The 70,944-nt window shown below is 36.7% G+C and overlaps 33 non-coding genes across 33 annotated transcripts; 22 read left to right on the top strand and 11 right to left on the bottom strand.

Moving 5' to 3' along the window:
* Window positions 1–20,317: 20,317 nt before the first annotated feature.
* On the top strand, window positions 20,318–20,391 carry Trnag-ucc (transfer RNA glycine (anticodon UCC)). The gene has a single exon. It is a non-coding gene; the product is annotated as a tRNA-Gly (tRNA).
* Window positions 20,392–22,032: 1,641 nt separating this feature from the next.
* On the top strand, window positions 22,033–22,105 carry Trnak-cuu (transfer RNA lysine (anticodon CUU)). The gene has a single exon. It is a non-coding gene; the product is annotated as a tRNA-Lys (tRNA).
* A 314-nt stretch (window positions 22,106–22,419) lies between these two features.
* Window positions 22,420–22,509, bottom strand: Trnay-gua (transfer RNA tyrosine (anticodon GUA)). The gene is given in 2 exon segments: window positions 22,420–22,455; window positions 22,473–22,509. It is a non-coding gene; the product is annotated as a tRNA-Tyr (tRNA).
* Window positions 22,510–23,069: 560 nt separating this feature from the next.
* Trnag-ucc (transfer RNA glycine (anticodon UCC)) lies at window positions 23,070–23,141 on the top strand. Its single transcript has one exon. It is a non-coding gene; the product is annotated as a tRNA-Gly (tRNA).
* Window positions 23,142–24,784: 1,643 nt separating this feature from the next.
* Window positions 24,785–24,857, top strand: Trnak-cuu (transfer RNA lysine (anticodon CUU)). The gene has a single exon. It is a non-coding gene; the product is annotated as a tRNA-Lys (tRNA).
* A 311-nt stretch (window positions 24,858–25,168) lies between these two features.
* Window positions 25,169–25,258, bottom strand: Trnay-gua (transfer RNA tyrosine (anticodon GUA)). Its single transcript is given in 2 exon segments — window positions 25,169–25,204; window positions 25,222–25,258. It is a non-coding gene; the product is annotated as a tRNA-Tyr (tRNA).
* A 560-nt stretch (window positions 25,259–25,818) lies between these two features.
* On the top strand, window positions 25,819–25,890 carry Trnag-ucc (transfer RNA glycine (anticodon UCC)). The gene has a single exon. It is a non-coding gene; the product is annotated as a tRNA-Gly (tRNA).
* Window positions 25,891–27,537: 1,647 nt separating this feature from the next.
* Window positions 27,538–27,610, top strand: Trnak-cuu (transfer RNA lysine (anticodon CUU)). The gene has a single exon. It is a non-coding gene; the product is annotated as a tRNA-Lys (tRNA).
* Window positions 27,611–27,922: 312 nt separating this feature from the next.
* Window positions 27,923–28,012, bottom strand: Trnay-gua (transfer RNA tyrosine (anticodon GUA)). The gene is given in 2 exon segments: window positions 27,923–27,958; window positions 27,976–28,012. It is a non-coding gene; the product is annotated as a tRNA-Tyr (tRNA).
* A 560-nt stretch (window positions 28,013–28,572) lies between these two features.
* Trnag-ucc (transfer RNA glycine (anticodon UCC)) lies at window positions 28,573–28,644 on the top strand. Its single transcript has one exon. It is a non-coding gene; the product is annotated as a tRNA-Gly (tRNA).
* Window positions 28,645–30,298: 1,654 nt separating this feature from the next.
* Window positions 30,299–30,371, top strand: Trnak-cuu (transfer RNA lysine (anticodon CUU)). The gene has a single exon. It is a non-coding gene; the product is annotated as a tRNA-Lys (tRNA).
* A 311-nt stretch (window positions 30,372–30,682) lies between these two features.
* On the bottom strand, window positions 30,683–30,772 carry Trnay-gua (transfer RNA tyrosine (anticodon GUA)). The gene is given in 2 exon segments: window positions 30,683–30,718; window positions 30,736–30,772. It is a non-coding gene; the product is annotated as a tRNA-Tyr (tRNA).
* A 560-nt stretch (window positions 30,773–31,332) lies between these two features.
* On the top strand, window positions 31,333–31,404 carry Trnag-ucc (transfer RNA glycine (anticodon UCC)). Its single transcript has one exon. It is a non-coding gene; the product is annotated as a tRNA-Gly (tRNA).
* A 1,643-nt stretch (window positions 31,405–33,047) lies between these two features.
* On the top strand, window positions 33,048–33,120 carry Trnak-cuu (transfer RNA lysine (anticodon CUU)). The gene has a single exon. It is a non-coding gene; the product is annotated as a tRNA-Lys (tRNA).
* A 311-nt stretch (window positions 33,121–33,431) lies between these two features.
* Trnay-gua (transfer RNA tyrosine (anticodon GUA)) lies at window positions 33,432–33,521 on the bottom strand. Its single transcript is given in 2 exon segments — window positions 33,432–33,467; window positions 33,485–33,521. It is a non-coding gene; the product is annotated as a tRNA-Tyr (tRNA).
* Window positions 33,522–34,081: 560 nt separating this feature from the next.
* Trnag-ucc (transfer RNA glycine (anticodon UCC)) lies at window positions 34,082–34,153 on the top strand. Its single transcript has one exon. It is a non-coding gene; the product is annotated as a tRNA-Gly (tRNA).
* Window positions 34,154–35,816: 1,663 nt separating this feature from the next.
* On the top strand, window positions 35,817–35,889 carry Trnak-cuu (transfer RNA lysine (anticodon CUU)). Its single transcript has one exon. It is a non-coding gene; the product is annotated as a tRNA-Lys (tRNA).
* A 314-nt stretch (window positions 35,890–36,203) lies between these two features.
* On the bottom strand, window positions 36,204–36,293 carry Trnay-gua (transfer RNA tyrosine (anticodon GUA)). The gene is given in 2 exon segments: window positions 36,204–36,239; window positions 36,257–36,293. It is a non-coding gene; the product is annotated as a tRNA-Tyr (tRNA).
* A 560-nt stretch (window positions 36,294–36,853) lies between these two features.
* On the top strand, window positions 36,854–36,925 carry Trnag-ucc (transfer RNA glycine (anticodon UCC)). The gene has a single exon. It is a non-coding gene; the product is annotated as a tRNA-Gly (tRNA).
* A 1,643-nt stretch (window positions 36,926–38,568) lies between these two features.
* Trnak-cuu (transfer RNA lysine (anticodon CUU)) lies at window positions 38,569–38,641 on the top strand. Its single transcript has one exon. It is a non-coding gene; the product is annotated as a tRNA-Lys (tRNA).
* Window positions 38,642–38,956: 315 nt separating this feature from the next.
* On the bottom strand, window positions 38,957–39,046 carry Trnay-gua (transfer RNA tyrosine (anticodon GUA)). Its single transcript is given in 2 exon segments — window positions 38,957–38,992; window positions 39,010–39,046. It is a non-coding gene; the product is annotated as a tRNA-Tyr (tRNA).
* A 561-nt stretch (window positions 39,047–39,607) lies between these two features.
* Trnag-ucc (transfer RNA glycine (anticodon UCC)) lies at window positions 39,608–39,679 on the top strand. The gene has a single exon. It is a non-coding gene; the product is annotated as a tRNA-Gly (tRNA).
* Window positions 39,680–41,319: 1,640 nt separating this feature from the next.
* Trnak-cuu (transfer RNA lysine (anticodon CUU)) lies at window positions 41,320–41,392 on the top strand. The gene has a single exon. It is a non-coding gene; the product is annotated as a tRNA-Lys (tRNA).
* A 312-nt stretch (window positions 41,393–41,704) lies between these two features.
* Trnay-gua (transfer RNA tyrosine (anticodon GUA)) lies at window positions 41,705–41,794 on the bottom strand. Its single transcript is given in 2 exon segments — window positions 41,705–41,740; window positions 41,758–41,794. It is a non-coding gene; the product is annotated as a tRNA-Tyr (tRNA).
* A 560-nt stretch (window positions 41,795–42,354) lies between these two features.
* On the top strand, window positions 42,355–42,426 carry Trnag-ucc (transfer RNA glycine (anticodon UCC)). The gene has a single exon. It is a non-coding gene; the product is annotated as a tRNA-Gly (tRNA).
* A 1,659-nt stretch (window positions 42,427–44,085) lies between these two features.
* Trnak-cuu (transfer RNA lysine (anticodon CUU)) lies at window positions 44,086–44,158 on the top strand. Its single transcript has one exon. It is a non-coding gene; the product is annotated as a tRNA-Lys (tRNA).
* Window positions 44,159–44,469: 311 nt separating this feature from the next.
* On the bottom strand, window positions 44,470–44,559 carry Trnay-gua (transfer RNA tyrosine (anticodon GUA)). Its single transcript is given in 2 exon segments — window positions 44,470–44,505; window positions 44,523–44,559. It is a non-coding gene; the product is annotated as a tRNA-Tyr (tRNA).
* A 560-nt stretch (window positions 44,560–45,119) lies between these two features.
* Trnag-ucc (transfer RNA glycine (anticodon UCC)) lies at window positions 45,120–45,191 on the top strand. The gene has a single exon. It is a non-coding gene; the product is annotated as a tRNA-Gly (tRNA).
* Window positions 45,192–46,833: 1,642 nt separating this feature from the next.
* Trnak-cuu (transfer RNA lysine (anticodon CUU)) lies at window positions 46,834–46,906 on the top strand. The gene has a single exon. It is a non-coding gene; the product is annotated as a tRNA-Lys (tRNA).
* Window positions 46,907–47,217: 311 nt separating this feature from the next.
* On the bottom strand, window positions 47,218–47,307 carry Trnay-gua (transfer RNA tyrosine (anticodon GUA)). The gene is given in 2 exon segments: window positions 47,218–47,253; window positions 47,271–47,307. It is a non-coding gene; the product is annotated as a tRNA-Tyr (tRNA).
* A 560-nt stretch (window positions 47,308–47,867) lies between these two features.
* On the top strand, window positions 47,868–47,939 carry Trnag-ucc (transfer RNA glycine (anticodon UCC)). Its single transcript has one exon. It is a non-coding gene; the product is annotated as a tRNA-Gly (tRNA).
* A 1,641-nt stretch (window positions 47,940–49,580) lies between these two features.
* Window positions 49,581–49,653, top strand: Trnak-cuu (transfer RNA lysine (anticodon CUU)). Its single transcript has one exon. It is a non-coding gene; the product is annotated as a tRNA-Lys (tRNA).
* A 311-nt stretch (window positions 49,654–49,964) lies between these two features.
* On the bottom strand, window positions 49,965–50,054 carry Trnay-gua (transfer RNA tyrosine (anticodon GUA)). The gene is given in 2 exon segments: window positions 49,965–50,000; window positions 50,018–50,054. It is a non-coding gene; the product is annotated as a tRNA-Tyr (tRNA).
* Window positions 50,055–70,944: the final 20,890 nt, after the last annotated feature.

The following is a 70,944-nucleotide window of genomic DNA, read 5'->3' as shown; positions in this document are numbered from 1 at the left end:
TTTTATAGTGATAAAGAAGTTCCTGCCACTGTGTTTTGAGTAGATACAATCGCTAAAGGTGACATACACAAGCCATTACAAACATATCGCACACGTGTGACACTAAGCAAGGTATCTGATGCTCTCCCTGCCGTATGTACTGCGTCTGATGATGACGTGCACTGTCAGCGTCAAGCAATTACAAACCAACCCGCGACACCACACGTGTACCACTATCAGCAAAGTTTCCAGCGATATGAAACTTGCATTGTTCCTGCCATATCTAAAGCTTCTAACGAAATTGCAATATGTAACACAATTATGACGAATGACATATAGGGATTGGATTTCGTTTTGAATATATTATTAGAGGAATTGATCCATACAAGCATGGTTAACATAAAATCGAAATCCAATCCCTATATTTACACTCACACGACTTTTTATTTATATTATATGCAATAAAATCGTCATTTGAAAGTGACGTAATTATTCAATAAAAGTCGGTCAAAATTGGGAGGAGCTTACTCAATTGAACAGCGAATGATGACGCTTCACGTAAGGTAGAATTATTTATCCGCGACGACAAAAAAGTTCAATATTTTAGCGTAAAATAAACATGACAAACAAAGTAAATTTCAGAGATAATTTTATATAATCAGATCAGAACTTTAAATAGGTATTCAATTTCGCTAAAAATTCATATATAGCGTAATAACATAAAGTATTTGTTCTCGGCCACATGTGTGAACTCGGTGACCGTTATTGCGAGGCGAGGCTGACGCACGCTTACACACTGGAGTTTTCCGAAGTTGTCAAAACACCAGTGTTCAAGTAGCTAAATTGGTTTGAGATTGTCGTCTGACTTGACGATATTACATCCTTCGGAGCCATGTGATTATATAATCTACGCTTAGATCCATCGCCATCTATAGATGGAACAACTTCACTTGTGTTCGATGGATACAATGTATTTGTGGTGACGCGTAACTGTCAACACGTGGATTACTAGCGGACTGCGGTGCATGTTTTATAATACACATGATTAAATTCTCAAAGAACAAAGATAAGAGAATATGTTTATAACTGACCTAGCTCTGTCAGAGGGTCTCACGCCCGTCAACCCCAAAGACACAGACACAGAGGTAATGTTTACATTTGACATCCATCATTTTTAACAAAAATGAAAGCACTGCACGTCGCCCCGGGCGGGATATGTTTTCCCGTTTCTTTATACAATTGTTAATTTTGAATATGTTTGTATTATATATAAATGTAAAACAAATATATATTGTTTACGTTTTTACGTTTTGCGTAATGTTGCGTCAAAATGTAAACAAAAAGTAGCCCCTGTAAGTTGCATAGAACATTTTCATACGCAAGTTCAAAGTTCAATGTTACCATGCAGTTATGGTAAACAAAATCGGCTAGTACTTACGTATAGTGATCAAGCCTAGCAAGTGTAAATCACCGTTCACATTGGCCCGGTAGTTAGGGCGTTAGAGATCGTAAAAGGCGACTAAATCTAGGATCTTATATTTGCTCTTCCTATCAGACTTTTCTGATGCTTTTCTTGGCGTTCGCCTCTGTGAGGAAGGCTCTGGGTTCTGCCCCCTTGCCGAGATTTTCTGCTCCTGCTTGGCGCTCAGCATACTCGGAGTGGGGCGACTGGTTCGCCCGTGGTCAGTATAATGTGACCGGATGGGATACGTTGCTTGGAGTCTTCGGCGGCATGCTTCAGTAATATTTATCTTTTACGGCCTGGTTGAGCCATTATAGGTTTAGTACATCACCCTGACATTTTTTCATGTCATTGTAATAGAAGCACGTCAAGCGATACCTCGCAACGCTATCTTCATTTCCACACCACGTTGTAGTAGAGGTAAACATTAGGTTGCACAAGTCGTTGTTGGTGAATTCACTGTTGCTCTTCCATGTTAATAAAATTTTTGCTTAAGCACGAATACTACTATGAAGTTTCCATTTAAAATGGATAAGCTGATCATGGGCTAATCTTTAACATTCGGCAGTCTTTTCACATCCCACTCTCCTGATAAACTGTGTGTGATAGACATCCTGTTTTGTCTGTAGTACAGTTAGTAGCATGAATTCCTGATGCTGGAACGGAAGCACATAAAGGCCCTTTTTATAGAAACGTTTTAACACTTGGTGACCAAAATGTTGTTTTAAGATCAACCCACCGATATCATCAAAACCTGTTCATTTTCATTTTGCCTTTCTTATTTTTGGCGGAGTCACTGCTGTACTGAAGTCTTGCCAGACTAGGCTTCCATGCATTGTGACTTTCGTACAGCAGTGACCCCGCCAAAAATAAGGCTAAATGAACAAGTATTGAAGTATGTATTAACAAAGTTAAGACAATATAAGTTGTCTCTAGAACACGCTACCTGGTTACAAATATATCGTCGAGTCGTCCAAATGTCCATCATCATATTACAACTCTTCAGAAACTTCTTTATATTTCGTGTTTGGTCTCACTTAATCCAATCTATGTATAATACGTTATTATCATCGTCACGTCCATCATTGCTATAAGCATCATCATTATTTATGATGGAATCAAGTCTTGCCTTTTCCATATCTGCTTTTGCTAAGTTAGGACAGCTTCGATTTCGAACACTTCGGACATTTTCTAAGACAAGAAAATGTTGTCATTCTTGATGTTGCTAATTTTTCTCCAGGAAGGCCAATGCAATTCGAGCTTGGTTTTGGAATATTCCTCTGTGAGAGGCCAGGTACTGTAGATGTTGGTGTTGGATATAACTAGTACATATCCACAGTTACAATAAGCCCTGCAGGTAGGGTGTTAGAATTGTACCTGCTGCCCCTATTGCATTATCGAAAAAGGCGACTAAATTTAGGATCTTATCTTTTCTCTTCTTCCTAACGGACTGCATCTTTTCCTAATGCCTCCTTTGGCACCGCCTCACTTTTGGCCTTGAGTTGAGCGTTCGCCCCTGTGAGGAAGGCTCTGGGTTCTGTCCCCTGGCCGAGACACACCAAAGTCTACAAAAGTGGTAGTTTCTGCTCCTGCTTAGCGCTCAGCATACTGGGAGTGGGACGACTGGTTCGCCCGTTGTCAGTATAATGTGACCGGGTGGGGTATGTTGCTTGGTGTCGTCGGCGGCATGCTTCAGTGATATAGCATTATTAAAAGGGCAAAAGTTCCAATATACAAGAAGACACAACATGAATATACCGCAGTCTCCCAAAACATGCACCTCGCACAACATGCACGCAACACACCGCATGCATGGGAGGCCGTCCTTACATGACCATAGCTGTTAATAGGACGTTAATTAATCAAACAAACAAATAAAGTGAAACGTTATTCAGTCCTGCTTAAGGGTGACGTCACATTCAACGGAATGAGGTCATTTTTATGATATCAAAAATCTCCTCTTGCGGTGTCGTCTTTTTCTTGGTACAAAACAAAGGTATGAAGTGTAAAGTAATTATTTGACGTTTTTTTAGTATTTTATATTATTTCATTGATATTTCACACTGAATAGAATCACTGGTACTGTTTGCAAATGCGCTTATTTAAAAAAAAGAGTAACTCATATTCGGTTTTGTGAATCCTCCGCATCAAAGAAACATCTCGCTTCGAGTCAAATCGTAAAAGGCGACTAAATTTAGTATCTTATCTTATCTCTTCTTCCTAACTGACTTTAACTTTCCTAATGCCTCCCTTGGCACCGCCTCACTTTTGGCCTTGAGTTGAGCGTTCGCCCCTGTGAGGAAGGCTCTGGGTTCTGTCCCCTGGCCGAGACACAGCAAAGTCTATAAAAGTGGTAGTTTCTGCTCCTACTTAGCGCTCAGCATACAGGGAGTGGGACGACTGGTTCGCCAGTTGTCAGTATAATGTGACCGGGTGGGGTGTGTTGCTTGGTGTCTTCGGCGACATGTTTCAGTGATATAGCACTATAAAATGGGCAAACGTTCCACTATACAAGAAGACACAACATGAATATACCGCAGTCTCCCAAAACACACACCTCGCACAACATACACGCAGCACACCGCATGCAGGGAGGCCGTCCTTACAGGACCATAGCTGTTAATAGGACGTTAATTAATCAAACAAACAAAATGTAAATAACCGGCAATTTACTTTCGTTTTGAATGCCATAACAGTTGTAGGATAAACAGAATACACGGTTAGTATCTTACAATACAAGTTATATTTTGGTACTCGACATGGAGAGCGGAGATGACTCGGCAAAGCCTCGTCATCTCGGCTTTCCTTAGTCTCGCACCAAAATAAACCTTGTATTGTAAGATACTAACATGTATTTTCTATATATGAATCTGGGTTGCCTAAAATGCCATTACTGTACTAAAATTCAAATGCACTATTTCTGTACCTGAAAGCATGGCTGTATCTTTTCTTTTAATATTGGATTCCTATCCATGAAGTCGCGACACCTGCGGTCTGATGAACCCTTTTCCTTGTTCAATCTGAAAAAAATCGTAATGTAATAATTGACCTCATGACCTCTTTTGTAATAATTGACCATATGATATATGTTTTGTTCAGAACAATTCATTATCGAACATTTGTTTTTGTTTAACATTTCATTTTATTGAAAATATATTTCTACTAGTGCCTGTTGACATCTATGCCACTGATTTCGACAATCTGTCTTTAAATGCCCTCTAATGGGAATCCTCTCTGTCCCATGTACTGCACATAGTCCACTGAAGATTGCTCCTCCTGTGTGGTAAGATTACCTGGTCCAGACAATCCAAAAATATCCAGCTTCCCACTAGAATGATCAGCTATGGTATATCTGGGCACTCAAAACTCCCTTGATGCCCGACTACGTTTGTTTGTTTGGTTGATTCTTTTAACGTCCAGGGTCATGTAAGGACGGCCTCCCATATATGCAGGGTGTAGCGTTTGTGTAGTGCGAGGACAGGTGCGTGTTTTCGGAGACTGCGGTATGTTCATAGTATGTCTTCTTGTAAAGTGGAACTGTTGCCCTTTTTATAGTGCTATATCACTGAAGCATGCCGCCGAAGACACCAATCAATACGCCTCATCAGGTCACATTCGACTGACAACGGGTGAACCAGTCGTCCCACTCCCGGTATGCTGAGCGCTAAGCAGGAGCAGAAACAACCACTTTTATAGACTCTGGTGTGTCTCCGCCAGGGGACAGAACCCAGAGCCTTCCTCACTGGGGCGAACGTTCAACTCAAGGCAAAAAGTGAGGCGGTGCCGAGAGAGGCATTAGGAAAGTCAGTTGGGAAAGATCCTAATTTAAGTGACCTTTTACGATCATTCAATAGGGGCAGCATGTCCAATTTTGACGCCCTACCTGCCAAATGCACGTTAATCGATGAATTCATGGTGTATTCATGGGCAAATGTTTGTTTTCGTCATATGTTAGGTTCATATTAGTGAAGAAGCACTCAAAATTGTAAATAGAATGTAAGAAATGGAAGATAGGCTATAGGACAGCTCGAATATTTTGGGACCTCAAAACATGGCAGTCTAAGGTTATTTCAGCATTTCATGAATTCCCATAGGGTTTAAGAAAACTAGGGTGATTTTTGACTATGTATTAAATCATGGGTTTGTCTAACACTTTGTATGTGGAGTAAGACTGATCGCAAAAGGCGACTAAATTCAAGATATCTATTCTTTCTTTCTAACTTACTTTCTTCATCTTTACGTGTCCCTAGATGCCACCTCACTTTTGGCCTTCTGTCGAGCGCTCACCTGTAAGGAAATCTTTGGATTCAGGGTGATAGACACATTCGTCTATAAAATGTAGTTTCTGTTCATTATAAGCGCTTATAAGGCCTATTAAGGGTGTAGGACAACTGGTTCATCCGTTGACAGTATAAATGTGACCGGGTGGGGTATGTTGCTAAGTGTTTAGTTGTATGCTTCAGTGATTCCACTAGGCCTATACACTAAGACGCAATACGAGTAGGTCTACAGACGCAACACGAGTAGGTCTATACCGCACGTACCACGCACTTATGCATGCGAGGCCGCCCTTACGTGACACTAGGGGCCGCGGTGGCCGAGTGGTTAAGATGTCCCGACATATTACCACAAGCCCTCCACCTCTGGGATGCGGGTCGAATCCTATGTGGGGCAGTTGCCAGGTACTGACCGCTGGCCGGTGGTTTTTCTCCGGGTACTCCGGCTTTCCTCCACCAACAAACCTGGCACGTCCTTACATGACCCTGGCTGTTAATAGGACGTAAAACTAAACAAACACTGGCTGTTAACGGGATATTAACTAATCGAACAAATAAATCAAAATAAAAAGAGTAAGAATTCCAGAAGACACAACACAAATAAAGTGAACCGGTGACCTTAACAGGATTACTAGTTACCTTGTATATAATCCACGTGGTCAGTGTAGCAGACAATATGTGATTTCACTTATGTAAAGGTACTGTCACTTCCTTACTAAGTAGAGGAAACTGTCTCTGACTGAAAGCATAGACGTATCTTCATACACGTCTTGGCGCGCTGAACTTAGTATAAAAAGAGAGCGATCATGCGCGATTCGGGATCAACCCTTAGCTGGCACAGGACAGTTATGTGAGTACTTCCGGTATAACCTTGTCGAACTCTGTCTCACCCCGCGACACTACACAAAGATACCGCAGTCTTCCTAAAGTCTACAAAAAAAGTCCTTACATGGCCATGGACGTTAATTTTACAAGTTTCACAGCTTTAGCAATGTTTAAACAAGTAGTTGGGGATTATACAAATATTCAGCAGTCTCCAAAAACACACTCCCGCACTTCATACACTCAACACACCGCATACACGGGAAGCCATCTTAACATAATTGAGGATGTTAATTGGACGCAAATGTAATGACTAAAGAACTAAATCCTTAATTTCCTGCTTATGATTTTCTCCCCTCATGCCTCGATATATCCCTTTGTCGACACATCATCAGATCCACTCAATTCAGTTTCCTATTTTTTTCTTGATGGCTATCTAGCAGAGCAAATCCATGTCCTACCGACTTGACTAGTTCGCCCGTTGTCGATATGAAGTTAGCGGGCGGGGATGTGCTGCTTGTTATCTTCGGCAGCATACCTCAAGAATATAACACTTAAAAAAGGACAAGAGTTCCACTATTCCAAAATAACGCACCATGCACATGGAAGGCCGTCCTTACATGACCCTGGCTGTTTCAAACAAACTATGAAAAAGAAATGTAAATCATGACCATATTCAGGTGATATTGCTAAACGTTGGAAGAAATACATTCACTAATACTTTTGCAGAAGGTGGTTTTAGGAGTTTTGATTCATTTTGGCATAGTAGAATCCAGAATGCAAGTTCCTTCCTGAGTGAAACTGATGTGGCATCTAAAACGAATGTGTCTGGATTATCTCCACAGTCAGGACAGAAGAATCCCTCTACACCTGCTGCCCGTAATATCGTAAAAGGCGACTAAATTTAGGATCTTATCTTTTCTCTTCTTAAAGGTGATAAAAACAGAAGGGACATGGAAAATGAGATAATACGCTAGAAACATTTGTAATAAAACGTATATTAGTTTGATATTTGCTTATATTTTGTCTCTAAATGGTAAAATCAATGAAATCAATCTTCACATCTTTTTGACGACAGATTTTTTTCTATGACTTGCCTCCCTTGAGTTGTGACGTCATCAACTAGCGGAAGCCGGTGTGCCGATCGCGGAACTGTTAACATGCATGTGGATTTTAGCCACAGGTCTTAGTACTTACGGATATACACACGGGGAGAAATATGTTATATTTCGACTTATTGGGTAACGTGTTTATCCCCTACATAATGACAAGTGTATGCACCATCTCAATGGCACTTTTTGAAGTTTTCAATCTGGATTGATAATACGTTTTTAAAGTTGGATTTATTTACTTTCATGTTTATTTTTGAGAAAGGTTTTGGTAATAGAGTTGCTTTAAAATGAATGAAACTACACAGTGATGCTATCATTTCTACATATTATTCGATATGAGAACTTCAAAAATTATTAAAAATGTTTACAGGTCAGAAAATGGTCGATTTTCTCTGTCGGAAATACTCAAAATATTGCCGATTTTTTTATAACTTTTATGGAAAAAAATTTGCACAAATTACTTGAAATGTCGTAAACAAACTAATATATATCTGAATCATGGCTCAGTCAATATATTTGCACTGAAAAACACGGTTATTTCTGCTTTGTCCGTGCCGGTTCACGACCCGTTCACCGCTACTTTCACTTTCTATCATTCCGGGTAGTGTGTTTGTTGTGGGATGTTTGTACATTATTTGAAGTTGAATAATACACGAAAATAATCTATCAACTTTAAATGAAGTATAAGGTTTATTGAAGTTTTGACAACAAGTTTTTAACAAAATTGTCATCACTCACGGCTGTAAACTCGCCAGTCCATTCCAACACGGCGTCAGGTAATGGCGATAGTATTGTCAGATTATATGCTTTTATGCCTGTGATATTTAAATATCATGACATTGTTCTTATAATTACAAATATCTGCCGTAATATCAACAACAGAAGCCATGATGGCGTCCCCGTTAACATGATTGAAGCAGTGAACACGTGTGTGATTTTCTCGGTTAATTTATTCAGAGTTTTATATAGTAACACTGTGCCGAATTTTGATTGGTTAGAAATTTGGTCACGTCTATTATTAGATTGTAAAACCTGAAGACAGGTGGCGCTTTCATCACGTGACACGAAGCTAGGAAAACATTGATAGTCAAAATGGCGTCCAGAGGCGCTTACATTGAGATGGTGCGGGGGCGTCCAAAGTCGATTACATGGGGCAAGGGGTAAAGGCGTCCAAAGGCGCTTACATGTACATGTGGTAAAGGGTTAATGTCGAGTACATATATCATGTGGAGTATCATGTGAGGGGGTAAGCAAGTATTACTTTCCTATTCAGTCCACCCTGGAGTAATACGACTGTGCATGTGTGTAATTTTATGTGCAAAATAAGATCGTAGTGAAAATGGACAATTATTGCGGCCCACCTCTTTAGACCTACGTTTTGATGAAAAAATCATCCGTTACAAACATACGGAGACATAAAAAAATACACGCAGATTTAAAGAAAAAACATTAATTTATCTGTTGTGTCTTTGCCCCCCATTTTAGTCAACTGAAATGTTCTGAGCATTTAAAAGAAAAAAAAGCGTCCTCCTGCACAGTTTTCATACTTCCTTTCAGGGATTCTATTACATGTAATTCAAAAAATGTGTATAAGTCTTAACAAGACAATTAATTCATTATTATATTTTTTTGTCGAGCAGGGTTGCATAATGATATGACGACATTCACAATATTATCATTATATAAATGCAGGTAATTTAAAATCGAAAAAATAAGATGTTAAGAACGCTTTAAAATGATCAAAATACATCATGCGTAAAACTCATAACAACCATTGTAAAAAGTTGTATTTTTTCCTTCTGGGGAGACCTTCGGACCCCCAAACACCAAAATATCGGGCCTTCGCCGCTCGCAAAATCATCAAAATACATCGTGAAACTCGCATCTCAGCCATTCTAAATCGTAATATTTTTCCCGGTGGTTTCCCCCGAACCATCAAAACACCACAATGCTCGCCAATTTGCTTACTCGTTAATTTCCTGTTATATTCTTCATAGTACACTTGCGTATATGTAGAATACGGATATTACCGATTATTTGTTTTTATCTAGACCCCTAAATCGTCTCATAATGGTCAGAGCCCTGCAGGTAGGGCGTTCGAATTGTACCTGCTGCCCCCATTGCATGATCGTAAAAGGCGACTAAATTTAGGATCTTATCTTTTCTCTTCTTCCTAGCTGACTTTATCTTTCCTAATGCCTCCCTTGGCACTTTTGGCCTTGAGTTGAACGTTCGCCCCTGTGAGGAAGGCTTTGGGTTCTGTCCCCTGGCCAAGACACACCAAAGTCTATAAAAGTGGTAGTTTCTGCTCCTGCTTAGCGCTCAGCATACCGGGAGCGGGACGACTGGTTCGCCCGTTGTCAGTATAATGTGACCGGGTAAGATGTGTTGCTTGGTGTCTTCGGCGACATGTTTCAGTGATATAGCACTATAAAAAAGGCAACAGTTCCACTATACAAGAAGACACAACATGAATATACCGCAGTCTCCCAAAACACACACCCAGCACAACATACACGCAGCGCACCGCATACATGGGAGGCCGGCCTTACATGACCATAGCTGTTGATAGGACGTTAATTAATCAAACAAACAAACTTTTTCTTATAAAATGTTTAACTTGCTGCCAAGTTCTTGTGTGTAAGATGTTAAATTCCTTTTTCTTAATCTCCTCACACTGCATTTTCCCTGGTAACTTTCCTTGCATAACCAAGTGTCCAAGATGTCGCAGAACTGCACCTTGCTCTTCTATAGACCATTGTTTTGAAGCTGTATAATAAAAGACAATGATGTTAAAATCAAACTTTGCTAGTTCTGAGAAAGCACAGGTTACAGTCAAATTTTGAAACTGCATGACCTCTCATTATGATCCAGAGAGACAATATTTAAGTCACCAGAAATCATTGTTCTATACATTTATGGACATGGAAATAATCATAATAACACTGCCTGCACCTGTACTTTACAGATTAAGGAGATGCTCCTTAGACATTATACATGCATTTTGTAAAACCACATTCAAATTTGCCAGTGTAAGACACATCCACTTCTCTAGATGTCAAATATGGTGGTACCATGCATTGTTTAATGGATCTATCTCAGAGATGAGCATTATATTATATTTTTCAATGTGCCTTTTATTCCCTTAGCTTAAAGTACAATCTTACATGTCATGGTACATTAGATAATTGAATTTGTACAGTGTTCATATGTGTGTAACTGTGGCAGATTATGTTATTAGTTAAAAAAAGGAATGAGTTTATCAGTATGTTTCTTCTCTTTAAGGACAGTTATATTAAACCCATCTGGTGCAATCCCTGCAGGTAGGGCGTTAGAATTGTACCTGCTGCCCCTATTGCATGATGGTAAAAGGCGACTAAATTTAGGATCTTATCTTTTCTCTTCTTCCTAACTGTCTGTAACTTTCCTAATGCCTCCCTTGACACCGCCTCACTTTTGGCCATGAGTTGAGCGTACGCCCCTGTGAGGAAGACTCTGGGTTCTGTCCCCTGACCGAGACACACCAAAGTCTATAAAAGTGGTAGTTTCTGCTCCTGCTTAGCGCTCAGCGAAAAGGGAGTGGGACGACTGGTTCGCCCGTTGTCAGTATAATGTGACCGGGTGGGGTGTGTTGCTTAGTGTCTTCGGCGGCATGCTCCAGTGATATAGCACTATAAAAAAGGCAAAAGTTCCACTATACAAGAAGACACAACATGAATATACCGCAGTCTCCCGAAACACGCACCTCGCACAACATACACGCAACACACCGCATACATGGGAGGCCGTCCTTACATGAGCATTGCTGTTAATAGGACGTAAATTAATCAAACAAACAAACAAACAAACTATACAGGAAGACATTACAAGGGGCAGGAAGGGCGGGGCCCAATAGGGGAAATAGAGGTAAATCCTATAAATTGCTACTTGTCCTAGAGTTCTGCATTGATTGTAACCAAATTTGGCCACAAACATCCTTGGGGGAAGGGGAACAGGACTTGTATAAATTTTGGCTCTGACCCTCAGGGGCAGGAGGGGCGGGGCCCAATAGGGAAATAAGAGGTAAATATTCAAATTCCTTCAGAAAAGAAACAATGAACCTATATTCAGAACATGACCTGACATTACAAACCAGGTGAGCGATACAGGCCCTCTGGGCCTCTTGTTTAGTTTAGTGAAGTTGTCAAACGTTATTCCTTATGTAGACTACAGACTAACAAAACACCTTTAATTCTCCCCTGGACCATACAATTTACATATAAATCCTTAGACTATTAACATGTGATCAATGGGTTCTTCTTAAGATGGTACACAAGTAATTTATTTGATGATTCGTTCACACTGTCTTGGAATTTCAATCTCCGCTCATGAGATAGTACCAGCCCCATTTGATCGAGTCTTGTTTGACCCTACATAAAACATTTCAAAGAAGGAAAATTGACATTAGTACAGCAAGGAGCAATGCCCTGCAGGTAGGGAGTTAGAATTGTACCTGCTGCCCATATTGCATGATCGTAAAAGGCGACTAAATTAAGGATCTTATCTTTTCCTTTCTTCCTAACTGACTTCATCTTTCCTAATGCCTCCCTTGGCACCGCCTCACTTTTGGCCTTGAGTTGAGCGTTCGCCCCTGTGAGGAAGGCTCTGGGCTCTGTCCCCTGGCCGAGACACACCAAAGTCTATAAAAGTGGTAGTTTCTGCTCCTGCGTAGCGCTCAGCATACAGGGAGTGGGACGACTGGTTCGCCCGTTGTCAGTATAATGTGACCGGGTGGGGTGTGTTGGTTGGTGTCTTCGGCGGCATGCTCCAGTGATATAGCACTATAAAAAGGGCAACAGTTCCACTATACAAGAAGACACAACATGAACATACCGCAGTCTCCCAAAACACGCACCTCGCACAACATACACGCAACACACCGCATACATGGGAGGCCGTCCTTAGATGACCATAGCTGTGTAGGACGTTAATTAATCAAGCAAAGCAAAAGCAAGGAGCATATAAAGTTATTATTTTATTATCAAATCTTTTCTCATTTCACCTTCATTTGGAATTAGTTTTTCTTTGTCCTGTTACAAATGTAGTTAGTACTAATTTGTACTTTCTGTTTGTCTTTTTTTGCATGGTTATCAATTGGATTTTTCCCCTTTTAATTTAATCATGATTGAAATAATAAAGTTATGTATATAGTTACGTTATAAATAGATTTCAAACCTTTTATATATGTATTTGTATCGTTATAAATGTATATAAAAAGTAGTTCAGTTTCATTTAAATTGTCATTATTCATGACAATTAAACATAAAATGGATATAATGTATACATATCAAAAGTACCTATATTTTCAATATTCTATTCACATACCATTTGCTATTTCCTCCAGTAACAAAGCAAACTGCAACAACTGAAACCAAACAGCAACACTTAAAATATAACAGCAACATAACTTGGATAACAGCATTCAACTGTCTAAACTATCTACAATAGCTATCTATTCAACTATCTAAATTTAACTTCAAACGTAGAACAAAACTCTTCTGGTGTTAAAACACTTTCAAAGTTTTCTAGACATGGCTAAAAGTGCTTATGCCCGTTGTCAGTATAATGTGACCGGGTGGGGTGAATTATTTTGTCGAAAAAAATGGAGATAAAAAAGAAGGATTTATAACGATATTTCATTTTCTTGTTACAACCTTAATTACAGTGAAATTCTCCCGGACAAAGCCATTGCAAAAGATCACTGGTTATTTGGTGAAGCAGAAATGCAGCCATGTCCTGAAGTTTTAAGAAATGTGTTTTCACCAACAAACACAAGCTTATAAAATGCTCAATTACCCTTTCATTAATACCACCCTTTATAGTAATTACGGTTGAGATGCGATAAAAAGCACTTAGATTGTTATACTTGTGCTTCAATAGAATTGAGTACCCAGCAGCAAGATATGGAATCACATCTTTATCTACCACACCATTGCCAGGAATTGTCATTCAGAGCGTGGCATCAAACAGATGGGGTACCCTTTAATAGAAGTTATGTGTTATAAGGCCAAAAAAAAACATTCTTGTTTCCGGTAACACCCTTTGAAAATGAAGGGTCGATAAAGAAGTTTTTTTTTAATATTTTATCTCTTCATCCCAGTTTTTTGTAGTGAAAAACTGAAATAAACTTTATTTAACCTTATATGAACCATAGATTTGATTCCCAGGGAATTATTGGTGTCTTGAATTTACAGAATTTTTACCAAAATTCCTGATTTTGTCCAAAAACAAACAAAATTTAGGTTATTATTTGTTTGCTTGAGGACAAAACTGATAAAAAGTTTTTAAGAAGGCACTGATTTTACAGGGTCGGTCGGGTTACCGGAAACACAAATATTTTTTGTATGGACTGAATTGAACAAGATAAGATTGAAACGTTTCCATTAATGAATGGTTCTACTTTCAATATTTTCACTGAAAAACAACTTAATCATTTTTAAGATTTTGGAATTGATTTTTTTTTGTATCATACAATAAATTCTACATTATCTGTCCTTATGTAACTTAGGAGATATCAGTTGATACATCATACACACATAATTATGTCCCACTAACGAAGTTGGGGGGACATATTGTTTTTGCTCCGTTTCTTCTTATTATTATTATAACAAGCTAACCGATATTTACATTATAATTCAATCAAATAGAAAATGTTGAGAAAATAAAACAATCCCGTGAGCCGGAGTCGAACCAGCGACCTAAGGATAGCTTAGAGTCTAACCACTACAGTCCTCCGCTATTTTTTTTTTTATCTTTCAAAATAATCTTTTAATGTTCCCAGCAAATAGGACCCCCGGGGTTGGGGCCCCGAAGGCTCCTCACATTTCATTTAATATAAACATTTGAAATCAATATATCACAGACTTTATAACGCATACATTCAATTTCTTTTCATTTGAAAAAATAATACAAAGACAATGAGTACAACAGTGTTGACTAGATATCTAAAACAAAGGAACTCAAATCATTAGAGTTTAAAGAAATATCACCACCTTTTAACAATGTATTATCTACAGCAATATACTTTTTGAACAACTGATATTTCTTTGCCGTTTGATAATAATGTCTAACATAATCAAAGTATTTTCTAATTGTATACTTAAAGAAAGTTTTCAAATTCAATTTTGACATATCACTAACTACTAAATTGCGCCTTTTAAATATGCAGAAACGAACTACTCCAAAAAAGAAGTTAATGAAATACGGATTAGTAAATTTGATCTTTCTTGTGAAACCCAGAAATACAAGACTTCCTAGAGAAATATCCGATAAGTAATTCTGATCAGCCTTTGAAAAAAGTTTCTTTGTTAATGTTTGGATATAAGCTAAAAACTCGGAAAGTTCTGAACAATCCAGAAACAAATGCTGTAAAGTTTCTGAATCAGTTTTACAAACTAGACATTGATCATTATTAACAGTGCCAATTTTCTTCAACTTTTCCATGGTAAATATAGTATTATGAACAATACGATAGTGAACATCAACAATATCACATGGTAAAAATGGCAAATACATTATTGCAAAGACTTGTGGTAGACGCATGCTATTAAAAACATTTGACCAATATTCAGTTGATTTTGGTCTTCTGAAAAATCGGCGAATAAAACACCCATATATATCTTTGGTAGTTTTTGGATAGAGCTGTACAGTAGTCCCATTACCATCCATATATTTAACGAAAGGTCTACAGTCAGTTCTTATATTGGTATGTTCATTGCTCAAAATAGCATCTTTATATTTAGCAGGAATCGAGTCCATGATAATTTTATAATTTAAAATCATATCACTAGAAATATCAGGATTACTATCCCTAATAACATCAAGTATTGCATTTCAGGGAAGGAACTTAGATACAACTTCTAAAGTCAAATGTTTAACCTTAACTATACCAGCTTTAGCGAAACATTCAATAAAAATAGGTTTGTCATTGTTCAAAAATATTGGGTTGAAAAACAACGGCTGTTCATACACAAAAAAGGTGTCCTCATTATAGAAGACCTCGTTAACAGACTGAAATACATACCAAGCCTTTAACATTTCGTGATAAACAATGGGTAAAGATCTAAGATACCTATTAGGAAACTTACAATAAATAACCTCAAAATCGAGACTTAAATTCAGAACTTTGTTTAAAAAAATACTGACCCGTACATTTCCAGACTGCTCTGCAAGAAGTATCTAACCACCTAAAAAGAAATTTTAATCTAAACGCTTTGAGTTTTAATTCAATATCGGGTATATTCAAACCACCATCTTTTCTTTTGCCAATTATAGTATCATATGCGACCAAATGCGCACTTTTATGCCACAAAAAATCAATACATAGTTTTTTAATTTCAGTAATAGCTGCCAGAGGTATTGTATGTGACGTTAGACAATACCAACATCTAGACATCAACAATGAATTAATTACAATAACTCTCCCTTGTATAGTTAACTGTCTCTAGGACCACATTTTCAAAATATTACTAATATTAGCAACTTTATTATCCCAATTCTTTTCGTTGCATAAACGTAAATCTTTACCAACATACACACCAAGAACACAAATAACATTTTCGCATAATTTTATTCGAAACTTATCAAGCTCATTTGGCGAAATATTACCTTGGCCAACACATAGAATTTCTGACTTATCTTTATTTATTTTGGCACCAGATCCCTTACTATAAGTTTCCAATAATTTGAAAACATGTTCAATACACATTTTATTTCCAAGTGTCAAAGTAGTATCATCCGCATCCGATTCAAAATTTGTATTAGGAACCGTGATACCATTAACATCTGGAGATTTCAAAATCATATTTCCCAAAGGTTCTGCCGCCAAAACATATAACATCGCAGAAATTGGACAACCCTGCCGTACCGAGTTCCGAATGGATATAAATTTGGTAAGATTGCCATTATATTTTACAGAACTAGAAATATTGGTGTAAAATATCTTAATCCAGTCAACAAAATTTCCACCAAAACCAAATTTTTCCAAAATTTTGAACAAATATGAATGACTTACACGATCAAAGGCCTTTTCTTGATCAATTTTTGGAATATACCCCTCGCGATCTTCCTGTGTAGTAAGATCAATAATATCACACACACAAAAAATAGTATCCGCGATATCACGCCCAACCACACAGCAAGACTGAAAATCAGAAATAATAGAAGGTAAAACAGACTTAAGCCGGTCTGACAACCCGGGCAAAAATTTTATAATCTACGTTTAAAAGGCTAATAGGCCTCCAATTTTTCAACAAAGTTTTATCACCTCTCTTTTTATAAACCAGATTAATTACCCCTTGTTTCATACTTCTTGTCAATTCTTTATCTTCCCAGATACTTTGCACAATATGAGGAAATATATATTTTAAATCATCAAAAAGATGGCAATAAAATTCAACAGTCAGACCATCTAAGCCTGGACTTTTAGACTTAGACATAGAAAACAAGGCTTTGTGTATTTCATCAACAGTTACAGGCGAATCGCACTTGATTCTGTCATCATTAGATACCTTTTTGTCAATAAAAGTTAAAACATTTTCAATATCACATTCATCTGTTTTAATACAATTATACAATTGATTATAAAAACTAAATATTTCATGAGACATCTCTTCAGATGACGTTAAAACATTTCCATCTTTATCATGTAGACACTTTATGGCATTAGAGTTCTGCCTATACTTCTCCAATTTAAAAAAAAATAATTTGTATGTTTATCACCATCTACTGCCCATTTCGCTTTTGACCTTAAAACGGCCCATTACACTTTTCTTTTTCAATTTTTTCTAAACTCTCTTTTAACTCATCATACTTATTACAATCAAATAATTTCCCATTGGCTATATCACAGGAAAAACTCTGTAATCTATTCTGGATCCTATAAAATTCACACATCTTTTGTTTACTTCGGTCCTTACCATATACTTGAGAAAATCTCTTTATTTTATACTTCAAATTATCCCACCAAACCTTAGGCTCACTCATGTATAGAGGACACGTCTTGGCAGATTCAATTATAGACCTAATCTTAGTATTAAAATAATCATCTAACAGAAAACAGTTATTAAAAATCCAAATGCCTTTTCCCTTACTACCACAATTACAATCAATTCTCATTACAACAAAACAATGATCACTGAATGCAGTATCGTTATAGTAAATATTCTGAATATAAGGAATAAGTGTATTTGAAACCAAAAAATAATCAATGCGACTTTGTGATAAATTACCATTACTGACCATCTTGCGCGAAAAAACAGCACAATTTTTATTTCTATTTCTCCAAACATCATACACACCACATGTGAACATAAGACTTTTCAATGCCGCTACACTTGTATTTACCTGATGTACAGTAATGCCAGTACGGTCAAGGTCAGAAAGAGTAGTATTAAAATCACCCCCTGTAATCAGGTTGTCCGAATAAGGTACAAGCCAATTTTTTAATGTATCAAAAAATAACTTTTTGTCACTCACAATATTAGGTGCATATATATTAACAATATTCCATTCAATATCATCTATTTTAATCTTAACCCTTAAAACTCTGCCATCATAACCATCAAAATCAATTATACCATCTTTCAAATTATTAGATATCAGAATAGCAACACCTTTTCTTTGGTTATTACTATTATTATAAATAATCTTGCCTTGCCACAAGTGACTTATCTGATTAATAAACATATCATCCCAAAAGGTTTCTTGCAATAATACTACTTGATAATAATTACAATGACAATATTCAAACAAATTTCTAATTTTAACAACATCTCTTAATCCGTTCACATTTAATGATACACAAGTAAACATTAGAAGAGAAAACAAAAACGCAGAGATCATTTCAAAACACTTTTAACTTTTTTAGACTTCTTTCTGTGTTTCCTTACACCAGACTTCCCTACTTTACTTTTAAGAATATTGTGTTCTTTCCCTAACTCCTGCTTTTCTCTAATCACGACTTCGTCCACCTCCTCCTCTGTCTCCCCCTTATCCCAGAATTTCCCCCCTGGAGACTGTTCACTGGCATTTAAAGGAAACACATCCCCATACGTGGGAGAATGATCGAACGTAGCTCCGGCACACGCACCGTTAACTGATTCAGCGCCATCACTAACATCCTCACTCCACGATACATTACCCTGAATCGCAGAGCTCTCGGTATCAACTACCGACGGTTCCTCCAAAGTAAGTGTACTCTCACCATCATCTTCACCAAACTCATCCTGATCATCATCATCATCACCACCATCCACCTTCTCTTCATCAACATCATCTCCACCATCCTCCTTCTCACCAGCAGACTTATTATCGACAGACATATCATCGCTAGTATGAACACTACCAATAACAGAATCTGTGTCTATCTGGTTGGCCCCCGTGTCAAAACACAAGCAATCATACCTGCCACATTGGTCACAGAGTATATCGATATGCCTGACTGCTCGCGCGCAATCACACGCGTACCTGACCTCTCCGCAGCGAACACACGATTTAGTTTTACAAGCTCTGCGGAAATGCCCCTGGCCACCACCGGTGAAACAAACAAACTGAGGGCAGTCTTTGAATAAATGTTCATCAGAATAACAAATAGAGCACACCTTCAATTGATTGTCATGGATTACACGATGGTACTCATTTCCGAATTTCATGGTGTATGGTAGAGACTTCAGGGTTGGGGAAGTTTTACTCGCGCATATCGGGTACCGTCCGCGACGTAAGTTCCTTTGTAGAAACGACGTTTTATGGGGGAAAGCAGTTCAACACCAATGTTTTCAAGTTTTTGTTTTATTTCCTCATCATCAATATATGAAGGTAAATGCATAAAACTGACCAGTGTAAACTTCTGTGTAGCATCGTTACACTCATATCTCCTGCCGTCTATCAAAATGCCATCCAATAATAGGTTGATACCCGCACGCCCCTCAAGGGTCACCTGAAACAAATTCCCTGATTTAGGGACACAAGCAAAGACAGCGCCCTCACCACAAAGTTCAGATATAACATCACTACAGTCCTCCGCTCTACCAACTGAGCTATCACGGGTTATGTTTTTCGTCTACGGGTTATGTTTTTCGTCAATACAACGATATCTATACGTTCTTCGTCGTCTCCAAGATGCCTCGGGAACGAACTGTACTGTGCGAATCAGGAAGTTTCAATTTGGACGTCTTCCTTTGGAAATCAGTTTACATAACTCTTTTCTGGCAGAGTAAATGAATATAATGTGAACATTTACACTAATTGTTATCTAATTAACAAATGAGATCATGTATTTGATAACATATCACAATGATGCTGGTTGTTGATATGCATATCAACTTCGGTGTTTCAATGTCATTCTTTCCATTTTTAGAGTCATTATTGTAATTGTGACGTAACCACTGGACTAATACTCCGCTTGTAAACTCATATTTGTCCGAACGTTGGGTTCATCAGGGTGGTGTCCCTATGGTCATCGTTTTTCTTGTAAATAACATGCATGTCAAATGATGCTATTGTCATCTTTTCCTCACGTCAAACTTATAAATATTTAGATTTTTTGGTTCGGTATTAACCGGAACAAAGAATCAGTTGATACGTATTATTTCACCATCATGAACGTTTTCTATTTCATGCGAATAACAGCGTCGGTGGTGTGTAACGGTTAGCATGGTTGCCTTCCAAGCAGTCGATCCGGGTTCGACTCCCGGCCGACGCACCTTATTTTTTTCGTGGTAATCAATTAAGTAAAGTGAATCTTCGAGTAGCTTACTGAATTCCCTTCTGTGTTTGATATTGATATTTAGTTACATTTTGTTAGCAACTTTAAGTTAAATATTAAAGATGCGCCGCCGCTGACAAATGGTAATTTTTCACTATCAAAAACAGGAGCAGACGATTTAGTATTTGTCTTCACTTACTTACATACACCATTACCACCACTGAAAAGTTAAAGCTTCTAATTTAACTTCAAGTTAAAAATATATAACAAAAATAATTAATTGCATCCCGAACAAATTCCGTGGCTCTATATCCTATCTGGAATGAAGTACTGATTGCGCATGGACCAACGGGTAAAGAAATCATTTTATATTATTTTTGTGCTAATTAGACATATATATATATATATATACGATTAAACACCTTTTATTGTTCAAATGATGAATATCATTTATGCTCGGTCGGCGGTGGAGCATCTTTAAACAAAATTAAAGTCGATCATTTTACAACTAGATTACATTGAGAAACGTTTTAATAACGTAATACGGTACGAGATATAGACCATCTTCAATCTGTTTTGATTTAAAAATACCTTTGCACAACCGGAAGTGCAGATGCGTCTGATTGAGTAATTAGGACATACAATTTGACACTCTTTCAAACGCATACCTGAACTTCTCAGCTTTGATGTTAACGCATGCGTTAATTGGTTGCATCTAATGAATACATTTCGTCTCATTCCGAGTTGAAATGCCAAAGGCATTTTCTTTAAACAAATGTACGTTTACTAATTTTACTACCACAGGATCGAAATGTCCCAGGGGCATGTATTTTACTTCGTTCAACAGGTTTTAAAACACTTTCTATTGCGAGACAGTCTCCAGATAAACAATAAAATAATCAACCTCTAAGAGAACAGTTTTTGATATCAACGGTTAAATGAAATGGGTATACATGCAAAATATCGCGACATCAACCTTCTCATTATTCTAAAGTACATAGCAGAAAATAGCAAATTATTGACATTTCATCATAATTATGAAATAGATACGGTTTCCAATTTCCAATTGAACTTGATACAAATTTACTCAAATGACTAAACTGTTTTCGGCGCCAACAAATGCTTCCAACTATATTCATATTAAATCGACTAGGTTCTACGTTTAGTGTTAAAGTTTTCGAAGTAGAAATCCTATTGAAATATCAGAACAAATCTATTCATTTTCATAGAGTATCATGTTTAAATTGCCACTATTCAGCTTAGATGGGAGTTTCCACACCAGTCCGTTAACTCAAACTTTAAATTCAGGACGTCATATTAAACTCTGAATAAAAGGAATTTTTAAAATTAGACAAAATAACTAATCTCTTTTTGACTGACACAAATCATTTACTTTCTTTCGATTCGACTATTCGAAGGGAAAGAGCACCAAATCTATTTTAGACTTTTGTATAACAATGGGTTATATGTTTATAGTTTATAAACACGTTTGTTATTTGATCATTTCATTTCAAAATTGTAGAATATTTCACAAGAAGTCAAAATAAGTGAACAACTTTAGTTTGTCTTTTTAGCTGATTCTGACACTGTGTCATGTTGCTTTGTTAGGAACTCGACAGTTATGTAATGAAAACAACAGCCCGGCTAGCTCAGTCGGTAGAGCACGAGACTCTTAATCTCGGGGTCGTGGGTTCGAGCCCCACGTTGGGCGTTTATTTTTGCCCCCTGTAAACGTGTTACTTCTGATGTTCTACTGTGTTGTTCACATCTTACAACAAATCCTTCTATATTATATTCAACAACTGTGCGACTTTAATCCACAATCTTCAACTTAAAGAATTTGTTTATTATCAATTTTTTTTATACCAATTCCTTTATGTTATGTGTTTATTATGTTTATTATGTTTTCTTAGCCCGAAACAAAAAAACAAATATTTGTGTTCTTTTCATTAGACGAGTTAGGTACTAATAATTGGTGCTTAAAATGTCTAATTTAAAATAGAAAATGTTGAGAAAATAAAACAATCCCGCGAGCCGGAGTCGAACCAGCGACCTAAGGATAGCTCTGAGTTTAACCACTACAGTCCTCCGCTCTACCAACTGAGCTATCACGGGTTATGTTTATCGTCAATGCAACGATATCTATACGTTCTTCGTCGTCTCCAAGATGCCTCGGGAACGAACTGTACTGTGCGAATCAGGAAGTTTCAATTTGGACGTCTTCCTTTGGAAATCAGTTTACATAACTCTTTTCTGGCAGAGTAAATGAATATAATGTAAACATTTACACTAATTGTTATCTAATTAACAAATGAGATCATGTATTTGATAACATATCACAATGATGCTGGTTGTTGATATGCATATCAACTTCGGTGTTTCAATGTCATTCTTTCCATTTTTAGAGTCATTATTGTAATTGTGACGTAACCACTGGACTAATACTCCGCTTGTAAACTCATATTTGTCCGAACGTTGGGTTCATCAGGGTGGTGCCCTATGGTCATCGTTTTTCTTGTAAATAACATGCATGTCAAATGATGCTATTGTCATCTTTTCCTCACGTCAAACTTATAAATATTTAGATTTTTTGGTTCGGTATTAACCGGAACAAAGAATCAGTTGATACGTATTATTTCACCATGATGAACGTTTTCTATTTTATGCGAATAACAGCGTCGGTGGTGTAACGGTTAGCATGGTTGCCTTCCAAGCAGTCGATCCGGGTTCGACTCCCGGCCGACGCACCTTATTTTTTTCGTGGTAATCAATTAAGTAAAGTGAATCTTCGAGTAGCTTACTGAATTCCCTTCTGTGTTTGATATTGATATTTAGTTACATTTTGTTAGCAACTTTAAGTTAAATATTAAAGATGCGCCGCCGCTGACAAATGGTAATTTTTCACTATCAAAAACAGGAGCAGACGATTTAGTATTTGTCTTCACTTACTTACATACACCATTACCACCACTGAAAAGTTAAAGCTTCTAATTTAACTTCAAGTTAAAAAATATATATAACAAAAATAATTAATTGCATCCCGAACAAATTCCGTGGCTCTATATCCTATCTGGAATGAAGTACTGATTGCGCATGGACCAACGTGTAAAGAAATCATTTTATATTATTTTTGTGCTAATTAGACATATATATATATATATATACGATTAAACACCTTTTATTGTTCAAATGATGAATATCATTTATGCTCGGTCGGCGGTGGAGCATCTTTAAACAAAATTAAAGTCGATCATTTTACAACTAGATTACATTGAGAAACGTTTTAATAACGTAATACGGTACGAGATATAGACCATCTTCAATCTGTTTTGATTTAAAAATACCTTTGCACAACCGGAAGTGCAGATGCGTCTGATTGAGTAATTAGGACATACAATTTGACACTCTTTCAAACGCATACCTGAACTTCTCAGCTTTGATGTTAACGCATGCGTTAATTGGTTGCATCTAATGAATACATTTCGTCTCATTCCGAGTTGAAATGCCAAAGGCATTTTCTTTAAACAAATGTACGTTTACTAATTTTACTACCACAGGATCGAAATGTCCCAGGGGCATGTATTTTACTTCGTTCAACAGGTTTTAAAACACTTTCTATTGCGAGACAGTCTCCAGATAAACAATAAAATAATCAACCTCTAAGAGAACAGTTTTTGATATCAACGGTTAAATGAAATGGGTATACATGCAAAATATCGCGACATCAACCTTCTCATTATTCTAAAGTACATAGCAGAAAATAGCAAATTATTGACATTTCATCATAATTATGAAATAGATACGGTTTCCAATTTCCAATTGAACTTGATACAAATTTACTCAAATGACTAAACTGTTTTCGGCGCCAACAAATGCTTCCAACTATATTCATATTAAATCGACTAGGTTCTACGTTTAGTGTTAAAGTTTTCGAAGTAGAAATCCTATTGAAATATCAGAACAAATCTATTCATTTTCATAGAGTATCATGTTTAAATTGCCACTATTCAGCTTAGATGGGAGTTTCCACACCAGTCCGTTAACTCAAACTTTAAATTCAGGACGTCATATTAAACTCTGAATAAAAGGAATTTTTAAAATTAGACAAAATAACTAATCTCTTTTTGACTTACACAAATCATTTACTTTCTTTCGATTCGACTATTCGAAGGGAAAGAGCACCAAATCTATTTTAGACTTTTGTATAACAATGGGTTATATGTTTTTAGTTTATAAACACGTTTGTTATTTGATCATTTCATTTCAAAATGTAGAATATTTCACAAGAAGTCAAAATAAGTGAACAACTTTAGTTTGTCTTTTTAGCTGATTCTGACACTGTGTCATGTTGCTTTGTTACGAACTCGACAGTTATGTAATGAAAACAACAGCCCGGCTAGCTCAGTCGGTAGAGCACGAGACTCTTAATCTCGGGGTCGTGGGTTCGAGCCCCACGTTGGGCGTTTATTTTTGCCCCCTGTAAACGTGTTACTTCTGATGTTCTACTGTGTTGTTTACATCTTACAACAAATCCTTCTATATTATATTCAACAACTGTGCGACTTTAATCCACAATCTTCAACTTAAAGAATTTGTTTATTATCAATCTTTTATACCAATTCCTTTATGTTATGTGTATATTATGTTTATTATGTTTTCTTAACCCGAAACAAAAATCAAATATTTGTGTTCTTTTCATTAGACGAGTTAGGTACTAATAATTGGTGCTTAAAATGTCTAATTTAAAATAGAAAATGTTGAGAAAATAAAACAATCCCGCGAGCCGGAGTCGAACCAGCGACCTAAGGATAGCTCTGAGTTTAACCACTACAGTCCTCCGCTCTACCAACTGAGCTATCACGGGTTATGTTTTTCGTCAATACAACGATATCTATACGTTCTTCGTCGTCTCCAAGATGCCTCGGGAACGAACTGTACTGTGCGAATCAGGAAGTTTCAATTTGGACGTCTTCCTTTGGAAATCAGTTTACATAACTCTTTTCTGGCAGAGTAAATGAATATAATGTGAACATTTACACTAATTGTTATCTAATTAACAAATGAGATCATGTATTTGATAACATATCACAATGATGCTGGTTGTTGATATGCATATCAACTTCGGTGTTTCAATGTCATTCTTTCCATTTTTAGAGTCATTATTGTAATTGTGACGTAACCACTGGACTAATACTCCGCTTGTAAACTCATATTTGTCCGAACGTTGGGTTCATCAGGGTGGTGCCTATGGTCATCGTTTTTCTTGTAAATAACATGCATGTCAGATGATGCTATTGTCATCTTTTCCTCACGTCAAACTTATAAATATTTAGATTTTTTTGGTTCGGTATTAACCGGAACAAAGAATCAGTTGATACGTATTATTTCACCATGATGAACGTTTTCTATTTTATGCGAATAACAGCGTCGGTGGTGTAACGGTTAGCATGGTTGCCTTCCAAGCAGTCGATCCGGGTTCGACTCCCGGCCGACGCACCTTATTTTTTTCGTGGTAATCAATTAAGTAAAATGAATCTTCGAGTAGCTTACTGAATTCCCTTCTGAGTTTGATATTGATATTTAGTTACATTTTGTTAGCAACTTTAAGTTAAATATTAAAGATGCGCCGCCGCTGACAAATGGTAATTTTTCACTATCAAAAACAGGAGCAGACGATTTAGTATTTGTCTTCACTTACTTACATACACCATTACCACCACTGAAAAGTTAAAGCTTCTAATTTAACTTCAAGTTAAAAAATATATATAACAAAAATAATTAATTGCATCCCGAACAAATTCCGTGGCTCTATATCCTATCTGGAATGAAGTACTGATTGCGCATGGACCAACGGGTAAAGAAATCATTTTATATTATTTTTGTGCTAATTAGACATATATATATATATATATATACGATTAAACACCTTTTATTGTTCAAATGATGAATATCATTTATGCTCGGTCGGCGGTGGAGCATCTTTAAACAAAATTAAAGTCGATCATTTTACAACTAGATTACATTGAGAAACGTTTTAATAACGTAATACGGTACGAGATATAGACCATCTTCAATCTGTTTTGATTTAAAAATACCTTTGCACAACCGGAAGTGCAGATGCGTCTGATTGAGTAATTAGGACATACATTTTGACACTCTTTCAAACGCATACCTGAACTTCTCAGCTTTGATGTTAACGCATGCGTTAATTGGTTGCATCTAATGAATACATTTCGTCTCATTCCGAGTTGAAATGCCAAAGGCATTTTCTTTAAACAAATGTACGTTTACTAATTTTACTACCACAGGATCGAAATGTCCCAGGGGCATGTATTTTACTTCGTTCAACAGGTTTTAAAACACTTTCTATTGCGAGACAGTCTCCAGATAAACAATAAAATAATCAACCTCTAAGAGAACAGTTTTTGATATCAACGGTTAAATGAAATGGGTATACATGCAAAATATCGCGACATCAACCTTCTCATTATTCTAAAGTACATAGCAGAAAATAGCAAATTATTGACATTTCATCATAATTATGAAATAGATACGGTTTCCAATTTCCAATTGAACTTGATACAAATTTACTCAAATGACTAAACTGTTTTCGGCGCCAACAAATGCTTCCAACTATATTCATATTAAATCGACTAGGTTCTACGTTTAGTGTTAAAGTTTTCGAAGTAGAAATCCTATTGAAATATCAGAACAAATCTATTCATTTTCATAGAGTATCATGTTTAAATTGACCACTATTCAGCTTAGATGGGAGTTTCCACACCAGTCCGTTAACTCAAACTTTAAATTCAGGACGTCATATTAAACTCTGAATAAAAGGAATTTTTAAAAATTAGACAAAATAACTAATCTCTTTTTGACTGACACAAATCATTTACTTTCTTTCGATTCGACTATTCGAAGGGAAAGAGCACCAAATCTATTTTAGACTTTTGTATAACAATGGGTTATATGTTTATAGTTTATAAACACGTTTGTTATTTGATCATTTCATTTCAAAATGTAGAATATTTCACAAGAAGTCAAAATAAGTGAACAACTTTAGTTTGTCTTTTTAGCTGATTCTGACACTGTGTCATGTTGCTTTGTTAGGAACTCGACAGTTATGTAATGAAAACAACAGCCCGGCTAGCTCAGTCGGTAGAGCACGAGACTCTTAATCTCGGGGTCGTGGGTTCGAGCCCCACGTTGGGCGTTTATTTTTGCCCCCTGTAAACGTGTTACTTCTGATGTTCTACTGTGTTGTTCACATCTTACAACAAATCCTTCTATATTATATTCAACAACTGTGCGACTTTAATCCACAATCTTCAACTTAAAGAATTTGTTTATTATCAATCTTTTATACCAATTCCTTTATGTTATGTGTTTATTATGTTTATTATGTTTTCTTAGCCCGAAACAAAAAAACAAATATTTGTGTTCTTTTCATTAGACGAGTTAGGTACTAATAATTGGTGCTTAAAATGTCTAATTTAAAATAGAAAATGTTGAGAAAATAAAACAATCCCGCGAGCCGGAGTCGAACCAGCGACCTAAGGATAGCTCTGAGTTTAACCACTACAGTCCTCCGCTCTACCAACTGAGCTATCACGGGTTATGTTTATCGTCAATGCAACGATATCTATACGTTCTTCGTCGTCTCCAAGATGCCTCGGGAACGAACTGTACTGTGCGAATCAGGAAGTTTCAATTTGGACGTCTTCCTTTGGAAATCAGTTTACATAACTCTTTTCTGGCAGAGTAAATGAATATAATGTGAACATTTACACTAATTGTTATCTAATTAACAAATGAGATCATGTATTTGATAACATATCACAATGATGCTGGTTGTTGATATGCATATCAACTTCGGTGTTTCAATGTCATTTTTTCCATTTGTTAGAGTCATTATTGTAATTGTGACGTAACCACTGGACTAATACTCCGCTTGTAAACTCATATTTGTCCGAACGTTGGGTTCATCAGGGTGGTGCCCTATGGTCATCGTTTTTCTTGTAAATAACATGCATGTCAAATGATGCTATTGTCATCTTTTCCTCACGTCAAACTTATAAATATTTAGATTTTTGGTTCGGTATTAACCGGAACAAAGAATCAGTTGATACGTATTATTTCACCATCATGAACGTTTTCTATTTTATGTGAATAACAGCGTCGGTGGTGTAACGGTTAGCATGGTTGCCTTCCAAGCAGTCGATCCGGGTTCGACTCCCGGCCGACGCACCTTATTTTTTTCGTGGTAATCAATTAAGTAAAATGAATCTTCGAGTAGCTTACTGAATTCCCTTCTGAGTTTGATATTGATATTTAGTTACATTTTGTTAGCAACTTTAAGTTAAATATTAAAGATGCGCCGCCGCTGACAAATGGTAATTTTTCACTATCAAAAACAGGAGCAGACGATTTAGTATTTGTCTTCACTTACTTACATACACCATTACCACCACTGAAAAGTTAAAGCTTCTAATTTAACTTCAAGTTAAAAATATATAACAAAAATAATTTATTGCATCCCGAACAAATTCCGTGGCTCTATATCCTATCTGGAATGAAGTACTGATTGCGCATGGACCAACGTGTAAAAGAAATCATTTTATATTATTTTTGTGCTAATTAGACATATATATATATATATATATACGATTAAACACCTTTTATTGTTCAAATGATGAATATCATTTATGCTCGGTCGGCGGTGGAGCATCTTTAAACAAAATTAAAGTCGATCATTTTACAACTAGATTACATTGAGAAACGTTTTAATAACGTAATACGGTACGAGATATAGACCATCTTCAATCTGTTTTGATTTAAAAATACCTTTGCACAACCGGAAGTGCAGATGCGTCTGATTGAGTAATTAGGACATACAATTTGACACTCTTTCAAACGCATACCTGAACTTCTCAGCTTTGATGTTAACGCATGCGTTAATTGGTTGCATCTAATGAATACATTTCGTCTCATTCCGAGTTGAAATGCCAAAGGCATTTTCTTTAAACAAATGTACGTTTACTAATTTTACTACCACAGGATCGAAATGTCCCAGGGGCATGTATTTTACTTCGTTCAACAGGTTTTAAAACACTTTCTATTGCGAGACAGTCTCCAGATAAACAATAAAATAATCAACCTCTAAGAGAACAGTTTTTGATATCAACGGTTAAATGAAATGGGTATACATGCAAAATATCGCGACATCAACCTTCTCATTATTCAAAAGTACATAGCAGAAAATAGCAAATTATTGACATTTCATCATAATTATGAAATAGATACGGTTTCCAATTTCCAATTGAACTTGATACAAATTTACTCAAATGACTAAACTGTTTTCGGCGCCAACAAATGCTTCCAACTATATTCATATTAAATCGACTAGGTTCTACGTTTAGTGTTAAAAGTTTTCGAAGTAGAAATCCTATTGAAATATCAGAACAAATCTATTCATTTTCATAGAGTATCATGTTTAAATTGACCACTATTCAGCTTAGATGGGAGTTTCCACACCAGTCCGTTAACTCAAACTTTAAATTCAGGACGTCATATTAAACTCTGACCACTATTCAGCTTAGGAATTTTTAAAATTAGACAAAATAACTAATCTCTTTTTGACTGACACAATTCATTTACTTTCTTTCTATTCGACTATTCGAAGGGAAAGAGCACCAAATCTATTTTAGACTTTTGTATAACAATGGGTTATATGTTAATAGTTTATAAACACGTTTGTTATTTGATCATTTCATTTCAAAATGTAGAATATTTCACAAGAAGTCAAAATAAGTGAACAACTTTAGTTTGTCGTTTTAGCTGATTCTGACACTGTGTCATGTTGCTTTGTTAGGAACTCGACAGTTATGTAATGAAAACAACAGCCCGGCTAGCTCAGTCGGTAGAGCACGAGACTCTTAATCTCGGGGTCGTGGGTTCGAGCCCCACGTTGGGCGTTTATTTTTGCCCCCTGTAAACGTGTTACTTCTGATGTTCTACTGTGTTGTTTACATCTTACAACAAATCCTTCTATATTATATTCAACAACTGTGCGACTTTAATCCACAATCTTCAACTTAAAGAATTTGTTTATTATCAATCTTTTATACCAATTCCTTTATGTTATGTGTATATTATGTTTATTATGTTTTCTTAGCCCGAAACAAAAATCAAATATTTGTGTTCTTTTCATCAGACGAGTTAGGTACTAATAATTGGTGCTTAAAATGTCTAATTTAAAATAGAAAATGTTGAGAAAATAAAACAATCCCGCGAGCCGGAGTCGAACCAGCGACCTAAGGATAGCTCTGAGTTTAACCACTACAGTCCTCCGCTCTACCAACTGAGCTATCACGGGTTATGTTTTTCGTCAATACAACGATATCTATACGTTCTTCGTCGTCTCCAAGATGCTTCGGGAACGAACTGTACTGTGCGAATCAGGAAGTTTCAATTTGGACGTCTTCCTTTGGAAATCAGTTTACATAACTCTTTTCTGGCAGAGTAAATGAATATAATGTGAACATTTACACTAATTGTTATCTAATTAACAAATGAGATCATGTATTTGATAACATATCACAATGATGCTGGTTGTTGATATGCATATCAACTTCGGTGTTTCAATGTCATTCTTTCCATTTTTAGAGTCATTATTGTAATTGTGACGTAACCACTGGACTAATACTCCGCTTGTAAACTCATATTTGTCCGAACGTTGGGTTCATCAGGGTGGTGTCCTATGGTCATCGTTTTTCTAGTAAATAACATGCATGTCAGATGATGCTATTGTCATCTTTTCCTCACGTCAAACTTATAAATATTTAGATTTTTTGGTTCGGTATTAACCGGAACAAAGAATCAGCTGATACGTATTATTTCACCATCATGAACGTTTTCTATTTCATGTGAATAACAGCGTCGGTGGTGTAACGGTTAGCATGGTTGCCTTCCAAGCAGTCGATCCGGGTTCGACTCCCGGCCGACGCACCTTATTTTTTTCGTGGTAATCAATTAAGTAAAATGAATCTTCGAGTAGCTTACTGAATTCCCTTCTGAGTTTGATATTGATATTTAGTTACATTTTGTTAGCAACTTTAAGTTAAATATTAAAGATGCGCCGCCGCTGACAAATGGTAATTTTTCACTATCAAAAACAGGAGCAGACGATTTAGTATTTGTCTTCACTTACTTACATACACCATTACCACCACTGAAAAGTTAAAGCTTCTAATTTAACTTCAAGTTAAAAATATATAACAAAAAATAATTTATTGCATCCCGAACAAATTCCGTGGCTCTATATCCTATCTGGAATGAAGTACTGATTGCGCATGGACCAACGTGTAAAGAAATCATTTTATATTATTTTTTGTGCTAATTAGACATATATATATATATATATACGATTAAACACCTTTTATTGTTCAAATGATGAATATCATTTATGCTCGGTCGGCGGTGGAGCATCTTTAAACAAAATTAAAGTCGATCATTTTACAACTAGATTACATTGAGAAACGTTTTAATAACGTAATACGGTACGAGATATAGACCATCTTCAATCTGTTTTGATTTAAAAATACCTTTGCACAACCGGAAGTGCAGATGCGTCTGATTGAGTAATTAGGACATACATTTTGACACTCTTTCAAACGCATACCTGAACTTCTCAGCTTTGATGTTAACGCATGCGTTAATTGGTTGCATCTAATGAATACATTTCGTCTCATTCCGAGTTGAAATGCCAAAGGCATTTTCTTTAAACAAATGTACGTTTACTAATTTTACTACCACAGGATCGAAATGTCCCAGGGGCATGTATTTTACTTCGTTCAACAGGTTTTAAAACACTTTCTATTGCGAGACAGTCTCCAGATAAACAATAAAATAATCAACCTCTAAGAGAACAGTTTTTTATATCAACGGTTAAATGAAATGGGTATACATGCAAAATATCGCGACATCAACCTTCTCATTATTCTAAAGTACATAGCAGAAAATAGCAAATTATTGACATTTCATCATAATTATGAAATAGATACGGTTTCCAATTTCCAATTGAACTTGATACAAATTTACTCAAATGACTAAACTGTTTTCGGCGCCAACAAATGCTTCCAACTATATTCATATTAAATCGACTAGGTTCTACGTTTAGTGTTAAAGTTTTCGAAGTAGAAATCCTATTGAAATATCAGAACAAATCTATTCATTTTCATAGAGTATCATGTTTAAATTGACCACTATTCAGCTTAGATGGGAGTTTCCACACCAGTCCGTTAACTCAAACTTTAAATTCAGGACGTCATATTAAACTCTGAATAAAAGGAATTTTTAAAATTAGACAAAATAACTAATCTCTTTTTGACTGACACAAATCATTTACTTTCTTTCGATTCGACTATTCGAAGGGAAAGAGCACCAAATCTATTTTAGACTTTTGTATAACAATGGGTTATATGTTTATAGTTTATAAACACGTTTGTTATTTGATCATTTCATTTCAAAATGTAGAATATTTCACAAGAAGTCAAAATAAGTGAACAACTTTAGTTTGTCTTTTTAGCTGATTCTGACACTGTGTCATGTTGCTTTGTTAGGAACTCGACAGTTATGTAATGAAAACAACAGCCCGGCTAGCTCAGTCGGTAGAGCACGAGACTCTTAATCTCGGGGTCGTGGGTTCGAGCCCCACGTTGGGCGTTTATTTTTGCCCCCTGTAAACGTGTTGCTTCTGATGTTCTACTGTGTTGTTTACATCTTACAACAAATCCTTCTATATTATATTCAACAACTGTGCGACTTTAATCCACAATCTTCAACTTAAAGAATTTGTTTATTATCAATCTTTTATACCAATTCCTTTATGTTATGTGTATATTATGTTTATTATGTTTTCTTAACCCGAAACAAAAATCAAATATTTGTGTTCTTTTCATTAGACGAGTTAGGTACTAATAATTGGTGCTTAAAATGTCTAATTTAAAATAGAAAATGTTGAGAAAATAAAACAATCCCGCGAGCCGGAGTCGAACCAGCGACCTAAGGATAGCTCTGAGTTTAACCACTACAGTCCTCCGCTCTACCAACTGAGCTATCACGGGTTATGTTTTTCGTCAATACAACGATATCTATACGTTCTTCGTCGTCTCCAAGATGCCTCGGGAACGAACTGTACTGTGCGAATCAGGAAGTTTCAATTTGGACGTCTTCCTTTGGAAATCAGTTTACATAACTCTTTTCTGGCAGAGTAAATGAATATAATGTGAACATTTACACTAATTGTTATCTAATTAACAAATGAGATCATGTATTTGATAACATATCACAATGATGCTGGTTGTTGATATGCATATCAACTTCGGTGTTTCAATGTCATTCTTTCCATTTTTAGAGTCATTATTGTAATTGTGACGTAACCACTGGACTAATACTCCGCTTGTAAACTCATATTTGTCCGAACGTTGGGTTCATCAGGGTGGTGCCCTATGGTCATCGTTTTTCTTGTAAATAACATGCATGTCAAATGATGCTATTGTCATCTTTTCCTCACGTCAAACTTATAAATATTTAGATTTTTTGGTTCGGTATTAACCGGAACAAAGAATCAGTTGATACGTATTATTTCACCATGATGAACGTTTTCTATTTTATGCGAATAACAGCGTCGGTGGTGTAACGGTTAGCATGGTTGCCTTCCAAGCAGTCGATCCGGGTTCGACTCCCGGCCGACGCACCTTATTTTTTTCGTGGTAATCAATTAAGTAAAGTGAATCTTCGAGTAGCTTACCGAATTCCCTTCTGTGTTTGATATTGATATTTAGTTACATTTTGTTAGCAACTTTAAGTTAAATATTAAAGATGCGCCGCCGCTGACAAATGGTAATTTTTCACTATCAAAAACAGGAGCAGACGATTTAGTATTTGTCTTCACTTACTTACATACACCATTACCACCACTGAAAAGTTAAAGCTTCTAATTTAACTTCAAGTTAAAAATATATAACAAAAATAAATTTATTGCATCCCGAACAAATTCCGTGGCTCTATATCCTATCTGGAATGAAGTACTGATTGCGCATGGACCAACGTGTAAAGAAATCATTTTATATTATTTTTGTGCTAATTAGACATATATATATATATATATATATATATACGATTAAACACCTTTTATTGTTCAAATGATGAATATCATTTATGCTCGGTCGGCGGTGGAGCATCTTTAAACAAAATTAAAGTCGATCATTTTACAACTAGATTACATTGAGAAACGTTTTAATAACGTAATACGGTACGAGATATAGACCATCTTCAATCTGTTTTGATTTAAAAATACCTTTGCACAACCGGAAGTGCAGATGCGTCTGATTGAGTAATTAGGACATACAATTTGACACTCTTTCAAACGCATACCTGAACTTCTCAGCTTTGATGTTAACGCATGCGTTAATTGGTTGCATCTAATGAATACATTTCGTCTCATTCCGAGTTGAAATGCCAAAGGCATTTTCTTTAAACAAATGTACGTTTACTAATTTTACTACCACAGGATCGAAATGTCCCAGGGGCATGTATTTTACTTCGTTCAACAGGTTTTAAAACACTTTCTATTGCGAGACAGTCTCCAGATAAACAATAAAATAATCAACCTCTAAGAGAACAGTTTTTGATATCAACGGTTAAATGAAATGGGTATACATGCAAAATATCGCGACATCAACCTTCTCATTATTCTAAAGTACATAGCAGAAAATAGCAAATTATTGACATTTCATCATAATTATGAAATAGATACGGTTTCCAATTTCCAATTGAACTTGATACAAATTTACTCAAATGACTAAACTGTTTTCGGCGCCAACAAATGCTTCCAACTATATTCATATTAAATCGACTAGGTTCTACGTTTAGTGTTAAAGTTTTCGAAGTAGAAATCCTATTGAAATATCAGAACAAATCTATTCTTTTAAATTGACCACTATTCAGCTTAGGAATGTTTAAATTGACCACTATTCAGCTTAGATGGGAGTTTCCACACCAGTCCGTTAACTCAAACTTTAAATTCAGGACGTCATATTAAACTCTGAATAAAAGGAATTTTTAAAATTAGACAAAATAACTAATCTCTTTTTGACTGACACAAATCATTTACTTTCTTTCGATTCGACTATTCGAAGGGAAAGAGCACCAAATCTATTTTAGACTTTTGTATAACAATGGGTTATATGTTTATAGTTTATAAACACGTTTGTTATTTGATCATTTCATTTCAAAATGTAGAATATTTCACAAGAAGTCAAAATAAGTGAACAACTTTAGTTTGTCTTTTTAGCTGATTCTGACACTGTGTCATGTTGCTTTGTTAGGAACTCGACAGTTATGTAATGAAAACAACAGCCCGGCTAGCTCAGTCGGTAGAGCACGAGACTCTTAATCTCGGGGTCGTGGGTTCGAGCCCCACGTTGGGCGTTTATTTTTGCCCCCTGTAAACGTGTTACTTCTGATGTTCTACTGTGTTGTTCACATCTTACAACAAATCCTTCTATATTATATTCAACAACTGTGCGACTTTAATCCACAATCTTCAACTTAAAGAATTTGTTTATTATCAATTTTTTTTATACCAATTCCTTTATGTTATGTGTTTATTATGTTTATTATGTTTTCTTAGCCCGAAACAAAAAAACAAATATTTGTGTTCTTTTCATTAGACGAGTTAGGTACTAATAATTGGTGCTTAAAATGTCTAATTTAAAATAGAAAATGTTGAGAAAATAAAACAATCCCGCGAGCCGGAGTCGAACCAGCGACCTAAGGATAGCTCTGAGTTTAACCACTACAGTCCTCCGCTCTACCAACTGAGCTATCACGGGTTATGTTTATCGTCAATGCAACGATATCTATACGTTCTTCGTCGTCTCCAAGATGCCTCGGGAACGAACTGTACTGTGCGAATCAGGAAGTTTCAATTTGGACGTCTTCCTTTGGAAATCAGTTTACATAACTCTTTTCTGGCAGAGTAAATGAATATAATGTGAACATTTACACTAATTGTTATCTAATTAACAAATGAGATCATGTATTTGATAACATATCACAATGATGCTGGTTGTTGATATGCATATCAACTTCGGTGTTTCAATGTCATTCTTTCCATTTTTAGAGTCATTATTGTAATTGTGACGTAACCACTGGACTAATACTCCGCTTGTTAACTCATATTTGTCCGAACGTTGGGTTCATCAGGGTGGTGTCCTATGGTCATCGTTTTTCTTGTAAATAACATGCATGTCAAATGATGCTATTGCCATCTTTTCTTCACGTCAAACTTATAAATATTTAGATTTTTTGGTTCGGTATTAACCGGAACAAAGAATCAGTTGATACGTATTATTTCACCATCATGAACGTTTTCTATTTTATGCGAATAACAGCGTCGGTGGTGTAACGGTTAGCATGGTTGCCTTCCAAGCAGTCGATCCGGGTTCGACTCCCGGCCGACGCACCTTATTTTTTTCGTGGTAATCAATTAAGTAAAGTGAATCTTCGAGTAGCTTACCGAATTCCCTTCTGTGTTTGATATTGATATTTAGTTACATTTTGTTAGCAACTTTAAGTTAAATATTAAAGATGCGCCGCCGCTGACAAATGGTAATTTTTCACAATCAAAAACAGGAGCAGACGATTTAGTATTTGTCTTCACTTACTTACATACACCATTACCACCACTGAAAAGTTAAAGCTTCTAATTTAACTTCAAGTTAAAAATATATAACAAAAATAATTAATTGCATCCCGAACAAATTCCGTGGCTCTATATCCTATCTGGAATGAAGTACTGATTGCGCATGGACCAACGTGTAAAGAAATCATTTTATATTATTTTTGTGCTAATTAGACATATATATATATATATATATACGATTAAACACCTTTTATTGTTCAAATGATGAATATCATTTATGCTCGGTCGGCGGTGGAGCATCTTTAAACAAAATTAAAGTCGATCATTTTACAACTAGATTACATTGAGAAACGTTTTAATAACGTAATACGGTACGAGATATAGACCATCTTCAATCTGTTTTGATTTAAAAATACCTTTGCACAACCGGAAGTGCAGATGCGTCTGATTGAGTAATTAGGACATACAATTTGACACTCTTTCAAACGCATACCTGAACTTCTCAGCTTTGATGTTAACGCATGCGTTAATTGGTTGCATCTAATGAATACATTTCGTCTCATTCCGAGTTGAAATGCCAAAGGCATTTTCTTTAAACAAATGTACGTTTACTAATTTTACTACCACAGGATCGAAATGTCCCAGGGGCATGTATTTTACTTCGTTCAACAGGTTTTAAAACACTTTCTATTGCGAGACAGTCTCCAGATAAACAATAAAATAATCAACCTCTAAGAGAACAGTTTTTGATATCAACGGTTAAATGAAATGGGTATACATGCAAAATATCGCGACATCAACCTTCTCATTATTCTAAAGTACATAGCAGAAAATAGCAAATTATTGACATTTCATCATAATTATGAAATAGATACGGTTTCCAATTTCCAATTGAACTTGATACAAATTTACTCAAATGACTAAACTGTTTTCGGCGCCAACAAATGCTTCCAACTATATTCATATTAAATCGACTAGGTTCTACGTTTAGTGTTAAAGTTTTCGAAGTAGAAATCCTATTGAAATATCAGAACAAATCTATTCATTTTCATAGAGTATCATGTTTAAATTGACCACTATTCAGCTTAGATGGGAGTTTCCACACCAGTCCGTTAACTCAAACTTTAAATTCAGGACGTCATATTAAACTCTGAATAAAAGGAATTTTTAAAATTAGACAAAATAACTAATCTCTTTTTGACTGACACAAATCATTTACTTTCTTTCGATTCGACTATTCGAAGGGAAAGAGCACCAAATCTATTTTAGACTTTTGTATAACAATGGGTTATATGTTTATAGTTTATAAACACGTTTGTTATTTGATCATTTCATTTCAAAATGTAGAATATTTCACAAGAAGTCAAAATAAGTGAACAACTTTAGTTTGTCTTTTTAGCTGATTCTGACACTGTGTCATGTTGCTTTGTTAGGAACTCGACAGTTATGTAATGAAAACAACAGCCCGGCTAGCTCAGTCGGTAGAGCACGAGACTCTTAATCTCGGGGTCGTGGGTTCGAGCCCCACGTTGGGCGTTTATTTTTGCCCCCTGTAAACGTGTTACTTCTGATGTTCTACTGTGTTGTTTACATCTTACAACAAATCCTTCTATATTATATTCAACAACTGTGCGACTTTAATCCACAATCTTCAACTTAAAGAATTTGTTTATTATCTTTTTTTTTTATACCAATTCCTTTATGTTATGTGTTTATTATGTTTATTATGTTTTCTTAGCCCGAAACAAAAAACAAATATTTGTGTTCTTTTCATTAGACGAGTTAGGTACTAATAATTGGTGCTTAAAATGTCTAATTTAAAATAGAAAATGTTGAGAAAATAAAAAACAATCCCGCGAGCCGGAGTCGAACCAGCGACCTAAGGATAGCTCTGAGTTTAACCACTACAGTCCTCCGCTCTACCAACTGAGCTATCACGGGTTATGTTTTTCGTCAATACAACGATATCTATACGTTCTTCGTCGTCTCCAAGATGCCTCGGGAACGAACTGTACTGTGCGAATCAGGAAGTTTCAATTTGGACGTCTTCCTTTGGAAATCAGTTTACATAACTCTTTTCTGGCAGAGTAAATGAATATAATGTAAACATTTACACTAATTGTTATCTAATTAACAAATGAGATCATGTATTTGATAACATATCACAATGATGCTGGTTGTTGATATGCATATCAACTTCGGTGTTTCAATGTCATTCTTTCCATTTTTAGAGTCATTATTGTAATTGTGACGTAACCACTGGACTAATACTCCGCTTGTAAACTCATATTTGTCCGAACGTTGGGTTCATCAGGGTGGTGTCCTATGGTCATCGTTTTTCTAGTAAATAACATGCATGTCAGATGATGCTATTGTCATCTTTTCCTCACGTCAAACTTATAAATATTTAGATTTTTTTGGTTCGGTATTAACCGGAACAAAGAATCAGTTGATACGTATTATTTCACCATGATGAACGTTTTCTATTTTATGCGAATAACAGCGTCGGTGGTGTAACGGTTAGCATGGTTGCCTTCCAAGCAGTCGATCCGGGTTCGACTCCCGGCCGACGCACCTTATTTTTTTCGTGGTAATCAATTAAGTAAAGTGAATCTTCGAGTAGCTTACTGAATTCCCTTCTGTGTTTGATATTGATATTTAGTTACATTTTGTTAGAACTTTAAGTTAAATATTAAAGATGCGCCGCCGCTGACAAATGGTAATTTTTCACTATCAAAAACAGGAGCAGACGATTTAGTATTTGTCTTCACTTACTTACATACACCATTACCACCACTGAAAAGTTAAAGCTTCTAATTTAACTTCAAGTTAAAAAATATATAACAAAAATAATTAATTGCATCCCGAACAAATTCCGTGGCTCTATATCCTATCTGGAATGAAGTACTGATTGCGCATGGACCAACGGGTAAAGAAATCATTTTATATTATTTTTGTGCTAATTAGACATATATATATATATATACGATTAAACACCTTTTATTGTTCAAATGATGAATATCATTTATGCTCGGTCGGCGGTGGAGCATCTTTAAACAAAATTAAAGTCGATCATTTTACAACTAGATTACATTGAGAAACGTTTTAATAACGTAATACGGTACGAGATATAGACCATCTTCAATCTGTTTTGATTTAAAAATACCTTTGCACAACCGGAAGTGCAGATGCGTCTGATTGAGTAATTAGGACATACAATTTGACACTCTTTCAAACGCATACCTGAACTTCTCAGCTTTGATGTTAACGCATGCGTTAATTGGTTGCATCTAATGAATACATTTCGTCTCATTCCGAGTTGAAATGCCAAAGGCATTTTCTTTAAACAAATGTACGTTTACTAATTTTACTACCACAGGATCGAAATGTCCCAGGGGCATGTATTTTACTTCGTTCAACAGGTTTTAAAACACTTTCTATTGCGAGACAGTCTCCAGATAAACAATAAAATAATCAACCTCTAAGAGAACAGTTTTTGATATCAACGGTTAAATGAAATGGGTATACATGCAAAATATCGCGACATCAACCTTCTCATTATTCTAAAAGTACATAGCAGAAAATAGCAAATTATTGACATTTCATCATAATTATGAAATAGATACGGTTTCCAATTTCCAATTGAACTTGATACAAATTTACTCAAATGACTAAACTGTTTTCGGCGCCAACAAATGCTTCCAACTATATTCATATTAAATCGACTAGGTTCTACGTTTAGTGTTAAAGTTTTCGAAGTAGAAATCCTATTGAAATATCAGAACAAATCTATTCATTTTCATAGAGTATCATGTTTAAATTGACCACTATTCAGCTTAGATGGGAGTTTCCACACCAGTCCGTTAACTCAAACTTTAAATTCAGGACGTCATATTAAACTCTGAATAAAAGGAATTTTTAAAATTAGACAAAATAACTAATCTCTTTTTGACTGACACAAATCATTTACTTTCTTTCGATTCGACTATTCGAAGGGAAAGAGCACCAAATCTATTTTAGACTTTTGTATAACAATGGGTTATATGTTTATAGTTTATAAACACGTTTGTTATTTGATCATTTCATTTCAAAATGTAGAATATTTCACAAGAAGTCAAAATAAGTGAACAACTTTAGTTTGTCTTTTTAGCTGATTCTGACACTGTGTCATGTTGCTTTGTTAGGAACTCGACAGTTATGTAATGAAAACAACAGCCCGGCTAGCTCAGTCGGTAGAGCACGAGACTCTTAATCTCGGGGTCGTGGGTTCGAGCCCCACGTTGGGCGTTTATTTTTGCCCCCTGTAAACGTGTTACTTCTGATGTTCTACTGTGTTGTTTACATCTTACAACAAATCCTTCTATATTATATTCAACAACTGTGCGACTTTAATCCACAATCTTCAACTTAAAGAATTTGTTTATTATCAATCTTTTATACCAATTCCTTTATGTTATGTGTATATTATGTTTATTATGTTTTCTTAACCCGAAACAAAAATCAAATATTTGTGTTCTTTTCATTAGACGAGTTAGGTACTAATAATTGGTGCTTAAAATGTCTAATTTAAAATAGAAAATGTTGAGAAAATAAAAACAATCCCGCGAGCCGGAGTCGAACCAGCGACCTAAGGATAGCTCTGAGTTTAACCACTACAGTCCTCCGCTCTACCAACTGAGCTATCACGGGTTATGTTTTTCGTCAATACAACGATATCTATACGTTCTTCGTCGTCTCCAAGATGCCTCGGGAACGAACTGTACTGTGCGAATCAGGAAGTTTCAATTTGGACGTCTTCCTTTGGAAATCAGTTTACATAACTCTTTTCTGGCAGAGTAAATGAATATAATGTGAACATTTACACTAATTGTTATCTAATTAACAAATGAGATCATGTATTTGATAACATATCACAATGATGCTGGTTGTTGATATGCATATCAACTTCGGTGTTTCAATGTCATTCTTTCCATTTTTAGAGTCATTATTGTAATTGTGACGTAACCACTGGACTAATACTCCGCTTGTAAACTCATATTTGTCCGAACGTTGGGTTCATCAGGGTGGTGCCCTATGGTCATCGTTTTTCTTGTAAATAACATGCATGTCAAATGATGCTATTGTCATCTTTTCCTCACGTCAAACTTATAAATATTTAGATTTTTTGGTTCGGTATTAACCGGAACAAAGAATCAGTTGATACGTATTATTTCACCATCATGAACGTTTTCTATTTTATGCGAATAACAGCGTCGGTGGTGTAACGGTTAGCATGGTTGCCTTCCAAGCAGTCGATCCGGGTTCGACTCCCGGCCGACGCACCTTATTTTTTTCGTGGTAATCAATTAAGTAAAATGAATCTTCGAGTAGCTTACTGAATTCCCTTCTGAGTTTGATATTGATATTTAGTTACATTTTGTTAGCAACTTTAAGTTAAATATTAAAGATGCGCCGCCGCTGACAAATGGTAATTTTTCACTATCAAAAACAGGAGCAGACGATTTAGTATTTGTCTTCACTTACTTACATACACCATTACCACCACTGAAAAGTTAAAGCTTCTAATTTAACTTCAAGTTAAAAAATATATATAACAAAAATAATTAATTGCATCCCGAACAAATTCCGTGGCTCTATATCCTATCTGGAATGAAGTACTGATTGCGCATGGACCAACGTGTAAAGAAATCATTTTATATTATTTTTGTGCTAATTAGACATATATATATATATATATATACGATTAAACACCTTTTATTGTTCAAATGATGAATATCATTTATGCTCGGTCGGCGGTGGAGCATCTTTAAACAAAATTAAAGTCGATCATTTTACAACTAGATTACATTGAGAAACGTTTTAATAACGTAATACGGTACGAGATATAGACCATCTTCAATCTGTTTTGATTTAAAAATACCTTTGCACAACCGGAAGTGCAGATGCGTCTGATTGAGTAATTAGGACATACAATTTGACACTCTTTCAAACGCATACCTGAACTTCTCAGCTTTGATGTTAACGCATGCGTTAATTGGTTGCATCTAATGAATACATTTCGTCTCATTCCGAGTTGAAATGCCAAAGGCATTTTCTTTAAACAAATGTACGTTTACTAATTTTACTACCACAGGATCGAAATGTCCCAGGGGCATGTATTTTACTTCGTTCAACAGGTTTTAAAACACTTTCTATTGCGAGACAGTCTCCAGATAAACAATAAAATAATCAACCTCTAAGAGAACAGTTTTTGATATCAACGGTTAAATGAAATGGGTATACATGCAAAATATCGCGACATCAACCTTCTCATTATTCTAAAGTACATAGCAGAAAATAGCAAATTATTGACATTTCATCATAATTATGAAATAGATACGGTTTCCAATTTCCAATTGAACTTGATACAAATTTACTCAAATGACTAAACTGTTTTCGGCGCCAACAAATGCTTCCAACTATATTCATATTAAATCGACTAGGTTCTACGTTTAGTGTTAAAGTTTTCGAAGTAGAAATCCTATTGAAATATCAGAACAAATCTATTCTTTTAAATTGACCACTATTCAGCTTAGGAATTTACCACTATTCAGCTTAGATGGGAGTTTCCACACCAGTCCGTTAACTCAAACTTTAAATTCAGGACGTCATATTAAACTCTTTCAGCTTAGGAATTTTTAAAATTAGACAAAATAACTAATCTCTTTTTGACTGACACAATTCATTTACTTTCTTTCTATTCGACTATTCGAAGGGAAAGAGCACCAAATCTATTTTAGACTTTTGTATAACAATGGGTTATATGTTAATAGTTTATAAACACGTTTGTTATTTGATCATTTCATTTCAAAATGTAGAATATTTCACAAGAAGTCAAAATAAGTGAACAACTTTAGTTTGTCTTTTTAGCTGATTCTGACACTGTGTCATGTTGCTTGAAAGCTGATTCTGACACTGTGTCATGTTGCTTGAAAACAACAGCCCGGCTAGCTCAGTCGGTAGAGCACGAGACTCTTAATCTCGGGGTCGTGGGTTCGAGCCCCACGTTGGGCGTTTATTTTTGCCCCCTGTAAACGTGTTACTTCTGATGTTCTACTGTGTTGTTTACATCTTACAACAAATCCTTCTATATTATATTCAACAACTGTGCGACTTTAATCCACAATCTTCAACTTAAAGAATTTGTTTATTATCAATCTTTTATACCAATTCCTTTATGTTATGTGTATATTATGTTTATTATGTTTTCTTAGCCCGAAACAAAAATCAAATATTTGTGTTCTTTTCATTAGACGAGTTAGGTACTAATAATTGGTGCTTAAAATGTCTAATTTAAAATAGAAAATGTTGAGAAAATAAAACAATCCCGCGAGCCGGAGTCGAACCAGCGACCTAAGGATAGCTCTGAGTTTAACCACTACAGTCCTCCGCTCTACCAACTGAGCTATCACGGGTTATGTTTTTCGTCAATACAACGATATCTATACGTTCTTCGTCGTCTCCAAGATGCCTCGGGAACGAACTGTACTGTGCGAATCAGGAAGTTTCAATTTGGACGTCTTCCTTTGGAAATCAGTTTACATAACTCTTTTCTGGCAGAGTAAATGAATATAATGTGAACATTTACACTAATTGTTATCTAATTAACAAATGAGATCATGTATTTGATAACATATCACAATGATGCTGGTTGTTGATATGCATATCAACTTCGGTGTTTCAATGTCATTCTTTCCATTTTTAGAGTCATTATTGTAATTGTGACGTAACCACTGGACTAATACTCCGCTTGTAAACTCATATTTGTCCGAACGTTGGGTTCATCAGGGTGGTGCCCTATGGTCATCGTTTTTCTTGTAAATAACATGCATGTCAAATGATGCTATTGTCATCTTTTCCTCACGTCAAACTTATAAATATTTAGATTTTTTGGTTCGGTATTAACCAGAACAAAGAATCAGTTGATACGTATTATTTCACCATCATGAACGTTTTCTATTTTATGTGAATAACAGCGTCGGTGGTGTAACGGTTAGCATGGTTGCCTTCCAAGCAGTCGATCCGGGTTCGACTCCCGGCCGACGCACCTTATTTTTTTCGTGGTAATCAATTAAGTAAAATGAATCTTCGAGTAGCTTACTGAATTCCCTTCTGAGTTTGATATTGATATTTAGTTACATTTTGTTAGCAACTTTAAGTTAAATATTAAAGATGCGCCGCCGCTGACAAATGGTAATTTTTCACTATCAAAAACAGGAGCAGACGATTTAGTATTTGTCTTCACTTACTTACATACACCATTACCACCACTGAAAAGTTAAAGCTTCTAATTTAACTTCAAGTTAAAAAATATATATAACAAAAATAATTAATTGCATCCCGAACAAATTCCGTGGCTCTATATCCTATCTGGAATGAAGTACTGATTGCGCATGGACCAACGGGTAAAGAAATCATTTTATATTATTTTTGTGCTAATTAGACATATATATATATATATACGATTAAACACCTTTTATTGTTCAAATGATGAATATCATTTATGCTCGGTCGGCGGTGGAGCATCTTTAAACAAAATTAAAGTCGATCATTTTACAACTAGATTACATTGAGAAACGTTTTAATAACGTAATACGGTACGAGATATAGACCATCTTCAATCTGTTTTGATTTAAAAATACCTTTGCACAACCGGAAGTGCAGATGCGTCTGATTGAGTAATTAGGACATACAATTTGACACTCTTTCAAACGCATACCTGAACTTCTCAGCTTTGATGTTAACGCATGCGTTAATTGGTTGCATCTAATGAATACATTTCGTCTCATTCCGAGTTGAAATGCCAAAGGCATTTTCTTTAAACAAATGTACGTTTACTAATTTTACTACCACAGGATCGAAATGTCCCAGGGGCATGTATTTTACTTCGTTCAACAGGTTTTAAAACACTTTCTATTGCGAGACAGTCTCCAGATAAACAATAAAATAATCAACCTCTAAGAGAACAGTTTTTGATATCAACGGTTAAATGAAATGGGTATACATGCAAAATATCGCGACATCAACCTTCTCATTATTCAAAAGTACATAGCAGAAAATAGCAAATTATTGACATTTCATCATAATTATGAAATAGATACGGTTTCCAATTTCCAATTGAACTTGATACAAATTTACTCAAATGACTAAACTGTTTTCGGCGCCAACAAATGCTTCCAACTATATTCATATTAAATCGACTAGGTTCTACGTTTAGTGTTAAAGTTTTCGAAGTAGAAATCCTATTGAAATATCAGAACAAATCTATTCATTTTCATAGAGTATCATGTTTAAATTGACCACTATTCAGCTTAGATGGGAGTTTCCACACCAGTCCGTTAACTCAAACTTTAAATTCAGGACGTCATATTAAACTCTGAATAAAAGGAATTTTTAAAATTAGACAAAATAACTAATCTCTTTTTGACTGACACAAATCATTTACTTTCTTTCGATTCGACTATTCGAAGGGAAAGAGCACCAAATCTATTTTAGACTTTTGTATAACAATGGGTTATATGTTTATAGTTTATAAACACGTTTGTTATTTGATCATTTCATTTCAAAATGTAGAATATTTCACAAGAAGTCAAAATAAGTGAACAACTTTAGTTTGTCTTTTTAGCTGATTCTGACACTGTGTCATGTTGCTTTGTTAGGAACTCGACAGTTATGTAATGAAAACAACAGCCCGGCTAGCTCAGTCGGTAGAGCACGAGACTCTTAATCTCGGGGTCGTGGGTTCGAGCCCCACGTTGGGCGTTTATTTTTGCCCCCTGTAAACGTGTTACTTCTGATGTTCTACTGTGTTGTTTACATCTTACAACAAATCCTTCTATATTATATTCAACAACTGTGCGACTTTAATCCACAATCTTCAACTTAAAGAATTTGTTTATTATCAATCTTTTATACCAATTCCTTTATGTTATGTGTATATTATGTTTATTATGTTTTCTTAGCCCGAAACAAAAATCAAATATTTGTGTTCTTTTCATTAGACGAGTTAGGTACTAATAATTGGTGCTTAAAATGTCTAATTTAAAATAGAAAATGTTGAGAAAATAAAACAATCCCGCGAGCCGGAGTCGAACCAGCGACCTAAGGATAGCTCTGAGTTTAACCACTACAGTCCTCCGCTCTACCAACTGAGCTATCACGGGTTATGTTTTTCGTCAATACAACGATATCTATACGTTCTTCGTCGTCTCCAAGATGCCTCGGGAACGAACTGTACTGTGCGAATCAGGAAGTTTCAATTTGGACGTCTTCCTTTGGAAATCAGTTTACATAACTCTTTTCTGGCAGAGTAAATGAATATAATGTGAACATTTACACTAATTGTTATCTAATTAACAAATGAGATCATGTATTTGATAACATATCACAATGATGCTGGTTGTTGATATGCATATCAACTTCGGTGTTTCAATGTCATTCTTTCCATTTTTAGAGTCATTATTGTAATTGTGACGTAACCACTGGACTAATACTCCGCTTGTTAACTCATATTTGTCCGAACGTTGGGTTCATCAGGGTGGTGTCCTATGGTCATCGTTTTTCTAGTAAATAACATGCATGTCAAATGATGCTATTGTCATCTTTTCTTCACGTCAAACTTATAAATATTTAGATTTTTTGGTTCGGTATTAACCGGAACAAAGAATCAGTTGATACGTATTATTTCACCATCATGAACGTTTTCTATTTTATGCGAATAACAGCGTCGGTGGTGTAACGGTTAGCATGGTTGCCTTCCAAGCAGTCGATCCGGGTTCGACTCCCGGCCGACGCACCTTATTTTTTTCGTGGTAATCAATTAAGTAAAATGAATCTTCGAGTAGCTTACTGAATTCCCTTCTGAGTTTGATATTGATATTTAGTTACATTTTGTTAGCAACTTTAAGTTAAATATTAAAGATGCGCCGCCGCTGACAAATGGTAATTTTTCACTATCAAAAACAGGAGCAGACGATTTAGTATTTGTCTTCACTTACTTACATACACCATTACCACCACTGAAAAGTTAAAGCTTCTAATTTAACTTCAAGTTAAAAATATATATACAAAAATAATTAATTGCATCCCGAACAAATTCCGTGGCTCTATATCCTATCTGGAATGAAGTACTGATTGCGCATGGACCAACGGGTAAAGAAATCATTTTATATTATTTTTGTGTTAATTAGACATATATATATATATATACGATTAAACACCTTTTATTGTTCAAATGATGAATATCATTTATGCTCGGTCGGCGGTGGAGCATCTTTAAACAAAATTAAAGTCGATCATTTTACAACTAGATTACATTGAGAAACGTTTTAATAACGTAATACGGTACGAGATATAGACCATCTTCAATCTGTTTTGATTTAAAAATACCTTTGCACAACCGGAAGTGCAGATGCGTCTGATTGAGTAATTAGGACATACAATTTGACACTCTTTCAAACGCATACCTGAACTTCTCAGCTTTGATGTTAACGCATGCGTTAATTGGTTGCATCTAATGAATACATTTCGTCTCATTCCGAGTTGAAATGCCAAAGGCATTTTCTTTAAACAAATGTACGTTTACTAATTTTACTACCACAGGATCGAAATGTCCCAGGGGCATGTATTTTACTTCGTTCAACAGGTTTTAAAACACTTTCTATTGCGAGACAGTCTCCAGATAAACAATAAAATAATCAACCTCTAAGAGAACAGTTTTTGATATCAACGGTTAAATGAAATGGGTATACATGCAAAATATCGCGACATCAACCTTCTCATTATTCAAAAGTACATAGCAGAAAATAGCAAATTATTGACATTTCATCATAATTATGAAATAGATACGGTTTCCAATTTCCAATTGAACTTGATACAAATTTACTCAAATGACTAAACTGTTTTCGGCGCCAACAAATGCTTCCAACTATATTCATATTAAATCGACTAGGTTCTACGTTTAGTGTTAAAGTTTTCGAAGTAGAAATCCTATTGAAATATCAGAACAAATCTATTCATTTTCATAGAGTATCATGTTTAAATTGACCACTATTCAGCTTAGATGGGAGTTTCCACACCAGTCCGTTAACTCAAACTTTAAATTCAGGACGTCATATTAAACTCTGAATAAAAGGAATTTTTAAAATTAGACAAAATAACTAATCTCTTTTTGACTGACACAAATCATTTACTTTCTTTCGATTCGACTATTCGAAGGGAAAGAGCACCAAATCTATTTTAGACTTTTGTATAACAATGGGTTATATGTTTATAGTTTATAAAACACGTTTGTTATTTGATCATTTCATTTCAAAATGTAGAATATTTCACAAGAAGTCAAAATAAGTGAACAACTTTAGTTTGTCTTTTTAGCTGATTCTGACACTGTGTCATGTTGCTTTGTTAGGAACTCGACAGTTATGTAATGAAAACAACAGCCCGGCTAGCTCAGTCGGTAGAGCACGAGACTCTTAATCTCGGGGTCGTGGGTTCGAGCCCCACGTTGGGCGTTTATTTTTGCCCCCTGTAAACGTGTTACTTCTGATGTTCTACTGTGTTGTTTACATCTTACAACAAATCCTTCTATATTATATTCAACAACTGTGCGACTTTAATCCACAATCTTCAACTTAAAGAATTTGTTTATTATCAATCTTTTATACCAATTCCTTTATGTTATGTGTATATTATGTTTATTATGTTTTCTTAACCCGAAACAAAAATCAAATATTTGTGTTCTTTTCATCAGACGAGTTAGGTACTAATAATTGGTGCTTAAAATGTCTAATTTAAAATAGAAAATGTTGAGAAAATAAAACAATCCCGCGAGCCGGAGTCGAACCAGCGACCTAAGGATAGCTCTGAGTTTAACCACTACAGTCCTCCGCTCTACCAACTGAGCTATCACGGGTTATGTTTATCGTCAATGCAACGATATCTATACGTTCTTCGTCGTCTCCAAGATGCCTCGGGAACGAACTGTACTGTGCGAATCAGGAAGTTTCAATTTGGACGTCTTCCTTTGGAAATCAGTTTACATAACTCTTTTCTGGCAGAGTAAATGAATATAATGTAAACATTTACACTAATTGTTATCTAATTAACAAATGAGATCATGTATTTGATAACATATCACAATGATGCTGGTTGTTGATATGCATATCAACTTCGGTGTTTCAATGTCATTCTTTCCATTTTTAGAGTCATTATTGTAATTGTGAACGTAACCACTGGACTAATACTCCGCTTGTAAAAACTCATATTTGTCCGAACGTTGGGTTCATCAGGGTGGTGCCCTATGGTCATCGTTTTTCTTGTAAATAACATGCATGTCAAATGATGCTATTGTCATCTTTTCCTCACGTCAAACTTATAAATATTTAGATTTTTTGGTTCGGTATTAACCGGAACAAAGAATCAGTTGATACGTATTATTTCACCATCATGAACGTTTTCTATTTCATGTGAATAACAGCGTCGGTGGTGTAACGGTTAGCATGGTCCGGTTAAAATTCAGCGTGTCACATTAAACTCAGCATGTTCGGTTATATTCAGTAAAGTAAAGGCCCGAAAATTCAGGCGATGTCCGATTATATTCAGCGTGTTATCTTTTAAATTCAGAGTTTTTAGTGTTAATCAAACTTGCGCAGAGCGGGGACCCCGGGTCAGTCCTACCTAGCCTCGGGGGGGCATCACACCTCGTGTGCTACTGCGTAGTTGAGCTGTCAATCCCCGGCCGGTTTACAGGCACTGTTCCTCAGAAAAGATAGCGTGAGGTCAAAGAATTGTTTACAACCGGGTCCTCAAATGTATACGTACTAGATATAGCCGCTAAACAATTGATGATTCCTTTAATTTAATTTTATACTGAATGTATAATTTTCAGCAACGGGATCTAATAATCAGTCTAATATTCATAGAGACGGCCAATGAAGAGACCGAGTCCGAGTCAAATATTGAAGGACCACGTGTAGACTCCTCATTACCAGTTCTCGACGAGGACGAACAGACTATGTGTATGACAAACAATTCAATGGACATCATAATTCCCGTATCCCGCGCCTTAAAGTTTCTCTACTAATTTTTAATTTTGACACCATTTTCGAAAAACTATTCACTTGATTATCCCATGTTCAATCTTAAATATATTTGACCGTTCCGAATTATGAACGACCTTATCTAAACTTACCTGTCCAAAAACTAAAAGCCAGGTCCTAAATAAAAATTGTCCGTGGTCAATAACTTTAATTTGTTATGACTTACGTATTCAACAACCCGGTCTTGAGTGCGTATAGTGTTTTGGTCTCTTACAAATTTAGCTAAGGACCAGCTATAGAGCTATACCAATATTTTTACCAGGAATTCATGTTTTGAAAAAGGAACCTTTAATCCGGTTTCTCAAATATGAGTTTTCAATCACTCATTGGTCTAATAAAGATGGCCTTTAATTTTACAGCTAAATGTATGCAAGCCTCATCCACAGACGACACTCATCAGCTCCTCCCGCTGTGATAGACAGATTTACCTTCGGTGTTGTGTCGGTCGGCTAACTGAGTCATCGGAAGCAAGGACGAATAAATCCTTAGTCGGAATATGAGTGTCTTGTGGAACCCAGTTATATAGAATATTGTCGTCCAGAAGCCTTCAAGCTAGGATCTGTAATCTGGCCGTTCTTTCATATACGGAATTTTTGTTTTCATTTAATAAGAATTCCTCGGCAATAGTACCCATCACGTATTTTCATTTCGCCACGTGCAAAATAATACCCTCAACTGCTGTCACATTTTCATTAGCGAGGCTGTCCCCAGTAGATCATAAGCCGAGGGCCGTTTCCCTGTAGGACTTTTGTCAAAAATATACGAGTGCAGTCAGTTTTAGTACATGGGTTTTGGATAGGATCAAACTTTAGAACGGTTATTGTAATACGCATTATCCAGATTATCGAGGTTGTACGACTGTACAGATAAACATTTATGCTTTCAAATTTAGATACAGGTTTTGGTTCATTTAGCAATACAATTAAAATTTTGATGAATGAGTGTTATATCGGTAAAGACGTATGTATTTTGGTAAGTGAATAATATAGAAACACCGTACATAATAGGTACATGTTCATATCATAGAAATGAATATTTTATTTTCCATTTGCTTTTACATTTTCAATTTAAAAATGGAGGTGACAATAAAACCTAGAGCATAGATTACGGGGATTCCATTAATTTTAAATCACATTCCAATTAACGGGATGTCCTAACCTGATTGACACTAAGACAATATCAAATCCCCGATATAGGTCCACCGAATAGCAAATTGCCCGCGCGCCAGGTAATTACAGGGTGAGTTCGATGAATGGCGTGGTGTACAGGTAATACAACATACTGGATGTCCAGGTATAACGTAACCATCAAACGAAAGGCATGGTTATTTATATATCTCATATCGGAAGATCTACTCGTACCTATGTATATCGAATGAAAAACCTAAAAAGATTTAAAAAAGCGACCGCACGGTCTTGAAAAAACAGTGTTGTTATTAGGTCTTAATATTCTCAATATTTTGATTTTTTTCATAATATCAAAATAAATTCTGTCTATCACATGTATGAACACGTGTTTTACGCTATTGGAATAATATGTAATCCCAATTTAGTCGGTTCAGCAAAACACAAACAACAATGTTTGTAATGATCAATCATCGGTGGTGTGTACGTACGTCACATACTTTAATCCAAGGATTTGTAAAATGGTTTACTTAAAAATTTCATTTTATTACAATCACAAGCTCTTGTAAATTGCACAAATGTATCAAAGATACAGGACTATACGGAAAAATATTATCTAATAAATAGCTTATTTCGTTGCTGAACTCCTCGACAAAAAATTCCGGAAACTTTTATTTTCTGTGTTGATTTTCTTCATATAATTACACGAAGATACCTACCTAATTTAAGCATAAATTAGAGTATTTTGAAACATCTGGAATTACACTCTTTTAGGTTATATCACATTCGAGCCAAAGTAATTGTAATTGTATCGAATGACTCTCACTCAAAAAGTAATCTCATAAAAATCGTTGATCGGCTTCGATGTAAGTGATAGCACATCAGATATATATAGTCAGTTACAGTTATATACCACGGACTATTAATGACGTCACACGGTTTAGCAGCTAGAAATTATGCATAATCGGGCGGAATTTTTGGACCTTCGATATCGACGGCTTACAGGTTATTCCGGTCGCCGCGCGGCACGGCGTGGTTTCTACACGTGCTCACAAAAGCCATTTCCAACAACTAAAATTATCATTTTTGACTGCACCACAATCCTTTAAGCATGAATTGAATATGTTCATCGATACGTTTCTTTTTAAAGATTTCAATACAGGACGATACACTATAATGAAATGAACTCCCTGCATTACTCCATTTTCCGTAGTTAGTTTGTGTAACTTACGAAATATATAAATTGTGAAAATATACAACCTTTGTGAACAAATCCCAGTATATGGTAGATCGCCGTTGTGACCTAAGACAATGGGGTCATACCTCTCGTTAGCGCCAGGAAATACCTACCGTGATTGAATGATAGTCGTTCAAATACGAAGTGAAATTTATTTAAAACTGGAATATTAAGCATGACGATGATGGTTGATATTAAAATATCTTTAACGATAAATCTTTTTGTTATGATACACATAAAAAAGTTTGATTTCTTCTTATCATTGATAATAGTATAACAATATTTAAAAACAAGCATAATTTAAATAAGTAAAGATAAGTCACATAAAAACACGACACAAAATGCACCAATAAAATATATTGCACCTTTTTCATTATAAGTCCATACCAGAAATAAAGATAAATCGAAACAATTCTATCTACAACATATTACTGCCTCGATAATCTGGATATATGCGTAGTACAATAACCGTTCTAAAGTTTGATCTTCCTATCGCAAAACCAATGTACTAAAACTGCGGTTTTGACCAAAAGTTTACTGGTAAACGCCCGTGGCAATGGATCTGGGACAGCCGGTGAGACGTTAGGAAAATGGACCCTTCTCGTTGAAAATTGACCCTTCGGAGTCATTTTTTCAACGTTGAACAACGGACCCCCGAATGCCGTTGAAAATTGAACATTTCCGTTGAAAATTGACAGCGTCCTAGGGTCAATTTTTCAACGGCAGGTCCTGTTGAAAAAATGACCGTTGAAAAATGACCTTGGGCAAACTCTCAACGGATGTCTCGTCCCTGTTGAAAAATGACCTTAGTCACATAAACATATATAGCTGTTGAATCAAATAAAATTCTCTAATTCCGGTTAACGCCATTCACTATTTATATAAGCGCACCTCCTGTGCTGGTATTTTAATTACGGTATCACCGCTATCAACCGAGCTATATGTAATTGAAAATATTGTATTGTGTATCATCGTAACTAAATACCTCATTTAAATAATTTAGGGGCCTGTGGGTTTATTACGAGAGAGATTCTGCCACTTCAAAAACTTTCAAATTTTCTAAAAGTCACTTTTGTCCGGGGATCGTACCGTGGAGATACACGTTGAATATGTTTCTCAAACTGAGGAAATTGCTATATATATCTGAGGCAAAACCGTAAATATAAATGGAAAGAATGGTTGTTATCAAGTGCGATGCAAATTTTGGTAATTCATGTAATGTTCACTTCCGAAGTTACCAATGAAAAGTGGTTTCAAAAACTATAATTATGGGATATTATTAATTGTTTTTTATGATGATTATATTTTACGACGACGATTTATTTTAACTGCGTCACAAATTATAACTCAAACAACTGAAACCATCCTTGATGGTGGTTGCGGTACCAGGAACACAATTTGTATATTATATAAATATTAAAAAAATCATAAACAAGTTCTGCAGTATCGCTGCTCCTCAGGAGATGTTTAATATGTATAATCCATAACAAGACCAACAAATACCACTCAATGGGTATTACACTTAAGATTTTAATACATGTTTTCGTGAACAGATACGCAATGATATTTATATATCTTATGTCGTATGTACTAACAAACTATTTTCGACGTTTACCACAAAATATCTTGTGCGAGACTCAAATTCACACAATATTTTAATCTAGAAGTGCCTATAATCTGAAATATGACTTGTGAATACATATGCACAAGCAGCTTACAAGTACTTTGAACTATACTCAAACATACTTTCTCTGCGAAATTCTCGGTGTCACATAGATGGAGATTAAACACATTCGGAATCTTTGTCTCTAACCACATTTTCCGTTTCCCTCAATTTTGATTTGGAATCATCTAGTGTACGACTTCACAAAGATGTTTCCATGGGGACATGGGCTCTTGCTCCATACAAATAATTCTCGTCGTGGTGTTTAATCTCACGAAGAATTGCATCTAAGAGTCCCCGCGAAACAAGTTTCCAATAACTTGTTTGGTAAACTGTGCTTTAATTTCCAATGTACGGATTCTTTATAAATGCGTTTTACCTCGTTAAACGACAGACACGAATCGGGCTCAGAAATGTCACGTGTATGTTTTTTTAATATAAAATGTTTTTTGGTTCAACAACAATTTCCCTGCTCAAAGTGTGGGAAAAAAGGTATTTTTAGAAATGTTACCTGTTCTCCTATATATATATATTATCCATGAGCTGCGAGCTGATCCATAGACAGTCAAGCCGTAGTCAAGTTTTGATACAATAAGTGCCCGGTAGATACGCAGAATCATTTCACAGCCTGCAGTTTAAAACTAAAGCTGCTCTCTATATATTCAAGCTACAGTTCTGTACATTGCATTTTAATAATTATTTGCTCTGTGTATATAACTATCCATAACTACATTAATGACTTACTTCTTTTTAAATGGTTCACAACTAGCACTTGAACTATCTTTCTCCCTTCCTTTAAATATATGGGGGTGGGGTAACGATTTAAACAATGAATGTTCAATTAATTTATCTCAGACAAATAGTTTCAGCCCTTTCGCCACTTTATTTTGTAATCATAATCAATATCCATTTTTTCCTACACACAGGTTCATTGGTTGGTCACCATGCTAGCGTGTGCTGACTACCTGGAGCCTTTCAACTGTCGACCAGAACACCATCAGGCAGACCTGAAGGTTTTACAATCCGGAGCATACAAGCCCTTTTCTAGACAAATCAACCAGGTAGAGATGGATGCTCTAAGTGAAGTGCTCGGAGTTCTGCAGGTAGGGCGTTAGAATTGTACCTGCTGCCCCTATTGCATGATCGTATCTTTTCTCTTCTTCCTAACTGACTTTATCTTTCATTATGCCTCCCTTGGCACCGCCTCACGTTTGGCCTTGAGTGGAGCGTTCGCCCCTGTTAGGAAGGCTCTGGGTTCTGTCCCCTGGCTGAGACACACCAAAGTCTATAAAAGTGGTAGTTACTGCTCCTGCTTAGCGCTCAGCATACAGGGAGTGGGACAACTGGTTCGCCCGTTGTCAGTATAATGTGACCGGGTGAGGTGTGTTGCTTGGTGTCTTCGGTGGCATGCTTCAGTGATATAGCACTATAAAAAGGGCAACAGTTCCACTATACAAGAAGACACAACATGAATATACCAGTCTCACATCGCACAACACACGCAACACCGCATACATGGGAGGCCGTCCTTACATGACCATAGCTGTTAATAGGACGTTAGTTTATCAAACAAACAAACAAAGCTCAGAGTTCAGGTCACTACTCCGACCATTACAGTTTTCCATCATGCCCGGATATTTTCAACAACAGCAGAGATTTGATTCCGAGACATCTCCTTTGAAAGGAGGAGCCTACATGAAAGGTCAAGTGTCATCTCGTGTTGCCTGCCCCAAGGCAAATATGTAGGTGAGATTCAATAATTCGTTTGTTTGTTTGTTTGAGTTTTACGGCCCATCGACAACTAAGGTCATTTAGGGCCAAACTACAAGTCAGGCATTAATATCAGGATAAAAGGTCAGGGTAAGAAAAGGCAAGTAAAGATTAAAACACAGATTGTAAACGTTTATTTGATAAAAAAGGTTTGCATGGGATAAAAGTTTCGGCTAAAACACACGAGAAAACTCATGCAAAAAGTTGATGAAACGATGAAATGTTGAGTTGATACGATGAAATGTTGAGTTGATACGATGATAAGAAAAACGTTCATATTTTATCTAAAATACCGATTTCTTTGAGATAATTAAAAATACGATTATGTCTCACGGCATGAAACAAAGTGTACATGTCGGAGACATCGTAGTGCTTATCTCGTATGTGCTTAAAATCAATACAGTGCACTAAAATATGCTCCACTGTGAGAGGAGAATCACATGCATGGCATGTGGGAGGATCCTCCCCTCTCAATAGATAGGAATGTGTAAAATATGTGTGTCCAGTTCGGAGCCGAGAGAGAACAACTTCCTCTCTGCGGTCTCTCCGACTGGACAGTTTAGGATTAAGTGTATGTTGAATTTTAAACAGTTTATTGTTTGTTTCGGTAGACCACCTTTGTTGCCAATGGTGTTTGATGGCTGACTGAATTGAAGGTTTGATGTCGGTGTATGGTAGTTTCAAATCTGTTTGTGCTAGGCGAAGAGCAGTCTTAGCTGCTTTATCAGCCTGTTCATTCCCCTTTATACCCACATGACTGGGAATCCAGAGATAAGTAATTTGAGTTTTAGAAGATAATCGAAATGTTCGGATTAAAAGATTTTGGATTAGAGTATTTCTAGGGCATCTTGATTTCAAAGCCTGAAGAACCGAAAGAGAGTCTGAACAGATGATTGCCTTTTCAATGCGGTGTTCTTCGATGTGGTCAAGAGCCAGACCGATAGCACAAGCTTCCGCAGAGAAAATGGATGCAACATCTGGAAGTCGGATAGAGGAACAGTGATTAGATGTACAGCATGCTGCCGCAACTTTATCACCATCTTTTGAGCCGTCAGTGTAGATCTTAACATGATCAGGGAAAGCTCTGATGCACTCCCGAAAGGAGGATTTATGTTCTTCGGGTAATGCACTGGACTTTGCCCTCTCATGCAAAGATAAATTGATATCAGGTGTTTGAATGAGCCATGGTGGTACATCCGATATGGTGTACTCGTCAATGGCGTCGAAATTTATATTTAGTTCCTGCAAAAACTTTGAAATTCTGATGCCAAATGTTGGTATGAGCTTTTGATTTTGTCTGAATATGTCCTGGTGTTGTGGATTAAATACAAGATCGAATGCGGGGTTTTTGGGATTGGATTTCAGTTGGGCAGCATACTGTAAGGATAATTTCTTTCGTCGATCGTCTAGAGATGGCTCATTAGCTTCCACATGGAGACTCTTCACAGGTGTTGTTCGAAAAGCTCCAAGTGCCAGACGCAGTCCCTGATTCTGGATAGGGTCAAGCATCTGTAGATAGGAGCTGCGAGCCGATCCATAGACAATCGAGCCGTAGTCAAGTTTTGATCTAATAAGTGCCCGGTAGATACGCAGAAGCATTTCACGGTCTGCACCCCAATCAGAATGGGACAGAACACGTAGAATGTTCAGCGCCTTCGAGCACTTATCCTTCAGGTGTTTTATGTGTGGAACAAAGGACAGTTTCGAATCAAATATTAATCCAAGAAATTTAGTTTGTTCAACTACTGGAATTTTAATTCCATTGAGTGTGAGGTCTGGATCGTTGTGTGGTTTTCGTTTTTGACAGAAATGCATGCAGACAGTTTTTGATCTTGAAAATCTAAAGCCATTTTCGTCAGCCCAATTTTGTAATTTGCCTAAACATTGTTGTAGTTGTCGTTCTATAGTGTGCATGTTTTTTGATCTGTAACAGATCAAGAAATCATCCACAAATAGAGACCCTTCTGTAGATTGACCAAGACATTTGGTTATGCTGTTAATTTTTAATCCAAAAAGTGTGACAGACAGGATACCACCCTGAGGGACACCCATCTCCTGTGTTTCTGTTTCTGAATAAGTTGAACCCGTTCGAACTTTGAAATGCCTGTCAGATATAAAATTTGAAATAAACTTTGGCAAATTACCACGTATACCGATATCATGGAGATCGTTCATGATTCCATATTGCCAAGTTGTGTCGTATGCCTTTTCAAGGTCAAAGAATACGGCCACAAGATGTTCTTTCTTGGCAAATGCTTCTCGTATAAATGTTTCTAGTCTAACTAAGTGGTCTACCGTTCCCCTGCGGTTTCTAAAGCCGCTTTGCAAAGGACTTAAAATATTGTTTGATTCCAGGAACCAAACTAATCTAGTATTTATCATACGTTCTAGAGTTTTACAAATACAACTCGTCAATGAAATAGGACGATAGTTATTGGCATCAGTAGCATCTTTCCCGGGCTTCGGAAGGGGTATAATAGTAGATTCCTTCCAAGACTCGGGAATTTTGCCAGAAGAGTAAACTTGATTAAATATAGTTAAAAGACATTTTAGTGAAGAGTCTGGTAATTGTTTTAAAAACATATATGGAATTTCGTCTGGTCCAGCTGCCGAGTCCTTTGATTTCTCAAGGGACTCGAGCAATTCTGGTATCTCGAAAGGCCTATTGTAACTTTCACTATTGGAGGATTTAAAATTAAGACGTCTCTTTTCCTTTTCTTTTTTAAATTTTTGAAATTTTTTGGAATGATTTTTGACGGATGAATTTTTAGCAAAATTTTTGGCAAAGGCGTCAGCTATTTCGGATTTTGAAGAAAAATATTTTATTTTTGTTAATGAGGTGGGGGAGGATGGTGATGCTTTTCTTTTCCCACTGATTTTACCAATCATTTCCCAAACCTTCTTCGAAGATGTATTGGAATTAATTTTTGAGACCGTACTCTTTCCAAGTACTTTTCTTGTCGGAAATGGATAGACCTTCGAGTCTTTTGCTCTCCAACATTTAAAATTGTTATAGTTTTTGGAATGATCGGTTGGCAGAGCGACCTAAGATACCGCCTCAGTATAGCTAGGAAATATTCTACCAGTAATTTCAATAATGCGACTTAAATGAATCATCTTGAGAGACTGAGATATCACTTTGTAGGGTTTAGGGCACGTGATTTTGGTATGGTCTACTTGCGTTAATCGATATGCAGATGAGCGCTTTCGTGCTGAAAACTTAATTAATGGGGTCAGTACAGCAAGGCTTCATAAATATATAGTACTTAATGTCTTTCAATGGCACGGCTCCTCGTACGCGATCAAGCGACAATATTTTAAATTAGCGAACTACGTAAAAATCCAGTTCACAGCAACTCTCTATGCCTAGCTATATCCAAGAGGAATAAGGCTCCTCAATGTTTTGGTGACCTTCTCTCATGATTTTTAAAGTACTATATTTGGAAAGCTGATCGCTCCCCACAGAGATCAACGACGTTAGACGTGCATCATATACCAACATTAATCCAGGAAGTAATTGATATCGAAATGGTCACAACGATAAATCAATGTGGTCATAAGCGAGCCAGAGGCTGGGGTGGTAAATTTGTTGGGGCATTGGTTGTTATAACACAAGACAATAATGCTGTTTTTAGCAACAACAACTTCGTCGATCTCGTCTCTCTACCTCATATTCGTCATGCCTAGGGGAGCCAACTCAGAGGCCTATCTTCTGGTCCGATTAAATGTCTTACACAACTGATAATATATGGCTAAATGGTATGTTTGTAACGTTTCGTTGTATACATCAGTTCATCACAACTATATGTGTTATGATAGTAGGAGGTAAAAATATATAGAACAGTACCTGTTTATTTGTCGGTGATGACGTTTGCGCCTTACGAGCTACAGCTTGTAAGGGGGTCTACTTGTAAGACTGAATGTAGTATTGGTGAGGAACGTTTTCTCAATTCACTTTCTTGCCAGAACAGACCGCGCAACACGCCACCTGATGGGACGGCCGTCCTGTTGTATGGAGTTTTGGTGGATTAGCCTGTTAAAATTGTCCCGAGAGATTGATTTAATGTTGTCTTTCTGTCCCAATTCCTTTCCTTGAAGGCAGTATATACTGGATGGGGTTTTTTTGTTTGGTACTAACCATCGTCCTCTTAATTCTTTCTATGTTCCGCTTTTAATATCCGTCATGTCCATATTGTCATGATAGTGTTCCGTCTCTTACCGTGGCCGTCCCCTGAGCAAAGATAGTTGTTCAGTGGACCGACCAGGCACTACTTGATGTTAGGATTTGTCTCTGCCGTGGCGCGACTACCAATGTCGTCTGGTCTTAAACCAATAAACTCCATCCTCGACTGTCGTACCGATCAGCAACGGATTATCATTATAAGCGTTCCGGTCCAGAGGACTCAGTGCGGTACATCTGCTCCGTTACTGGGTTTGTCGTCCTTATTGCGCGTAGGAATGCCTCGCCAGGCTCGGCTACCTTGGTGGTTACTTTGTTCTGGCGGTATAGATGTCCCTGAGGTTTGGATGACTCCTTGCTGGAATACGACTTGGCACTTTCTGCCGGGAGTTTTTTTTTATCTTCATATAAGACGGTGAAGATAGTATAGCACTATCCTATGGACGTAGTCGGCAGGTAACTTTTTTTTTCATAATGTTCAGGTGTTATGGTTTTGTGGCCTGTAGGTTGGGCGCTAGTGTATTGTACCTGCTTGCACCTCGGTAGCTATGTTCGTATAAAGGAGTCTAAATTCTGGATCTTATTTTTTCTTTCTTCCTATATATTGGATTTTAATGTTGCCTTAAAGCCTACCTTGGCATTGGAAATTTTTTGGCCTTGAGTTGTACGGTCGCCCCTGTGAGGTAGGATATGAGTTCTGTACAAAGCTGGAAGCCGAGTATAATCCAATAGTGCTTTATAAGTGGCAGTTTGCTGCTCCATGCATTTGCGGTATGAATTCAGGGTGTGGGTAGGACATGGTTAGACGTTGTAAGGTTTTTGTGTACCGTTCGGCCATGTTGCTTGGTGTCTTCGGCTGCATGCGTTTCAGTGATATAGCACTATTCGCAAAAGGGCAATCCCCACCCCAAGTTCCACTATACATAGATAGTTCACAAACACGAACATGCCGGCAAGTTAGTCCCAGTTCAATCATCCTCGCACAAACATCTCGCAGCCTCGCATGCCATGGGAGCCGTCTTTATCATGACACATAAGCTGTTTAGATAGGACGCTTAAAAAACCAAACAATCAGAACCAACCAAAACAAAGTATTGTGGAGACGTCATGGAGAGGCCGGTGGCCAATGGCGTCTTTTAGCTCCAGGTGGGTTTTTGTTGTGGTCATCATGTTGTGATCTGACCTGTGGCTTTGAAAAACCAGTCCTTGACCATGTTAGGGTCAACCTTGATTACTGTGCTTTTTTTAGCATAAAAACGGGTCTGGGACATCATTGAGCCTGTTTTGGATTGCCAAAAACCGACACTTACAATGATCATGTTTGACGGTAATACACTGTCTACAGGCGTCTTTGCGTCAGCACTGTAACTCGTCGACTAGCCTCCTAGCACTATGGGGAAAGAGATACACCTGTGGGATATATTTGCGACAAACCGATTAACTATCTCCCTCTCACCCGTAGGTCAACGGCTGGAGACAGGGGCGAGCAGTGACTGATGACATGGTCAAACCTAGCGCACCATGTATCTCAAAGCATATCTTCAATATGTCTGCATGGATTGACTGGTTGTGACAACATTGTCACGGATATCAGTCTTTTTTCAGATGCGTGACCTTGCGGAATCTTACGTGCTCATTGGCTTACTACGTGATCATATTTTATATTTTAAAGGCACTCGCCTTTTCCCGATCTACATTATTGTTCTCAAAGGTTGCCGAACCTCTGGCAGGTTAGCGTGAATAGCCTCCTTCAATGGTATTTGGGAATGATAAAGACGGTAAACTAGCATGCGCGACTCGCTACGTAACCAAAAATCAGTTACAGGATTACTCCTAGCTGTAAACGGTAGGGTGTGTTGTTTGAGCAGCGATCAATGTACAATATCGGAACACGTGTGATGTTCTGTGGATTACCAATTCTCCCATCTTCTTTCTAGAGTCTTGATTTCTATTTCCAGTAGCGTGCGCCGAATGGAATGCTAATCCTCATCCCCCAGGAAAGTCAAGACAGTTATGGTCGGCCTCTGGTGTTAATTGGCATTGCGCAAGGCTGGGCAACCTTGATCTACACTTTTTCCCTATTGCTGTCAATTTTATCAATGTATGAGATAAGTGTTTTAGATTTCGCCCCGTTACTACACACAGGTGAACGTCCATGATACCATAATATGGTGGTGTTTCCTACAGCGGACGGTTTCGTTCCCGATTGTTGCGATGCGCCCCGAACCACCTCTATCTTTAAACGCGCGATTCACGTCAACGATCGCCTAAAGTGCACTTAACCAGCATTTGACACTCTCGCGCGGCATGCTGTGGTGACCCCTTTGTTGTGGCCGCTTTCGCAAATACTTAACCGAGTTATGTAATAATCTCTTGCTGTTTTGGTCTGCCGGAGACCGCTGCTGTGTAGACGACCTACATGACGCTAAGACTTTGAAACTGGCTGTGGACATTGATGTTGTGTTATAATAATCCGCTTTTACAAGGTACTTGCATTGAATTGTAGGTTGCGATCACCTTTATTGGGGAGCATTTCTTGATGTTAGGATTTACATTATATGAAAACTGTTAGGGGAAAGCCATCTTTAAAGAGTTGACTTACTATTCGCTAGCCTTCGTTAGAATGCCGGGTGTTCCTTTCCCAACTCCACCTCGGGAGTTCACCAACAGTCAACCATGTGCATATGCCAGTGTCAAAGTGCCAGGGTTACACAGATAGTATACTTCGGGAAGGATATTTCGAACGAACATAATTCAAATCAAGCCTGCGACAGCACGCTCGCAAGATTGTACACCCACAAGCTCGATCAGAATCAGGACAATCCAAATTAAACTCACTGCCTTGAATACAGAGCAGGCCAACGCCATAATCCAGCTGTCGAACTGTTTGGTCGGATTTCGACAAAACGAGGACACGGTTCCCGCAAAGGTTTTCCTCCGCTGGATCAGGCCGTTTCAAAAGTCCAAAGAAACAAGTTTGTTTGTTTGTTTGTTTAATTAACGTCCTATTAACAGCTATGGTCATGTAAGGACGGCCTCCCATGTATGCGGTGTGTTATGTGTATGTTGTGCGAGGTGCGTGTGGCACTTGGATTGACAAGTATTGAAAGGTAATTTTCCCCATATGAGTTCATAATCTATTTTAGGTGTCCAGCCAATCTACCACTAGTCATTCCTCAGAGTTACACTTTCTATTAGCCAACGTGGGAGTGATAATGCCTATAACTCTTTTGTCAGGTTATCTTGACTTTCATCGAACTCCAAAAGTATTATTAAACCATTTTATAAAAACATGAATCAAGTTAGTAATGTTAAAAAAAGCAATTACTTCGTAAAGTATGACATTGTCTGTATTGCAGTGGAATTTGCAATCAGCCTTTCCTACAATGCAACCCATTTTTATGAATGACCACTTCACTTACCCCATACATTTTTGCTATACATGTCAATTTTATTTAAACAATTGCAGCCCTTTATATATTACGAAAGAAAACAACTTTTCAGCATGCTTTCAAGAACATGTAATTTATTCAAATTATTTTATGTTTGTAGAGCTGTCCTTGGGCCAAACTCTACAAGATCAAACTGGCCAGACTGCAATAGGTATGTGGAAGCTGTTGTGGAGAAGCTGCTACTCTGCTATCCAAGCGACAGACGCATCAAAATCGCCCCATTCAAGTCACGATGGACGCTGATCAAAGAGGGATATTCCAGGATCCAGTACCTTTGGACCGCAAACAGAAGGGTGTTGGATAACACCGATATACAGCTTCCTAGTCTTAATCAAAAGACTATTCAACAGTGGTAGGTTTAATTACTCATAATACATGTGAATTTTGAGACATTTTCATCATATGTTACTCAAGACAGTGAAATTAGGCCTTATCCAATTTGTCATGAGAGAGAAAAATATGTGTATTTTAATAAGAAATATGCAACTGCCGCGGGAATTAATAATATTCATTTACTTGAAAAACTGTAAATATAAGGAATATGTGTTTATGAGGATATAATTATAATGGAGCCCGTGTAAATTTTATGTAACCCGGCGAAATACACGTGCTCCATTATAATTATACCCTCAACCAAATAAGCATCTATTCCTTAAATAACGAGATAGCTATCTTGTTTTAATGAGATAGAAAAAATACTACATGAAACATAGGATTCCTTAGGTAAGAAATAAGTGCTCTTACGAAATTAAATCACAGCTATCCAATGGAAGTGTTAACATGTCTTATTCAAAAACTTGCAGATAAACATGTTACTAACTATTGAAAAAACTTTCTTTAATAGCTCGATTATTAAACTTATAAAATGCTAATAACATCAAAAATGTATTATCTGTTTCAGGTACAACAAGAAAGGGAAGGAAAGGGATCTGAAGATCTTACTACAAGGCATCACCCTTCCAAAGGCACCTATGGCTGGAGTAGGAGCACCAGCACCGAAGCAAAAGCCAGATGCTTTGCAGCCAGGAGACACTACCCCTTTTCAGTTTGTGTACCCTCCAGATACTGCTGGTATGGCTAAACTGAAGGTGAGAATCAGGAATCCACTACCTCCCACGGCGTTGCGACCAATCCTACCGGCACCACCTACTCCCTGAGCTGTACAACCTGTCCTCACAGCACCAACACCAGTAACCACTTCTGGACCTCTCCAGTTTCAAATTGTATTGTCCCCACCAACACACATTCCACTTGGCCACCAAAGACCAGATGCTAGGGATGATGATGTAACTGTTTCTAGGCTAAAGACACCAAGACAGTCGGAAACCGTGAAGTGTCCAAAGTGTGGTGAGGCTAGGACTCCTCCAGTGCACCAACAGTATATGGGATACCGTTACTGTGGAAAGACAGACAGTGTCCTTTCAGCAGTGGAGGACAGCTTTGAAAGAGAAAGGGCTGGCCAGGAAGAAGAAAGATTAAGGACAGGAAACCTGACAGATTTGTTTTTGAATTTGAATTTGTAATATCGAGCGAGATAGGGAGGAGGAAGATTAAGTTAAACTTATATTATATATATAATATATTAATGCTGCTTACAATATACCAATTATGATATTGTGTTATATGTTAGAAGGTTTCAAGCCCTTGTAAAAGCAGAGGGAATACTTAAATGCCACAGCTTGTTGTCCGAGCCACCCATAAAGCCTCCTCACAGCCACATTAGGCCACCACGAGCCTTTACAAGAGCCACCTCTTGCCACCAGTAATGTATACTCTTCTAGAGTCTAGACCTGCCGCTGTATGATGTCAGAACCACCCATAAAGCCTCCTCACAGCCACCTTTGGCCACCACAAGCCTTCGCAAGGGCCACCTCTTTCCACCAGAAATGTAGACTCTTCTAGAGTGTTTGTTTGTTTGTTTGAGTTTTACGGCCCATCGACAACTAAAATCTAGAGTCAAAATCTGCCACTGTATGATGTCAGAGCCGCTCCTTAAACCTCCTCACAGCCACCACGAGCCTTTTCAAGAGCCACCTCTTGTCACCAGTAATGTAGACTCTTCTGAGTCTAGACCTGCCACACTATGATGTCAGAGCCGCTCCTTAAGCCTTGAGGTATTGATTTGGCAAATATGCAAACGAGTAATATAATTTGAACATGTAAATAGTTGAAATATCTCTTAGACGCTAAGTAAAAAGATGATGTCATTGTTCAGGAGACCGCAAAATGTCATTATTATTAAATGGAACTTTTTATAACGGCAGGATTGAGTGCAAAGACTGCAATGTGGACAACTAACGTCGGCAATGAGCATGGCCAGGTGATCACGCAAGTCCTTACTGCCAACGAATGTCAGAACATTGCAGATATGATTGATGGTCTTTGTCGGCGTTATCACGAGGCCTCTGTACCTCCTCCACGTCTGCTTTATGTAGACCGGGACTGCTGTGATAGCAGCTGTGTACAGAAGTACTTCAGAAGTTGGCCAATTTGTTTGTTTGTTTGAGTTTTACGGCCCATCGACAACTAAGGTCATTTAGGGCCAATTTTGTTTGTTTGATTTATTAACGTCCTATTAACAGCTATGGTCATGTAAAGACGGCCTCCCATGTATGAGGTGTGTTGCGTGTATGTGAATTTAGGGCCAAACTACAAGTCATGCATTGTTATCAGGATAAAAGATCAGGGTAAGAAAAGACAGGTAAGGACTAAAAACACAGATTGTAAACGTTTATTTGATAAAAAAAGGTTTGCATGGGATAAAATAGTTTTGAATAAAACACATGGGAAAACTCATGCACAAAGTTTGTTTGTTTGTTTGTTTTGAGTTTTACGGCCCATCGACAACTAAGGTCATTTAGGGCCAAACTACAAGTCAGGCATTAAAATCAGGATAAAAGGTCAGGGTAAGAAAAGGCAAGTAAAGATTAAAACACAGATTGTAAACGTTTATTTGATAAAAAAAAAGGTTTGCATGGGATAAAAGTTTCGGCTAAAACACACGATAAAACTCATGCAAAAAGTTGATGAAACGATGAAATGTTGAGTTGATACGATGAAATGTTGAGTTGATACGATGATTTGATAAGAAAAACGTTCATATTTTATCTAAAATACCGATTTCTTTGAGATAATTAAAAATACGATTATGTCTCACGGCATGAAACAAAGTGTACATGTCGGAGACATCGTAGTACTTATCTCGTATGTGCTTAAAATCAATACAGTGCACTAAAATATGCTCCACTGTGAGAGGAGAATCACATGCATGGCATGTGGGAGGATCCTCCCCTCTCAATAGATAGGAATGTGTAAAATATGTGTGTCCAGTTCGGAGCCGAGAGAGAACAACTTCCTCTCTGCGGTCTCTCCGACTGGACAGTTTAGGATTAAGTGTATGTTGAATTTTAAACAGTTTATTGTTTGTTTCGGTAGACCACCTTTGTTGCCAATGGTGTTTGATGGCTGACTGAATTGAAGGTTTGATGTCGGTGTATGGTAGTTTCAAATCTGTTTGTGCTAGGCGAAGAGCAGTCTTAGCTGCTTTATCAGCCTGTTCATTCCCCTTTATACCCACATGACTGGGAATCCAGAGATAAGTAATTTGAGTTTTAGAAGATAATCGAAATGTTCGGATTAAAAGATTTTGGATTAGAGTATTTCTAGGGCATCTTGATTTCAAAGCCTGAAGAACCGAAAGAGAGTCTGAACAGATGATTGCCTTTTCGATGCGGTGTTCTTCGATGTGGTCAAGAGCCAGACCGATAGCACAAGCTTCCGCAGAGAAAATGGATGCAACATCTGGAAGTCGGATAGAGGAACAGTGATTAGATGTACAGCATGCTGCCGCAACTTTATCACCATCTTTTGAGCCGTCAGTGTAGATCTTAACATGATCAGGGAAAGCTCTGATGCACTCCCGAAAGGAGGATTTATGTTCTTCGGGTAATGCACTGGACTTTGCCCTCTCATGCAAAGATAAATTGATATCAGGTGTTTGAATGAGCCATGGTGGTACATCCGATATGGTGTACTCGTCAATGGCGTCGAAATTTATATTTAGTTCCTGCAAAAACTTTGAAATTCTGATGCCAAATGTTGGTACGAGCTTTTGATTTTGTCTGAATATGTCCTGGTGTTGTGGATTAAATACAAGATCGAATGCGGGGTTTTTGGGATTGGATTTCAGTTGGGCAGCATACTGTAAGGATAATTTCTTTCGTCGATCGTCTAGAGATGGCTCATTAGCTTCCACATGGAGACTCTTCACAGGTGTTGTTCGAAAAGCTCCAAGTGCCAGACGCAGTCCCTGATTCTGGATAGGGTCAAGCATCTGTAGATAGGAGCTGCGAGCCGATCCATAGACAATCGAGCCGTAGTCAAGCTTTGATCTAATAAGTGCCCGGTAGATACGCAGAAGCATTTCACGGTCTGCACCCCAATCAGAATGGGAACAGAACACGTAGAATGTTCAGCGCCTTCGAGCACTTATCCTTCAGGTGTTTTATGTGTGGAACAAAGGACAGTTTCGAATCGAATATTAATCCAAGAAATTTAGTTTGTTCAACTACTGGAATTTTAATTCCATTGAGTGTGAGGTCTGGATCGTTGTGTGGTTTTCGTTTTTGACAGAAATGCATGCAGACAGTTTTTGATCTTGAAAATCTAAAGCCATTTTCGTCAGCCCAATTTTGTAATTTGCCTAAACATTGTTGTAGTTGTCGTTCTATAGTGTGCATGTTTTTTGATCTGTAACAGATCAAGAAATCATCCACAAATAGAGACCCTTTTGTAGATCGACCAAGACATTTGGTCATGCTGTTAATTTTTAATCCAAAAAGTGTGACAGACAGGATACCACCCTGAGGGACACCCATCTCCTGTGTTTCTGTTTCTGAATAAGTTGAACCCGTTCGAACTTTGAAATGCCTGTCAGATATAAAATTTGAAATAAACTTTGGCAAATTACCTCGTATACCGATATCATGGAGATCGTTCATGATTCCATATTGCCAAGTTGTGTCGTATGCCTTTTCAAGGTCAAAGAATACGGCCACAAGATGTTCTTTCTTGGCAAATGCTTCTCGTATAAATGTTTCTAGTCTAACTAAGTGGTCTACCGTTCCCCTGCGGTTTCTAAAGCCGCTTTGCAAAGGACTTAAAATATTGTTTGATTCCAGGAACCAAACTAATCTAGTATTTATCATACGTTCTAGAGTTTTACGAATACAACTCGTCAATGAAATAGGACGATAGTTATTGGCATCAGTAGCATCTTTCCCGGGCTTCGGAAGGGGTATAATAGTAGATTCCTTCCAAGACTCGGGAATTTTGCCAGAAGAGTAAACTTGATTAAATATAGTTAAAAGACATTTTAGTGAAGAGTCTGGTAATTGTTTTAAAAACATATATGGAATTTCGTCTGGTCCAGCTGCCGAGTCCTTTGATTTCTCAAGGGACTCGAGCAATTCTGGTATCTCGAAAGGCCTATTGTAACTTTCTCTATTGGAGGATTTAAAATTAAGACGTCTCTTTTCCATTTCTTTTTAAAATTTTTGAAATTTTTTGGAATGATTTTTGACGGATGAATTTTTAGCAAAATTTTTGGCAAAGGCGTCAGCTATTTCGGATTTGGAAGAAAATATTTTATTTTTGTTAATGAGGTGGGAGGATGGTGATGCTTTTCTTTTCCCACTGATTTTACCAATCATTTCCCTAACTTTCTTTGAAGATGTATTGGAATTAATTTTTGAGACGTACTCTTTCCAAGTACTTTTCTTGTCGGATTTGATAGACCTTCGAGCTTTTGCTCTCCAAATTTTAAAATTGTTATAGTTTGAGACGGTTGGCGAAGCCAAGTACCGCCTCAGAGCGGAATTTCTACCAGATCTATTCATAAATGAATCATTTGAGAGACGAAACTTTGTAGGTTTTGGCACGGATTTTGGTATGGTTTTTTGTAGCAATAGAAGTGAGCGCTTCTGTGAAAATTTTAATGGGGTCATCGAGGTTCAAAAAATTATCCTCGATGAGCTCCTCTGCGCACAAATGTTTAAATTGAACCCAGTCCGCCTTATGTAGATTCCAACGAGGAATAGGCTCCTCAAGTTTTGGTGACCCTATGTTTTTAAGTATAATTGGAAAGTGATCGCTCCCACATCGTTGACCATCCAATCATAATCCAGAAGAATTGATGGATGGCACAACGATAGATCAATGTGGGTAAGCGAGCCAGAGGCAGGGTGTAAATATGTTGGGGCATTGGTGTTATAAAGACA

The sequence above is a fragment of the Argopecten irradians genome, chromosome 15 (genome assembly GCF_041381155.1).
Source record: "Argopecten irradians isolate NY chromosome 15, Ai_NY, whole genome shotgun sequence".
NCBI lineage: Eukaryota > Metazoa > Mollusca > Bivalvia > Pectinida > Pectinidae > Argopecten > Argopecten irradians.
The sequence above is the reverse complement of the archived record's forward strand: the minus strand, read 5'-3'. Positions and strand labels throughout refer to the sequence as shown.